This window comes from Vicia villosa, unplaced genomic scaffold (assembly GCF_029867415.1).
Source record: "Vicia villosa cultivar HV-30 ecotype Madison, WI unplaced genomic scaffold, Vvil1.0 ctg.002954F_1_1, whole genome shotgun sequence".
In the NCBI taxonomy this organism is placed as follows: domain Eukaryota; kingdom Viridiplantae; phylum Streptophyta; class Magnoliopsida; order Fabales; family Fabaceae; genus Vicia; species Vicia villosa.
The window spans coordinates 87,732-159,820 of NW_026706075.1; the positions used below are offsets into that span (position 1 = coordinate 87,732).

General features: G+C 33.9%; 4 protein-coding genes, 1 long non-coding RNA gene and 1 pseudogene across 16 annotated transcripts; 3 read left to right on the forward strand and 3 right to left on the reverse strand.

Annotated features, from left to right (window-relative positions):
* Positions 1-19,082: 19,082 nt before the first annotated feature.
* Positions 19,083-20,713, reverse strand: LOC131640130 (flavonol synthase/flavanone 3-hydroxylase-like). The gene is made up of 3 exons (XM_058910533.1): positions 20,259-20,713; positions 19,685-20,012; positions 19,083-19,528 (listed from the first exon to the last, which is right to left on the reverse strand). Exons 1-3 carry the CDS (start codon positions 20,702-20,704, stop codon positions 19,268-19,270), a joined length of 1,035 nt encoding a protein of 344 aa, XP_058766516.1. The 5' UTR covers positions 20,705-20,713; the 3' UTR covers positions 19,083-19,267.
* A 10,948-nt stretch (positions 20,714-31,661) lies between these two features.
* LOC131640123 (glycosylinositol phosphorylceramide mannosyl transferase 1-like) lies at positions 31,662-34,679 on the forward strand (annotated as a pseudogene).
* A 4,992-nt stretch (positions 34,680-39,671) lies between these two features.
* LOC131640136 (uncharacterized) lies at positions 39,672-41,763 on the forward strand. Of its 3 annotated transcripts, none has more exons than XR_009295173.1 (5): positions 39,672-39,885; positions 40,136-40,257; positions 40,645-40,766; positions 40,903-41,195; positions 41,283-41,762. It is a non-coding gene; the product is annotated as an uncharacterized LOC131640136 (long non-coding RNA). The 3 variants fall into 3 exon arrangements; XR_009295174.1 differs by having other exon boundaries at positions 39,675-39,885; positions 40,903-41,082; positions 41,283-41,760; XR_009295172.1 differs by having other exon boundaries at positions 39,677-39,885; positions 40,903-41,763.
* Positions 41,764-41,783: 20 nt separating this feature from the next.
* On the forward strand, positions 41,784-44,386 carry LOC131640135 (uncharacterized). 5 transcript variants are annotated; one of them, XR_009295170.1, is made up of 7 exons: positions 41,784-41,893; positions 41,984-42,049; positions 42,129-42,328; positions 43,116-43,197; positions 43,314-43,423; positions 43,587-43,683; positions 43,764-44,386. XR_009295170.1 is itself a non-coding variant. In XM_058910544.1 (5 exons), the coding sequence occupies exons 1-4, from the start codon at positions 42,239-42,241 to the stop codon at positions 43,611-43,613; spliced, it is 309 nt and encodes a 102-aa protein (XP_058766527.1). In that variant the 5' UTR covers positions 41,804-42,238; the 3' UTR covers positions 43,614-43,683; positions 43,764-44,386. The 5 variants fall into 5 exon arrangements, 1 of the variants encoding a protein (XP_058766527.1); XR_009295168.1 differs by having other exon boundaries at positions 41,984-42,328; XM_058910544.1 differs by having other exon boundaries at positions 41,804-42,328.
* A 535-nt stretch (positions 44,387-44,921) lies between these two features.
* LOC131640134 (phosphoglycerate mutase-like protein 1) lies at positions 44,922-48,796 on the reverse strand. Of its 6 annotated transcripts, none has more exons than XM_058910539.1 (11): positions 48,227-48,796; positions 48,029-48,112; positions 47,769-47,828; positions 47,617-47,680; positions 47,420-47,538; positions 47,249-47,322; positions 46,274-46,348; positions 46,096-46,184; positions 45,668-45,787; positions 45,387-45,431; positions 44,922-45,309 (listed from the first exon to the last, which is right to left on the reverse strand). In XM_058910539.1, the coding sequence occupies exons 4-11, from the start codon at positions 47,628-47,630 to the stop codon at positions 45,195-45,197; spliced, it is 651 nt and encodes a 216-aa protein (XP_058766522.1). In that variant the 5' UTR covers positions 47,631-47,680; positions 47,769-47,828; positions 48,029-48,112; positions 48,227-48,796; the 3' UTR covers positions 44,922-45,194. The 6 variants fall into 6 exon arrangements, with proteins under 6 accessions (XP_058766522.1, XP_058766521.1, XP_058766524.1 ...); XM_058910538.1 differs by having other exon boundaries at positions 48,213-48,796; XM_058910541.1 differs by lacking the exon at positions 47,769-47,828.
* Positions 48,797-49,132: 336 nt separating this feature from the next.
* On the reverse strand, positions 49,133-50,855 carry LOC131640128 (flavonol synthase/flavanone 3-hydroxylase-like). The gene is made up of 3 exons (XM_058910531.1): positions 50,388-50,855; positions 49,840-50,167; positions 49,133-49,670 (listed from the first exon to the last, which is right to left on the reverse strand). Exons 1-3 carry the CDS (start codon positions 50,831-50,833, stop codon positions 49,410-49,412), a joined length of 1,035 nt encoding a protein of 344 aa, XP_058766514.1. The 5' UTR covers positions 50,834-50,855; the 3' UTR covers positions 49,133-49,409.
* Positions 50,856-72,089: the final 21,234 nt, after the last annotated feature.

Below are 72,089 nucleotides of genomic sequence, written 5' to 3' on the forward strand. Positions count from 1 at the left end.
GCCATACACGCCCCGCCATACACGTCCCGCCAAACCCTGCCGCCCGCCCCTCCTCCAAATGTCACTCTTTTTTTTAGTTAACTCTAGTAATTAAAATTCTTCATGGTTATTTTATACATTTATTTATAAATATATGTAATATTTTTTGAAGTAAATTTGTTAAAAAGTTGCTTTTATAAAAAATTGTTTTAAAAAATAAGTGAAAAGTTTAATTAAAAGGTAAAAAAAGCCTACTAATCTATTAAAAAAGTATAAATAAATATAGGCGGGTAAGCCCGCCAACCTGCCATCTTGGCAGGGCGGGCATGACTTTCATGCTCATTTTACTTGGCGGGCATGCCTGCCCCGCTCGTTTTTTGGCGGGCATAAGGCGGGGCGGGCAGCGGGCGGAGCGGGCGACTCGTTTTGCCACCCCTAGTTGTACTCAACAGAAACTGTTGTGATTGTTTTATGTGTAAGGGTATTATTTAGGTTTAGTTGCGATTATTGCTTTATTGATGGATTTAATTAAGGGGAGAAAATAAGTTTTTAATTAGTGTGCTCGCCAAGATTTCAAAATCCTATGCCTACATATTTCCGTAGTGCAATGAGAAAATCAAAGCATCGTAGTTCGTAGATAGAAAATAAGTGTTTCTTGGTTGTTTCTAGTGGACGATGTTAATATTCGCGTTCTAGAAGTTAAACGTTGCTTGTATACTCGTGCGTGGGAGGTTAAGCGTTTATTTGTATTGCGGCAGAACATAAATAACATGTCCTTTATGAGAAGTTTTTTATTTCCCTAAGGCGGAGAAATATGTTTGATTGGTTGTGATTGATTTTAAGTGGGAGACAAGCATCAGACCACAAGCTAAGTACGGTCGACAATCCAAGTACTTGGGAAGCTGAAAGGACAAGTGCGTCCAAAAATCTCCTTTTTTATCCCAAAAGTTTTGGTTATAAAATTTGTGAGGAAAATTTAATTATTGGTACTTAGAGGGAAACATGTATCTAACCACAAGCTTAGTACGACCGACAATCAGAATACTCGGGAAGCTGAAAGGACAAATACGCACAGAACTACCCTTTTTTGTCCCAGAAAGACCGAATTAAACTCATGTATTTTTAAGTGTTTTAAATGGAAGACAAGAATTGGTGTCAACAAGTACGTACGTACCATCCTTTTTCATCCAGCTTATTATAAAAGTGTTTTTGAAAATGACTTGACGTTGAATCAAGTGTTTGAAGTTGATTATGACAATTGTGTGAATTAAATGTAAGAGCTACTTGACGTTGGATCAAGCACTCACATTGCATTCGTTTAAGTTTGATCGGGATAACACTTGATGTTGGATCAAATCTATTTTATTCTTAAGGTTCTTTCTAAGTATTTTTTTATTATTTTAAGTTAATGGTCGAATATGGAAAGCGATAAAATTATTACAAGCCGTGGGAGAGGGATACATTTTGTCCAAATGGGGATAAACATATACCATACAAAATTAATCCACAAGCACAATTAAAGAATTCAAGAAGAAATCACAATCATAAGTCATGAATTTAGAAGGAACAATCAAGATCAAATGTAAAAACCCTAATCTCTAATTAATCCAAATTTTATTGTTACTAAAGAAATAATAATAAAATTAAGGGTTAAATATATTTTTAGTCTCTAAAAAAATGACCAACAATGACTTTTAGTCCCTATAAGAAAAATATTGACTTTTAGTCCCTATAAAATTACTTTTGCATGCAGTTTTAGTCGCACTACAAGGACTAAAACTGCGTGCAAAAGTAATTTCATAGGGACTAAAAGTCAATATTTTTTTATAGGGACTTAAAGTCAAAATTGAGATATTTATAGGGACCAAAAACATATTTAACCCTAAAATTAAATAGAGCAAATGAGGTGGAAAGAGAAAGCTTTTATAAGGGAGTTCGAACCATAAGGGAAACTTTAGACTCTCCCATAATTTTGAAAATCTCTACACAGTTTCTACAACGTTCCACTCTCTAAAAATAGGGCATCACTGCTTATATTAAATGGAATTAAATTTATCCATTTGAATGATTGATTGACATTCTCAACTAACATTTTTTGCTAATCTAGTGACATCTTGCAGGGGGGATGACTCATCCCTCAATTAGGAGCTTAAGCAAATAAATTAGATTTGCTTCAGCTAAGGGACTCGTCTTGCCTTAAAAAGGTGACCTTCAGTTGAGGGACTCGCCTCAAGACGTGGGATGTACTTCACAAATGAAATAAGCCTTGAAAACACTTCGCCTTTATAAAACCCTCGTTCTTAAGGGACTATGTAGTGTTATATTTGTGGCGTCTTAAATTGTGCCCCTCGCCACCGCAGACAAATCCTAACCACCATATATCGTAATATACCTACTAATGTGTGTGTTTGTGTTTGTGTGTGTGGAGGCGGGTGCATGCGTGTATGTGTGAAAATACAGGTCAAAATAAAAATTATATAATATTTAAATAATTTATATTTAAAATTTTTGTTTGTAACTCCTAACCTAAGTAAATATCTAAATTTCACCTCAAATACTAAAATCAATAGAGTAAAATAAACGCACACTTTTCACTTTTTAAATACAATAATGTTGTTGTTGAGGATTGAATATCCTCGTGTGATATATCATCCGAGAAGAAAAGTGGTGCACTTTCCATAACATCCTTCTTTATCTCACCTTATAAATAAAGATAAAACCCCATTTTTAGCCGTAAGATCACTTTTCTTAGTAGTAATAGGTCATGCATCACTAAAAACATTAGAATTTTAAGCATTGACTTGTTTTTAGAAATAAGATTTCAAGTGCAAAATTATCATATACTACCCAAAACTTGGCACTCTATGAGCTAAATCTAGTATGTTCCACACTTTAAAAATTTATCATTAAATAAGAAAGAAAAAACAAAAAATTTAGTGGACTATATCAATTTCTAAGAGAAAATAAAAGAACAGGTAGCAATTACTTCATTAATTTTTGTCTTCTTAAAAATCAAATATATACATTAAAAAAGTATAATATAATATATTATTGTTTTAAAAATTAGACTGTAGAATAAATCGGCAAAACATATGGGTCAAAGCTCAATCAGTTCAACCGATTAAATTGTGGTTGACCCACATATTAAATATAAATTAAAAAATTAAATAAATATATTATTAAACTTCTTAATAAAATTAATTTATATCATAATTTATAAAATAAAATTTTTAAACAAATATAATATTAATACACAAGCTTACAAAATAAAAAGAATACAATATAAGACCAAATAACAAATAAAAAACTAATTAAGGATGAAAATTTATATATTTATCCTAATTATTTAACTCGAAGCCAACATAATTTTTTCTCATTTCTTCCAAGACCACAATCAAGCTATCCCATGTCCACAAACATTACATCATTTCTTCATTTTCTATTTGCATTTACATTATTTAATGTCTTTCAATGTTATTCTTAATCTATCATCTATACAATTTTAAAAATTAATTATAATTAATTTTTTAGATCTAAACAAACAAAATAAGGGAAGTAAAATATAAAAAAATTGATTTTTTAAGTCGTCTAGTTCAGCAAAACCGATCTTGGTTCAGCAATTATTTTGGTTTTTTGCGGAAAAAATAGTTTTATTCCGATTTTATAGACCTAATGGTCTGTTGGTCCAAAACGAACCTGATTAAATTACGATCCGAGGTTCAACTGGTCGGTTCGATCCAATTTGTAAAACATTGAAATATATCTAAACCACTTAGGTAATATGACATTTAAGACTATTAGAAGATCTTTTTTCCACTTGTTGTAGAGAGAGATGCTATATTCTCTCTCTAACTTCGTAACGTGTTTTCCCTCTCACCCTTTAGGGTTTTGACTAGGGGCGCTTCATTTTCCAGATCCCTTTCTGGTTTTTTCTCTATTTCATAGTAGATCTCTCTTCTCTGAGTAGAAGTAGTCTGGGTCCTGTCTCCTTCGTGCTTGTGTTAGAGAGCGTGTTTGGCTATTTTTTTTCGGTGTCTTATCTGTTGATCTATGGAGAAGTGGAAAGAGATCCCCTTATCTAAGGAGGAGGAGGAAGGAGTGACGGTAGAAGGAGTGGAAATATGCGGGGAAGAAACATTCCAAAGAACCTTAGCGGGCAGGCTTTGGACGAATATCAGCTTCAACTCAAGAGCCTTCATGAGTACGATGCTAGGAGCTTGGAAGTTGAGGAATCCTATTGAAACACAGGAGCTTAGTAAAAACCACTTCCTTTTTCGTTTTTCCACCAAGCGAGATTTGGAAGCAGTGTTGAGGAACGGGCCTTGGAGTTTTGATAGGAACATCCTTGTTCTTGCCAGGGTTTCTATAGAGGAACAACCTTCAGAGCTGAATATGCATTTTGGTGTCTTCTGGGTGAGGGTGTACAAACTTCCTTTGATGCTTAGATCTGAAGTGATGGCAAGGACACTGGGGGGATTCTTGGGATGTTTGAAGAAATGGATATGAAGGAGGCGAACATAAATGGTAGATTCCTGCGATTAAAAGTCATAATGGACCTTAAAATGCCGCTGAAACGAGGGACAGTGGTTAGGTTTAAGGACAAGAATCTCCGCGTGCACTTCAAGTATGAAAGACTCCCCACTTTTTGCTTTGTATGTGGGCGTCTTGGACACCAGCTGAAAGACTGTGAATTAATAGGAGATCTTAGTGAAGAAGGGTTTGACGATATAGAGGAGAATGATTTACTTTATGGTCAATGGTTAAGAGCCTCCCCTCTCCCTAGTGTCAATGAGGAGGTAAGAAAAAAGGAGTCTAATTCAAGTTCATGAATCAAGAGTCTTTTCAATCATTCGTCTGGACAGAGTAAGTGTGAGGAAAGAGGGAAGGAGAAGGAAGGTGAAGGAGAGATGGAACAAATGAAAGAATCTTGTGAAAGGAGGAAGCAGATACCAATGATAGTTGTGCCAGAACCAATAGCAGTTCTGATTAATCTTCTGGAAATTGAAGTTGTTTCCGAATCCTTTGGTGCAATCGATATCTCCAACGTAGGCACAGGAAGGGGAGCATCTTCAAAGGGCAATGCAACAAAGAAGAAGAAATGGACTAGGAGACAATCTTCAAGAAAGCCATACACTGCATCAAAACATAGGATTGACTTTTAAATAGGGAAGCGGCAATTGGTTGACTTGATGTTTATTGAGGGCGAGGTAGATGGTTGTGGCAGTGGTGAGAAAAGGAGAAAAGGAGGTCAAGGTTCCATGGCTGTGTCCCCACAAAAGTTACTAGAGGTGGTGTTGGAAGACCAACACTGCCTAGTATAATGAAAATCGTTAGCTGGAACTGTAGGGGGTTAGGGAATCCCCTTACAGTTCGAGCCTTGCTAAGGCTCACTCATCTAGAAAATACCGATGTGTTGTTCGTTATGGAGTCTCGTCTCAAGTGTGATGAAGTTCAGAATATTAGATTTAAGGCTGGTTTTGAGGAGTATCATGTAGTTAACTGTAAGGGATTGGGGAAGGAGAGGGCTGGTGGTCTTATTTTGTTATGAAAAGAGAAGATACAATTTAACATTCTATCCTCTTCCTTAAATCATATTTCAGGTTTGATGATTGATGATGAGGATGGTCAACTGTGGAATTTATATGGTGTTTATGGTTTTTTGGAGGAACAGAACAAGAAAAAGACGTGGCCGTTGATTCAAGCCTTTTTCAGGGACGAAGGCGAAAAATCGATTGTTTTTTGTGACCTGAATGATATCTTGTGGGATCACGAAAAGAAGGGAGGCATCAGTAGAACCACAAGTCAACTTATGTGGGGGAGGCTTGCTGTTAATTCGTGTGGGATTGTGGATTTAGGGTTTGATGGTTATCCCTTTACTTGGTCTAATGGAAGGCAAGGAGATGATAGTACTCAGTGTTGTTTAGACTGGGCGATGGCTTCTCACAGCTTCATCAACAAATTTTCTCCTATTAGAGTCCATCATCTATCTAGGTTCCACTCTGACCATGCTGCTATTTGCATATCTCTCGAAGCTGAGCATACCCATATTAGCGGAAGGTGGAAGAGACCGCACCTCTTTCACTTTGAAGAAGTGTGGTGTAAAGATCCTAGGTGTGAGATACTCGTGGAACAGTTGTGGAATGATCCCAACACCAGAGGCCTTAACAAATTTGAAGGGCTGAAGAGTCTTGATGCTATGTTTAAAGAATATAGAATTGGGGAGATATCCAAGGAGCTCAGAAGAATTGAAGAACAGTTGGGGAAGGAGGTTTGTTGGGATGAGGGAAGGGAGGATATTTCTCGCAATAAGGTCTTGGAGCGACAAAGAGACAAATTGCTGCAAATGGAAGAAATTGTGTGGAGGCAAAGGAGTAGGGCTTTGTGGCTAAAGCATGGGGATAAGAATTCTAATTTCTTTCATGGGAAAGCGAGTCAAAGATTTAAGACAAATTCTATCAAGAAGATAAAGGATGAGAATGGGCATTGGTGGAGAGGGCAAGACAACTGCGAGCGTATTCTAGTTACATATTTTGCAGATATTTTCTCTTCTTCTTTTCCTACTAATATTGCAGAGGTTTGTAAAGTGGTGGAAGGAAGACACACGAATGATCACGTCAGGATTTCGAAGAGGTCTACACGGCTGCAGAGGTTAAAGCTGATTTGTTCCAAATGAGTCCGTTGAAAGCACCTGGGCCGGATGGACTGCCTGCCCTCTTCTTTCAAAAGTTATGGCACATAGTGGGACACGATGTATGTAAGTTAGTTCTGGATATTCTCAACAACCACAAGAGCCCTAGAATCATCAAAAGTACCCATGTCATTCTTATTTCCAAGTGCAAGAATCCTGCTAAACCGAAGGACTATAGGCCAATAAGTCTCTGTAATGTGGTTATGAAGCTTGTGACGAAGGTTATTGCCAACAAATTAAAGATTTTTCTTCCAAACATCATTGATGAAGAGTAGAGCGCATTTGTTAAGGATCGGTTGATTATGGGTAATGCTTTGATTGCAATGGAATGCTTCTATTGGATGAAAAAGAAGGTGAAAGGAAAGAAAGGTGTCATGGCCCTCAAACTAGACATGTCCAAGGCCTACGATAGGATTGAATGGGCTTTTATTGTGGAGCTTTAATCTTTTATGGGTTTTCCAAGAGCAATGGTGGAGCTGATTGAGAAATGCATATCCTCGTTATCATACAAAGTGCTGGTTAACGGTGTCCCCAGTAGAAGCTTCACACCGAAAAGGGGTCTCCGTCAAGGCGACCCCCTCTCTCCTTACCTGTTTATATTGTGCGCTAATGTTTTTTCCACTTGGCCTGAGGCACTTTAGTATAAGCTTCACACCGGAGAGGGGTCTACGTCAAGGCGACCCCCTCTCTCCTTACCTGTTTATATTGTGCGCTAATGTTTTTTTAGGTCTGATAAAATAAGCGTCTAGGGAGAAGGAGATTCACGGTATTTTTTTTGAATAGGCAATTATATTAAAGGAGCATAAGGGATGCTCAGCCCGATTACAAAAACCGGGTCCCCGGCCACAAACAAAACGGCACAAGTGTAGGAAAACCTTCCGGCACAAAGCTAACAACACTACAAAAAATGTTCTCTCCAGCGACGTGATACCCACGCCACAAAAAGGAATATCACGTCACCCCACATAATTTGCGACGTGAAAGAATACGTCGCAGGGGGAGAGGTGGTAAACTAGTAGTGTCATGGCATTCACGTCACTACTCAGTGACATGTAATTCACGTCGCTATATCCTACACACAATCCAACTCACAATTTTGGCACAGCAGACATGCAGCAGGTTTGCAGGGATGGCACAACTAACGGAGAAAGTTTGTGGCGTGTTTTTCATGCCACTGTTTAGTGACGTGGGAAACATGCCACTACAAAACAAACTTTTTTTTTAATATGCATCTAGCGACGTGATAAACATGTCACAAATATAGTGACATGTATATCACGTCACAAAGCATAATTCTTTTTAATAAAAAAAATTTAATTATTACTATTAAAAAAGGTTTTTATTATTAATAATGAATTATAATTAATATAATAAAATGTAAAATATAATTAATAAATAATTTGAATATTAATATTAATAAAATATATTTATTGAATAATATAATAAAATTTAAAATATAAGTAATAAACAAAATATAAATTAAAATTTATCATACATCAATTAAAATTTAATATGTTTCATACATTAAAATTAAAATTAAAATTAAAACTAAAACTAAAATATAATTAATATTACATAATAATTAAGTATCTCCTGGATCGGGAAAATCATCAAGATTTAAATCTTCATCATTATCTTGTTGATTTGTCGAGGCACCACCAACGCCAACATTTCCACCAAACATTTGATTACCGCTTCCATGAAGTTGCATAAATAGCCGCATTTGCTCCTCCATCTCCGCTTGCCTCTTTGCCATTATCTCTATTTGTCTTTGTTGCCCCTCCATCTCCGCTTGCCTCTTCGTCATTGCCTCTATTTGCCGTTGTTGCTCCTCTAATTGGGTTTTTAACGCCGTCTTACGTTGCTCTGACTCGCGTCTCGCCTCACTTACCGCCAATTGTCTTATTGTTTCCATCATTTGCGGGGACAATTGTGTTGGGCGTGACGATCCTTCCCCATCTCTAACTCTTTCAAATAAATTTCTATCACCACTTCTCAAGCATCCCGCCATACTTCCACCACCAAAAAAACATCCATTAGAACCTTTTCCGCCAATGACTTCATTCCAAATATGAAAATCAACATCTGGATGAAGCGGCTCTCCTTCTCTAGGAGTATATTTGGGATTAGCGACCAAAAATTATACAAGCAATTCTTGATAATCCTCCTACACATACAATAAAAATATTAAATATAAAACTTAAATTAAATTAACTTAACTAAAATAAAAATCAGTTGTCACGTGATTCTCATGCCACAACCTCAGTTGCCACATGTAAATCATGCTGCAACTTCTTAGTTGCCACATGAAAATCACGTCACAAAGTTGTCATTAAAATAAAATAAAAAAATCATAATGTAAATTGAATAACTTACCAAAGCTTGCCGTGTACGCTCATCAACATACTCTCCCGACTTTTTCGTCCGAGTCTCCTTAACTAACTCAACCATGAGTGGTTTTCTCCCCAACCTCTTTTCCTAAATAATAAAATTAACTTTATTTAAATACATATATAATAATTAATCAAAACATAACTTCAATATATAAGTGGTAGTAATTACCATGCGTCGCATATGTTCGTAGGTGCTTATACTTCCACCAGCATTAACGTGCCCACCTTTTTCAGATGCCCTCATTTTTTTGCCACTTTCAGACTTAGCTTTAAATTGAGGTGAATCCCAATAGACCAGAAGTTTATCAAGAGTGTCTTTTCCCATCCAAGCGGGATAACTACTATCACGTTCCCAACGCTTTCTAACACGTCGTAAGGTGTCAGAAAGTCTTTTTGATGCTCTAGTAAAAAAGACTTTTTTAACAGTCTTCTCGCTCAAAACATCCCATGTGCACTTTTCCTGTTGACATTAAGATAAACAGTTAGAAAATTATAATAATTTTTTTTAAATAAATAATAATTCAAAAACAAATTAATTATACCTTAAATTTTTTAAACCAATCATCCCTATTTGGAACTTCTCCAAATCTCGTCCAAGCATCTTTATACATTTGCTGAATCACAGCTCACACACTTTGCAGCTGTCCGGCTCGGAGTAAAACTAAACAACAATAATTTGAATTAGCATGCGTTAAATATAAATTTATATTAATAAAAAATTTATATTAATTAAAAAATTATAAATAAGATACTTACTTATTTCCGACAGGCGTAATATAATATCTGCCATCGACGATTTGAATCTCATCCGGATTATCGTCCCCCTGAAGATTATCGCCATCCAACAAAACATCATCCTCATCCTGCTCAATATCATCCTGATCTACCTCCACATGATCATCCCCGCCTGGAGGTATATGTGTGGTAGGTGAGGTACGTGACCCCCCTGTCTGCTGGAAGGATGGGGGCACCTGTGTCGGATGTGTGGTGCGAGATCCCCCTGTCTGCTGGAAACCTGGGGGGACCTGTGGTGGAAAGCTAGGTCCAGCACTCTGCTGGTACGAATAACTAGGTCCCCCAGTCTGCTGGAATGGAAAGCTAGGTCCCCCAGTCTGCTGGAATGGAAAGCTAGGTCCCCCAGTCTGCTGGAATGGATAGCTAGGTCCCCCAGTATGCTGAAATGAATAACTAGGTGGGCTAATAAAAGATGGAGAGGAGAGTAATGGCATAAGAGGCTGAGTGCTGGCCAAAGACATGCGGTCTGGCTGAGTCCGTGGGCGGGAAGATACTGGCGTCTGAGGTGAGTCGCATACCACTACCCTCGGACGTCTACCTTTAGTCTTCTCAGATTGGGGTCGCATTTTACCTATTTATATAGAATACGCAATTAATCAAATATATAAATATTCAAACCACACATTTTCATTAATATATATATCTTCATTAAAACATTCAATAGATGGTTCATTAGTATAATTACAAACACATGTTCTCATTAATATACATCATTATCATTATCATTATCATCATGCTCTTCATCCATATCATTCTCATTATCATTATTCTCTTCATCCATATCATTCTCGTCATCTGATGTGACATTCTCATCATGCTCTCCGTCGATATTATCTTCAACCAATAATATAGACGCATCAACTTCATACCTCTCAACTGTTGTATCAGACAAACTTGTAATTTGTTCAACTGCAATCACCTCATTAATTGGTTCAACTTCATCAACTTGGAAAGGAAGATCTTCCACTAGATCGCCACTTTCAATATGGGCCAAAGGTTTTGTTTTAATTACAACACAACACCCTCGTTTACGTGGCACAAATGAAGGATAAGGAACATAATAAACTTGCCTAACAACATGTGACATTATGAAAGGGTCATACTGTTTGTACCTTCGGCCCATTTGAATCTCAACAGTACCATATGTCTTGTCTATTTTTGTGCCTCTAGTTGGATCATACCATTCACAATAAAATAAGACAACTTTATTTTCGGAGTCCAAGTAATTGTATTCCAACTCGTAGATATGTTTAACAAAGCCATAGAAGTCATCTTCACCCCCATCAGTAACTCCTTTTACAAATACACCACTGTTTTTTGTTTTTTTCCCTTCAGTCCAAGTCTCTGTGAAATTTATATCCGTTCACGAAATACGTGTGCCATTTGTTTGCGCTTCGATTAGGGCCTTCAGATAAACTTCTCAAATGGAGTATTTCTGGAGTTGGTGTAACAATGCCTGACAATCTATGTTTGAACCATATTGGAAATTGATCATGAATGACACTGGATGTTGATTGTACACCGGTACTTTGCAAATAGAAGTTGTTGAATTCCCTAAAAAAAACACACTATAAGTTTCAAGGTTATTTTCACACTATAAATAAAATAAAATAGTTGGGTATACTTACTCAGGATATGGTTTAACTTCAACGCAGTTGATCAAGACATGAACATGTGCAGATTGCATTTCTTGTTGGGTCAACCAATGAACAACCTTCTTTCCAGATGGACGGCCTGGAAGCCCGAAGACTGATAATGTGAATTGACTTCTCTCATTAACATTTACAGGATTCCTTATGATTCTTGGAGTTAACACCAAGTTGTTGAAATAATGACTGCAAAAATGTGTTGTCTCCCGATGCAAGTAATGTGCACATATTGACCCTTCAACCCTAGCTTTATTTTTCACTGACCGCTTAGAATCACCCATAAACCTTTCAAAGGGATACATCCACCTATAATGAACAGGTCCTCCAAGATAAGCTTCATATGCAAGATGCACAGGTAGATGTTCCATGGAGTCAAAAAAAACCAGGCGGAAATATTTGTTCCAACTTACAGAGAATGACTGGAATATTTTGGTCCAACTTAATGATGTCGTCCACTCTTAAAGTTGAAGCACAACTATCTCTAAAGAAATGACTAATTTCTGTTAGTGGGTTAATCACATGTTTGGGTAGAGAGCCGAACGCAATTGGTAGCAATTGTTCCATAAAAATGTGGCAATCATGACTTTTCATACCATGCAACTTCCCAGTGTTAGCATCGGCACACCTTGCTAAATTTGAAGAATACCCATCAGGCATCCTCAATTCCTTTAACCATTGACAAACCGCTTTAGCTTCTTGTGAAGTCATAGTGTAACAAGCCTTGGGTTTTAAAAAATTTCCATTCGGTTGACGCTTCAACTCCAACTCTTTTCGATTACACCACTTTTCCATGTCTTGTCTAGCCTTCTCATTATCTTTTGTTAACATTCATCACTGTGTTAAATACATTATCAAAAAAATTCTTCTCAATATGCATAACATCAAGATTATGGCGCAACAAATTATCTTTCCAATATGGGAGGTCCCAAAATATACTTCTTTTTGTCCAATTGTGGTCGACCCCGTATCCTGGAATTCTAAATGCTTTACCAATATCTGTGAATTTTGGAAAATCACAAACTTGTTCCCATACAGCACCTGGTGACAATCGAGGTGGAGGATGATCTCTTACCATTTCGTCTTTTTTGAAATTCGTCTTGTTTTTTCTATAGGTATGATTTCTTGGTAGAAATCGGCGGTGACAATCAAACCACGAGCTCTTCTTCCCTTTATCCAACGTAAAAGCCTTAGTGTGTTCCATGCAATGCGGACAACCCATTTTGCCATGCGTACCCCAACCAGACAACATGCCATATGCTGGAAAGTCGTTAATTGTCCACATTAAGGCAGCTCGCAAAGTAAAGTTTTGTTTACGGGATATATCATAAGTGCATTCTCCAATCCACAACCTTTTCAAATCATCAATTAAAGGTTGTAAGTAGACATCAATTCCAGCTTTTGGACTCGACGGGCCTGGAATGATACATGTCAGAAACATGTATGGTTTTGTCATGCACATCTCGGGAGGGAGGTTGTAAGGGGTTACAATAACTGGCCAACAAGAATATGCAGTTCCCGACCCTTGGACATACGGAGTAAATCCATCAGAGCATAATCCCAGCCTAACATTTCTAGGTTCTGCGGCAAAATCAGGATGCATCCGATCAAAGTGCTTCCATGCCTCGCCATCAGATGGATGTCGCATAGTGCCTGGAATTGTTTTGTTTGTATGATGCCACGTCATATGACTTGCACTATGCATTGAAGCAAACATTCTTTTTAACCTTGGTATAATCGGGAGATAAAACATGGACCTCACTGCTACACGTGTTTGTTGACGGTTAACGGCTTTACTTTGGACTTGATATCTTGGACTTTCACAGAACTTACATTCCTCCAACAATCCATCATTAGTACCAAACTCATTGTCATAAAACAACATGCAACCATTAGTGCAACAATCAATTTTTCTTGCACTTAAACCCAACCTCGACACTAACTTCTTTGCATCATAAAAAGTTTTAGGCAAGTTGTCTTTCGTTGCAGTTGAGTCCAACATCATTTTTATGAAGAATTCCAAACACCTATCAGGGACATTCCAATTTGCCTTGGCAGCCATTAATCTCACACACATTGATAACTTTGAATCTGACGACCCCTCAAACAACGGTATATTCATCTCATTCAACAACTGATAAAACCTTTGTGCTTCCTCATTCGGCAACTCTTCAGCATCAAAATCTTCAGGTTGATCATAGGTCACGTTCACACCGAAAGCATCCTCAACCATGTCACCCATCAGATTAAAATTTTCCTCGTATTCCATAGTCGGACGACTGCTTGAAGCATGCGTATTGCTAGTCTCTGGCACGTTCATCGGCAGTTGTTCACCATTAGACGTCCAAACCCAATAATTTTCAATGAAACCTCTTCTATACAAATGACGTTCTACTTCCTCTGGGTCACTAATTATACATCTACAATCACATTTAAGACAAGGGCACCTGACTCCCCCTTCGCTTCGACAAGATTCCTGAGCAAACGCCCACTTTATAAACCCATTAACTCCTTCTATAAAATTGGGTTTAAGTCCACTTCTTCCTGGATACAATCTATCGTACATCCAACTACGATAGTACAAATAATATTCCATACTGCACATATTCAATCATTATCTTTTTAGTAACTATAATTATAATTTAACTATATTAAATCATTCAACCTACTACATCACATCATGTAACTAAACAAATTTTAAAACAATATCATTTTAAAAGAAGTTATATTAAAAAAAATACTACATCACATTGTTTTTTTCTATACAATGGTGTTTTCTATATCAATTTTTTAATACATATAAATATCATTTTCATATAAAAATCATTTTCAAAATATTTAATCTATTCATATAAATATCATTTTCATATAAATATCATTTTTTACTCACATGTTAAATATTTAATCTATTCATATAAATATCATTTTCATATAAATATCATTTTTTACTCACGTGTTAAATATTTAATCTATTCATATAAATATCATTTTCATATAAATATCATTTTCATATAAATATCATTTTTTACTCACGTGTTAAATATTTAATCTATTCATATAAATATCATTTTCAAAATATTTTAATTTCTAACTTTTTTAAATATTAAAAATAGTTAAATTCATATAACTATTTCAACATAAAGTAAGATTTTATAATCTATTACTATAAAGTCTTTCAACATGTTTTTTTTTACTCTCGTGTTAAATATTTAATCTATTCATATAAATATCCTTTTAAAAATATTTTAATTTCTAACTTTTTTTAAATTTTTAATACATAATAGTTATCATTTAAAATTGAATTAATTATTAAAAATTAATTCCCCAATCTCTTCCCCAATTTCATTTCTTTAAACTAATATAAAAGATTATTATAAATTCCCATAAAAAATATTATTATAAATTAATAATTTTCTAGAAAATATTAATTTTTATATATTTTTAATAAATATCAATCAAATTTATTATTTTCTTATAAAAAACTATCAAAAATTATTATAAAAAACATTTCACGTTTTAAATATAAATACTTTTTAGTAAAAAAAAATAACAAACAAATAACTTATTAATAATTCTGTTTTTTTTACATAACTATTTTTCATATAAATACTTATTAAAATAAATTTTTAATAATTCTGTTTTTTTTACATAACTATATATATATATATATATATATATATATATATATATATATATATATATATATATATATATATATATATATATATATATATATATATATATATATATATATATATATATATATGGGAATAGTATAAGATTCTACAAAATTGAGCCTAAATTAATTTCAGAATCATGACACTAAATCCAAAAACAATTTACAACCGTGTTTTTACATATAGAATAACATTTTACTAAAAATATTTTACCTTCAAATATTAAGAATGTATCATTTAAAATATTTTACGATTCTTGAATCTTTTAATACCAAATATTTATAGAATTCAAAATTTTCTCCACCATATGAAATCCAGAATATTATATTAATATAATGTTCCATCAATATAATTAAACAAATATTAAACATTTTATCTATATGATTAATGTTCCATCAATATAATTAAAACAATAAAAAACAAAATAAAAAACAAGTTCCCATATTTCTTTACATAATTATATTCCTTATTAAAATAACTTTTTAAATAACTTTTTAAATATGTTTTTAATATTCTATTCAAGACATATAATATTTTTTTCAAAAACTTATTTAATAAAATATTCTGTTTTTAATAACTTTTTAAGACATGTAATATTCTGTTTTTAATAAGTCTTTAAAAAAACTTATCTTTAATAACATTTATAATATATTATTAATAATTTATTTTTAATAATATATATTATAACATATTATATTATACAACATATATAACAAATTACATATAACATATATAACAAATTACATATAACATATATACCTAATAACACATTAAATAAAATATAAATGCTAAAATACCTCTATCTTCCTCTATAATTTCTTCAAATGTTCCTCTGGAAGCTCCTTTCAATGCAAAAAAAAATATCTACAACAAACAGATTTTTGTTAGCAACACACAAATAATATTTTATTAAATGGAATAAGGAATTAAAATGGTTTGGAGATATACCTTAATTGAAATGGTGATGTCGGAAGAGATTGGAGAAGGAAATGGGTTTGAGAGAGTTGAAGAAGAAAATGGGTTTGAGAGAGTTGAAGAGGGAAGGAAATGAGAATGAAGAAAATGAAGAAGACTGTCTGGGAAGACGAAGCAGAGTTGGGAGACTTATAAGATATTTAGCGACGTGATTTACACGTCGCCAGTTTCCCACATGCCAAACATGTCGCAAGCCACAACGGTCATATTTAATTGGAATTAATGCACCTCAACGTCATTAATTCCACGTCGCTAGCTACACACATGGGATTCACGTCGCTAGCAATGCAACGGTCAACAAATGGTCTAATCATTGTCTGTTTGAGTCAGACAACTTTATTACTTTCCCAGCTTTATTATTAGCGACGTGGGATCAATGTCGCTAGTTTGAATTTTAAAATTTTCAAACTCCCCCATTTGAAATCCACCGCCCATTTTAATTTTATTTTATTTTTACAAATAGCGACGTGATCATAATGACGCTAATTTTTTTTAAAAAATAAATATGCTGACAGACACAAATGTATTGTACTTTGTAATATTTTATTAATATAATATTTAGTGACGTGATTATCACGTCGGAACAGCCATAATTTTAACACATGATAATCACGTCACTATATTAAGCAGCTAGGGAACTTGTTTCTTGTAGTGCAACAACAGCCTAACAAAACAAACGACAGAAAGACCAAAAGAAAACCACCCAACAAATAGGCCCCACCTCAAACAGAAAACAGAGAAGAGAAACCCCTCAACCCAAGCCTAATGTAGTGAGCTACGCCGCACCAGAGACTCAACCACCACCAAAAACCAGCACCTACTGCCACGGCAAACAACAGTCAACAGAGCAGTGCTTCAACAAGCAGAATGTTACCATCCAGCAGCATGCGTCTGAAATCAGAAAATCCTGCAGAGAGCAGAACAACATCACCGCTGCAGAAAAGAAACCCCCCAGCAAACCGAAGGACACAACCTGCCGACACCAGAACATACTACACCTTAAAACAAAGAAGCGGCATAATACTCCATGAATGAAAATTATAACAATCTTTGATTTTATAATACGTGTTCATCCACTCCCAAGCATTACCAACGATCTTTGTTATACAATCATCGAAGATGAACGGTTCCCCTTTAAAAATTATCGCATTCTGCTCCAACCAAATAACCCAAGTTGTCGACAACCATATAACCGCCACCACCTCTCTATTAGAACCACACATCACTTTGTTAAAGTGGGAGAATAGGTTTTGGAACTCCATCAACATGATTTCCTTGATCGGACCGATCCACTCATATATGTTCCTCCATATGGCCGACACATTGGGACAACAAACTAAGAGATGCGTTAGGTTTTCATCCCCCTTTAAACAAAAGACACATTCCATTCGAGAATTATTCAATATTAAGGTCACGAGGAATTCTCCTATGATCACACACCCTTTTCTTTGCTGACGATAGTCTTTTGTTTGCTAGAGCCAACTTGGAGGAAGCGAATCGAAATATGGAAGTCCTCAAAATCTACGAAAGTGCCTCAGGCCAAGTGGTGAATTTTGATAAGTCAGATGTATCATTCAGTAGGAATGTGGGGGATGTTGTGCGTGAAAACATTCGTAACAAGTTAAGTGTTAGCTTTGTTCCCAATCACTCTAAGTACCTTGGGCTGCCGGTCATTTTTGGTCGGTCGAAGAAGGAGGTTTTTGCAATGGTGGTTGAGAGGGTGTAGAAAAAGATTATAGGATGGAAAGAAAAGTTCTCATAAAGGCCGTCGCTCAAGCTATTCCCACGTACGTGATGAGCTGCTATAAAATCGCAGATTCTGTTTGTCACGATATAGAGTCTTTGATTGCAAATTTTTAGTATAAGATCCTATATACTACCCAAAACTTGGCACTCTATGATCTAAATCTAATATGTTCCACACTTTAAAAATTTATTATTAAATAAGAAAGAAAAAACAAAAAATATAGTGGGCTATATCAATTTCTAAGAAAAAAAATAAAAGAACGGGTAGCAATTACTTCATTAATTTTTGTCTTCTTAAAAATCGAATATATAAATTAAAAAAGTATAATATAATATATTAATGTTTTAAAAACTGGACTGAAGAATAAATCGGCAAGACATATGGGTCAAAGTTCAATCAGTTCAACCAATTAAATTGTGGTTGAACCACATATTAAATCTAAATTAAAAAATTAAATAAATATATTATTAAACTTCTTAATAAAATTAATTTATATCATAAATTATAAAATAAAATTCGCAAACAAATATAATATTAATAAACAAGCTTACAAAATAAAAAGAATACAATGTAAGGTCCAATAACAAATAAAAAATTAATTAAGGATGAAAAATTATATATTTATCCTAATTATTTAACTCAAAGTCAACATAATTTTTTCTCATTTCTTTCAAGACCAATGAAGTTATCTCATGTCCACAAACATTACATCATTTCTTCCTTTTCTATTGCATTTACATTATTTCATGCTTTCAATTTTATTCTTGATCTTTCATCTATACAATTTTAAAAATTTGTTATAATTATTTTTTTTAGATCTAAACAAATAAAATAAAGGAAGTAAAACATAAAAAAATTGATTTTTAAGCCGTCTGGTTCAGCAATTATTTTGGTTTTTTGCAGATAAAATGGTTATATCCCGATTTTATAGACCTAATAGTCCGTTGGTCCAAATCGAACTTGATCAAACTACGGTTCAAGGTTCAACCGACCAGTTTGATCAAATTTTTTAAACATTAGAATATATCTAAACCACTTAAGTAATATGACATATAAAAATAAATCTAAAACAACTAAGAAACAAACCAATTTCAAATTCATTGAAAACAAAGAAGGATCAAACATTTATTTAAATTAGAGGACAAGTTCCACAACAAGAAATTCTTTATTTTGCGACACACAACTTAAGACAATTTCATAAAAACTGTCCCCTTTCACTCATTCTGACATCCAAGACAGTTCTTATCAACGGTCATAGTAGAATACATAAATTAATGAAAACAAACTCAATTTATTTGGTCTTTGAAGAGACTTAGGATACAAAAAACAACATAAATCCAAAACAAGAGCCATATATTTTGTAATAGCTAATCCGAAGTCTTGAAGTCATAAATTTCTTTACCCGCAACCTCTTCTTTGTTGAAATCATGGTGGGTTCTATTAGCGTAATATTTTCCAAAGTTGTATGGTTTGTATTTTGTAGGATTTTTCTCACTCACAAGCTCTTCTGCAGGCTGCACCATAACATGGTGACCTGGAAAAAAGAAGAATGGATAAGAATATCTTTCTTTCTCTGAGCTCACTACAGCCCTGTGTACTGCACTGTCATACTTGTCATTGCTCCAAACCTGCAAAACTCCCAACATTAATATTGAAACAATTGAAGAAATGAATAAAATATCGTTAATTAATTTTTCTTTTAATTTAAAATTTATGATTTATATATAATTATTTTAGTATAAAACTTATAACATGACAGCTTGGAAAAGTTGATGACATTGCACCTGAAAAACATCACCCAGATTGACAACCAATGCACCAGGAACAGGTTTAATATTAACCCAACCACCAACTGAATTTTTCTTAACTTGTAAACCTCCAGTATCATCTTGTGCAAGAATAGTCAGGACACAAGGATCCTTGTGAGGACCAATTCCAAGTGCCATATCAGGGAAAGGGCATGGAGGATAGTAATTGAGCCTCACAAGGCTTAGTTGATTCTTGTGGCAGTCAAAGAATTTGTCACCAGCTAAGCCTAAGCTCAATGAAATTAACTCCAACAACTTGAAAGATAGCTTTTCAACTTCACCGCCATATTCCTTCATTGTTTCCCTAAAAAAACACATAATGTTGATTTTTTGTTGTATTTATTTATAATGTCAATATTGATTTTATGTGATCATTGTCTAGTTTTTTTAAAACCTCGCCAACCTCAATTTCTCCATTAAACTTTAATTAATTAATTATTTAATTATATATATATATATATATATATATATATATATATATATATATATATATATATATAGATATAGATATATATATTTTGTTTAAATCATTTGATAAAAATAAGAGTACCTAAAATGTGGAAGGGATTGAGGCCAATGATTTGTTAGAGTCCATAGGTCTGAGTCATTTGGATCATCAGTACAAGGGACTTGTATTCCATCATAAATAAGACAATCATAAACCTCTTTCCAGTCTCTGGTCAGATTAGTATGCTCGGCATCATGATATCCTGTTGCATTAATAGCATCTCTTCTCAGTTTCTTTTTTTCCTCCATACTTAGACCAAAAAACTTTTTGGTCTCATTAGCAACCTTATTGATAAGATCAGAGGGAACTCCATGATTGATTACATGAAAAAATCCCCATTCCTCACACGCCTTGCGAATCTCTGAGATGAGATTTTCTTGGCTAGTTTGTGAGAGGTCGATGATGGGAATTTTATCAACTTCCACAAAGGTAGAGAAGTTGGGACGATTTTCTGTGGATAGTATGTAAGATGAATATACGTCTGCCATATTTTGAGTGTTTTGTAGGATGTGAAGAACATGTTTCTTTCACGTCTTTATATAGAAACTATAAGCATACTACATAGAGTGAACGTGGAATAGAAAATTATTAAATATGATGGATTTATGTTTCTTATCACACGTTTATAAAAGTTCTAGCATCATTATTAAATACAGACAATATTATTATTTTTACGTCTTCGATTTTCTTATGCAGTAACGTGGGCGGTTTTCATCCATATCCACGAATAGAGAATAGAATATTTATAAAAGTACTTATATCATTATTAAATACATACAATATAATTATCGTCGAAATGGGTTTTCTTAGCTCTCTGCCTTGTTGATTCTTATCACATGTAAAGCACTGGCAATCTGGCATCATTAAATACTACATAGAGTGAACGTGGGCGGGTTTCTTCAATGGAATAGAATATTATTAAACCCAACCCTTAAACGTAGGGTCGGTTTGGTAAAAATAGCGGTTGACTGATAAGTTAGCTGATAGTTTATAGCTTATGACTGATGGCTGATGACTGATGACTTATAGCTTATAGCGGATGGTTGAGACTCATAGCTTATAAGCTCATTGAAGTGTTTGGTAAAATTAGCGTGTTAATTAACTTATAAATGTAAAATGACATAAAAGATATTTAATATATAATTATTTTATTTAAATTAAAATAAATTTTAAGGGTTAAAAATGGATATTAATTGAAATAATAAGGATAAAAAAGGAATAAAAAGTAATAAGTTATAAGACATAAGCTAAAACGCTATTTAAAATAGCGTCTGGAAAATAAGCTATAAGCTAGTAAAATAAGCTATAAGCTCGTGATAAAAAGACCGTTACCAAACGAGTCTAAATTATCATATGAGCTTATAAGACATATGACATAAGCTATAAGCTCGAAATATGTCTTACCAAACATAGCCTTATTCTCTTTCTACCGTTCCTTCTAACACTAAAAAAATCAAGAGAGGTGAGGTTAACATGGTGAAGTTAACTTTCGTAAACTACTAACATACATATTATAATAGGTTGGTAAATTTTTTAATAATTTATACAATTAACCAATAGATTCCTAGTATGTATTTTTTATAATTTTCATAAACATCTCAAAAGTTAAAAAATTATTTATTTGCCTAGATAAATATTATAAATAATTTTTTACATTTATTCATTATTTTATATCCATAAATATGGTACTTTTTAACTAATAATCATTTTTTGCTTGTTTTGTTGTGCATCTTAAAAGAGATAGCTTGCTTTTATTTTAAAATTATTCATGAACTTACAGTTTTCACTTTGCTGGACATCTCATTAGATTAGCATTTGTCTTTGTATAAGAGGGTGATACCACAAACATTGACTTAATTTTGTGATGAAATTTTTTTTTTGGTGTGAGATAGTTGGAAAACGCACACAAGACTTAAAAATCGCTAATCAAATATTTTTAAATTAGTATGAATATGTTTTAGAAAATTATTAATTAATACAAATAAATTATAGTTAATGGGTATAAAAAAATTTAAGAAAATTATTAATTATTTAATTATGGTTACTTTCATATAACATTAAAAAAATTTAATATTAGTCAATAATTAAAAATATATATATATATATATATATATATATATATATATATATATATATATATATATATATATATATATATATATATATATATATATATATATATATATATATATATAAGAATGTTAACTTTAATTAAAGTATAAATTAATTTAAATTTTAATAATTAATCATTTTATTAAACTTGTTTATCTCAATTAACTATATATGGTACATACTTTTTGATTTTGTATTGTAATTTTTATTTCATTTTCTTAGTTATCATGTATTTAAAATAATATTTAATTTATGTTGCAAGCTAAAGACTCAAATTATATTGTTTATATTTTTTTTTTATAAAAGTTAAATATTATATATCAAAAAGAGGAGCTACAAAAAGGAGGGGGACCAAACCAAACCGTCACTCAAAAGTGTGATGTTTGATTATAAAAACTTCTTCAGAAGCTCTTTCACATACTTGGTTTGATGAACATACGTTCCTTCTGATGTTTGATTGATTTGAATCCCAAGGAAATACTTGAGTTCACCCATCATGCTCATCTCAAACTCAGCCTGCATAGACTCAGCAAACTCCTTTCCAAGTGTAGCATTAGATGTTCCAAAGATAATATCATCAACATATATTTGACAAATTAAAATATCCTTTTTAAATGTTTTACAGAAGAGAGTAGTGTCCACTTTTCCTCTAGTGAAACCATTTTCCAGAAGGAAAGAACTCAAACGTTCATACCAAGCTCTAGGATCTTGTTTCAATCCGTATAATGATTTCTTTAATTTAAAAACATGATTTGGAGACATGGAGTCTTCAAAACCAGGAGGTTGATGGACATAAACTTCTTCATCTATGTAACCATTTAAGAAGGCACTCTTAACATCCATCTGATAAAGAGTGATGTTGTGTTGAGTGGCAAAAGAAATTAATAGACGAATAGATTCTAACCTGGCCACTGGTGCAAAGGTTTCTGTCTAGTCAATCCCTTCTTGCTGACTATAACCCTGAGCCACCAGTCTGGCTTTGTTTCTTACCACTTCACCTTTCTCACTCAGCTTGTTTCTGAAAACCCATTTTGTTCCTATAATATTGAATCCTTTAGGTCTTGGAACAAGATCCCAAACATCATTCCTTGTAAACTGATTTAACTCTTCTTGCATGGCAATTATCCAGTCTGTATCTTCTAGAGCTTGATCAACAGAAGTTGGCTCGATCAGAGAAACCAGACCTAATTGACATTCAGCATTGTTCTTGAGGAATGCTCTTGTTCTGATAGGATCATCTTTCTTTCCAATAATGACATCTTCTGAGTGAGCAGATGTGAGTCTAGATGATCTTCTGATAGTTGGTTCTTCAGAAATTCTCAGATTTTCCAAGGATGCAGCAACTTGATCTTCTGATTCTTTGCTGCTTTGGTTTTCAGCTTCTGAAACTTTTCTTCTTGGTTCTTCAACTTCTGAGATATCAATATCAATATCTGCAAAATTTTCAAACTGCTTTGGCTTTTCAAGACCAAGCTTATCATCAAACCTGATATTGATTGATTCTTCTACAACCAATGTTTCAGTATTGTATACTCTGTAGCCTTTAGAGCGTTCAGAATATCCAAGAAGGAAACAGTTTTGTGCCTTAGAATCAAACTTACCAAGATGATCTTTAGTGTTCAGAATAAAACAAACACATCCAAAAGGATGAAAATATGAAATGTTGGGCTTTCTGTTCTTCCACAATTCATAAGGAGTCTTATTTAGAATAGGTCTTATAGAGATTCTATTCTGAATATAACACGTAGTGTTTATTGCTTCTGCCCAGAAATTCTTAGCCATATTGGTTTCATTGATCATGGTTCTGGCCATTTCTTGTAGAGTCCTATTCTTTCGCTCTACAACTCCATTTTGCTGTGGAGTTCTAGGACAAGAGAAATCATGGGCAATACCATTTTCTTTGAAGAACTCCTCAAAGAATCTGTTCTCAAATTCGCCACCATGATCACTTCTGACCTTTATGATTTTACACTCCTTCTCAGTTTGGGTCTGAGTGCAGAATTCAAAGAACACTGAATGAGACTCATCCTTGTGTTTTAAGAACTTTACCCATGTCCAGCGGCTATAATCATCAACGATGACTAATCCATATTTCTTCCCTCTGACAGATGCTGTTTTGACTGGGCCAAACAGATCAATGTGCAAGAGTTCTAACGGCCTTGAGGTAGAAACAACATTCTTAGACTTGAATGCAGGTCTGGAGAACTTGCCCTTCTGACATGCTTCACAAAGAGCATCTGATTTGTATTTCAGATTTGGGAGTCCTCTGACCAGATTTAGTTTGTTAATCTGAGAGATCTTTCTCAAACTAGCATGTCCTAATCTTCTGTGCCAGACCCATTGCTCCTCAGAAACAGACATAAGACAAGTCACCTTCTGCTTCTCAAGATCAGAAAGATCAATCTTATAAATGTTGTTCTTTCTCTTTCCTGTAAATAGGATTGAGCCATCCTTCTGACTTACAGCCTTGCAAGACTTTTGATTGAAGATTATATCATAACCATTGTCACTTAATTGACTTATGGACAATAAGTTATGCGTTAATCCTTCTACAAGAAGTACATTAGTTATGGAAGGAGAGTTACCAAGACTTATGGTTCCAGAGCCAATGATTTTGCCCTTCTGATCTCCTCCAAACTTGACTTCTCCACCTGGTTTAAGCACCAGGTCTTGGAATGTAGACCTTCTTCCCGTCATGTGTTGCGAGCACCCAGAGTCCAGGTACCATGACATTTTGCTTTTTGTCCTCTTTGCCGCCAAGGATATCTGCAACAGAAATTATCTTCTCCTTAGGTACCCACAATTTCTTGGGTCCTTTCTTGTTAGTTCTCCTCAAGTTCTGATTGAACTTGGGTTTAGCAAAATATTTAACAGGAGGAACAGCATGATATTCTTTAGGTTTGTCAGCATGATATTTCTTAGGATGTGTCACATGCTTCTTGGTGTGAACAGTGTTAAACTTCTGTGCATGTGAAGTAAGCCTAATATCATGAGCATGGCCATATTTGAACTGATCATACAATGGCTTGTATGTGATCTTCAGATCATCAACAGGTTCAAATTTATGTGAGGTATCACCCTCATAGCCAAAACCAAACCTTCTGTTTCCAGAAACACCATATATCATAGAAGCAAGATGACTTCTGCCAATACTTCTAGATAAGAACTTTCTGAAGCTCGAGTCATATTCTTTCAGAATATGATTCATGCTAGGAATGGATTTTTCGGTTTCAGAAGGAGATCCACTATCTTTGGATAGATTTAAAACTTTTTCCTTCAGTTCAGAATTTTCCAATTCCAGCTTCTTAGTTTCAAATTCAAACTGCTTTTTCAGCTTTTTGTATTTGATACTAAGATGAGCCTTGAGTTCTAGAAGTTCTGTTAAACTGGAAACTAACTCTTCTCTAGATAGTTCAGAAAATACCTCTTCAGAGTCTGATTCTGATGTAAATTCTGATCCATCATCTTTTGTAGCCATCAGCGCGAAGTTGGCCTGGTCTCCTTCAGAGTCTGATTCTGATTCTGATTCAGAATCATCCCATGTTTCCATAAGACCTTTCTTCTTATGAAACTTCTTCTTGGGATTCTCCTTCTGAAGTTTTGGACACTCGTTCTTGTAATGTCCAGGCTCATTGCACTCATAGCAGACAGCCTTCTTCTTGTCAGATCTTCTGTCACCAGAAGATTCTCCTCGTTCAAATCTCTTTGAACTTCTGAAGCCTCTGAACTTCCTTTTCTTGCTCTTCCAGAGTTGGTTTACCCTTCTGGAGATCATGGACAGTTCATCTTCTTCTTCAGATTCTGATTCTTCAGGATCTTCTTCTCTAGCCTTAAAAGCGTTAGTGCATTTTTTAACATTAGATTTTAATGCAATAGACTTACCTTTCTTCTGAGGCTCGTTTGCATCCAGCTCTATTTCATGGCTCCTCAAGGCACTGATAAGCTCTTCCAACGAAACTTCATTCAGATTCTTGGAAATCTTGAATGCAGTCACCATTGGACCCCATCTTCTGGGTAAGCTCCTGATGATCTTCTTTACATGATCAGCCTTGGTGTAGCCTTTATCCAGAACTCTCCATCCAGCAGTTAGAGTTTGAAATCTTGAGAACATCTTCTCAATATCTTCATCATCCTCCATCTTGAAGGCTTCATATTTCTGGATTAGAGCAAGAGCTTTAGTCTCCTTGACTTGAGCATTTCCCTCATGGGTCATTTTCAATGACTCATATATATCATGGGCAGTTTCCTTGTTAGATATCTTCTCATACTCAGCATGAGAGATAGCATTCAGCAAAACAGTCCTACATTTATGATGATTCTTGAAAAGCTTCTTTGGATCATCATCCATTTCTTGCCTTGTAAGCCTTACGCCACTGGCTTTCACTGGATGTTTGTAACCATCCATCAGAAGATCCCATAATTCACCATCTAGACCAAGAAAGTAACTTTCCAGTTTATCTTTCCAGTATTCAAAGTTTTCACCATCAAATACTGGTGGTATAGTATAACCATTGTTACCATTGTATTGCTCAGCAGAGCCAGATGTAGATGCAGGTGGATCTGTTGAAATTTCACCAGCCATCTTTTACTGAAGCGTTTTTCTCTTCCTGAATCTTTTCTAAACACGGTTAAGTGCTTGCACCTTAGAACCGGCGCTCTGATACCAATTGAAGGATAGAAAAACACTTAGAAAGGGGGGTTTGAATAAGTGTAGTTTAAAAACTTGAACGATAAAAAACAATTTGCACAGTTATTTTTATCCTGGTTCGTTGTTAACTAAACTACTCCAGTCCACCCCCACGGAGTGATTTACCTCACCTGAGGATTTAATCCACTAATCGCAACAGATTACAATGGTTTTCCACTTAGCCCACGACTAAGTCTTCTAGAGTATCCTGATCACAACCTGATCACTCTAGGAACAAATGCTTAGACACAAGCTAAGACTTTCTTAGAGTATCCTGACCACCACGTGATCACTCTAATTACAACTGCTTAGACACAAGCTAAGACTTCCTAGAGTATCCTGATCAACACTTGATCACTCTAGTTACTTACAAATTAATGTAATCAATTCTAAGAGTATTACAATTGCTTCTGAAAATCTATAATCACAACAGTGATATTTCTCTTAAAGTTTAAGCTTAATCTCACTAATATATTACAACAGCAATGTAGTGAGCTTTGATGAAGATGAAGTTTGAGAGCTTTGATTTGAACAGCGTTTTAGCAAGTTAATATTCACAAAAATCGTCAACCTTGCTTCTCATCAGAACTTCATACTTATAGGCACTTTGAGAAGATGACCGTTGGGAGCATTTAATGCTTTGCGTATTCCGTACAGCATTGCATTTAATGTTTCACGCTTTTGTCAACTACCTCGAGCCTTGTTCACGCTGTGTCTACTGACGTTGCCTTTAATAGCTTCCAACGTTCCTTTTGTCAGTCAGCGTAGCCTGCCACCTGTACTTTCTTCTGATCTAATGTTTGTGTATACAACGTTTGAATATCATCAGAGTCAAACAGCTTGGTGCATAGCATCTTCTTGTCTTCTGACCTTGAAGTGCTTCTGAGCGTGATACCATGAGAACTTCAGTGCTTCTGCTTCTGATCTCAAGTTCTTCTGATGCTTCCATAGACCCATGTTCTGATTCTGCCTTGACCATCTTCTGATGTCTTGCCAGACCATGTTCTGATATTGCATGCTGAACCTTCTGAGTCAAAGCTTCTGAGCGCTGATTTGTGCATACTCTTTATATATTTCCTGAAAGGGAAATTGCAATGTATTAGAGTACCACATTATCTCACACAAAATTCATATCCTTGTTATCATCAAAACTAAGAATATTGATCAGAACAAATCTTGTTCTAACAGTTTCCCCTTATAAACAACTCAAATATCATTAGCCTTAGCTTTACATAGTAACTTTAGATAACGGTAGATCGATTTATAGTCCCTGTGGATTCAATATCTTTTAAAACTACACGACACGACTGTGCACTTGCAGTCTCCCGACTAATAGACACGTAAAGTCGCGATCAATAACCATGGAAACAAAGGGTGCTAACACCTTCCCTTTGTATAACCAATCCCCCGAACTCAAAATTTTTAAAAAGGTCTTTCCTGTTCTTTTTGCCTTTCCTAATTGGATAAAATAAAAGTCGGTGGCGACTCTTGCTAACCGCAACATGTTTTGCAAAAAGCAAAATAAAAAGTCAGTTTTCCCACCGTATTACAGGCCTCTCTTTTCTTATATCATATTTATCTTTATTTATTCCAGTTTTAGTTATTAGTTTCCCCTTAATCAATCATTCATTAGCCTTAGCTTTATAAAGCGACAATAGATTACAGTAGGTTGACATTGGTCTCTGTGGGTTCGACAATCTTTTATACTACTTCGATATTTCCGTGTGCTTGCAGATGCATTACCAAGGCTCAACAAGATTGCGATGTGGGTTTTCTCTATGTCCATATTTTCTTTTTCTGTTAACGCAACATCCATAGCTCTTCTCCATTCAACGCTTCCAAACAACCATGTTAGATAAATAGGACTTTTATCTTCAAGCGCCACAGACCGAAATCGTTCACTTCAGTGAAATTTTCAATTTCATACTTTGGTTAAGACATCTTCCCCACGCTCACCGCACCAATTTGTTGTGAAAAGGATGTCTCAATGAACAAAGTATAAATTGTTTCTTTGTGATCAAGAAACACACAAGGGTAGAAAAGATTATAAAGCAAGAGGAACAACAAGGAATTGGTTATAACTACTATTCTTTACTTTCTCTTTCAAACAAGATTATAAGTGTTACAAGAATAACAAATAATCCTCTCACCCTAAATTAGGATTTGCAGTATTCAATGATGAGAGACTAGTATGCTATTTATAATAAACCTAGCATACTAAACTAATGAGTTTTTTCATATTTACCCATTACAAGCCAACTTATTGTACAAGTTAACTTAAACAATTGACATAACAAATAGGTCCAAATTGAAATACTAACAACCCTAGCATTTCGACATCCACCTACTAGAACACACTTCGACTACAGTATGTAGTTCTTTGACACATTATCTGTCGATACATGAAGCTACTCTTCGATCCACTAGAGTTCGATCTAATTCTCACAAAAACCTTGAATTCATAATTTTTTATACCCTCAACCTCTTCTTTGTTGAAATCATGGCGTGTTCTATTAGTGTATTATTTGCCAAAATTGTATTGTTTGTATTTCGTAAGATTTTTCTCACCCACTAGCTCTTCTGCAGGCTGCATCATAACATGGGAAAATATGTTGGCACGCCAAGTCTGCTAAATTTATTCTTGATTTTGCTTAAGAATGTTTTTGTATTTTAAGTTTGATATTGACTTTCATATGTATTTTAACCAACTTTTAATCACATTGTTCTATTTATTTTCTACTTCCAGGTGAAAAGTGTTGATGTGGATGCACTCTATGTTTCTCATATACAGGTCAATCAAGCTCAAAAGCAAAGACGTTGTGTACTTATAGGGCTCATGGAATAATCAATCGTATGTTGAGTCTTTTTTACTCTCTGAATGAATTCTTTATTGTTATAATATATTATGTACATGACATCTCCATGCCACATTGAGCTCATATTGTGTGAGAAGGAAAAGGATGTCCATAAAGAAGTATAAATTAGTCATTTTAATTGTGAAAATTGATTTATCTATTGCACCAGACTTTTTTGTTGTTATTTTTTTAGCCCGAGACCCACTTGGCAACAAAGAAGAACAAGTTTCAAGCTCTTTGATAGTTGAAAGGCCCTTCATTTCTTGTCATTTTTGTTACACTTTCTTTGTTATAAGCTACTTTTGAAGTTTGAACAGCAGTTTTTGATTCATACATCATGATTTATGTTAATTGACATGTTTGTTAAATTTTATGGTGGTAATTGCATGCTTGATGTGGGTTATACTACTCTGGGCCACTACCTTTCTATTTATATATTTTCTTTTTTAATTAAATTAAAATTTTTAATCTAATAAAAATCTTTAAAATTATTAATACACTATTATACACATATATAATAATTCTTTACATAATCATTTTTTACTAAACTGTAGAATATTTTTAACAAAATTCGATTAACATTAAAGACTTAATGCACTGATCAAATATATTAATCTAAGAGTTTTTTTTATTTCTCAATTTAATAGCGATAAATGGTTCATCGTAATGAAGATCCTTGCAGACATAAATCACGGGTAAAAGTCAACGAATCTATGAGATATCAGTCGTTGACTGTTCAATTTAATGTCCATTTCAAATTTTTCTTTTGCTGTCGTTTTATATAATTAAAGTTAGAGAATCCATTGTACGATTTATTATAAATATGGATCAATGCTTAAAAGTTGAAGCATATTACTAGTCTATATTTGAAACTATGTGAATATTTATGAACTGCAAAACAAATTTTAGAGCTGGCAAATGAAATATCGCAGTGTGTAATATGAATTTAGACGGAACTCGTGTGATAGACAGATATCTTACTAGTTCATAAGAGAAAATAAAATAACTTATAGAAATTACTTTATTAATTATTTTTCTTTTAAATAATCAAGTATATGAAGAAAAGAAAAAAGAGTAAAGTGCAATATATATATATATATATATATATATATATATATATATATATATATATATATATATAGGGAAATTCTACGGTGCATTCGCCCATTTGACTTCAGTGGTGAAGTCACTGCCTGACCAATCAGAATTAAGCCTTAAGCCCTAATAGTGCCACAGTGGACTGAAGCATTAAATGACCCTTATTGACACTTACTGTGGTAATTTTATAGTTTGTATATTGCAACTTAGTCCCTAACATATTAATATTGTTTTTAAAATTTAATATTTATTAAAAGATCAATTAAAATAAAATAAATTATATCCACATCTTCCTCACTTCATCATCACCGTATTTACCTTCTCTTTTCACACTGAAACACAGAAATCCCCCACCCTCAAGAACCCTAATCCCTAATCGTCATTTTTGTGCTTTCATCTCACAACGTAATTCTCGAATTCCACATCCACCGTCAATGATTCCTCACAACCCAAACCACCTCCACCCTCTGATTCCACCACCTCATCACAACCCGAACCGCCACCAATCCATCAATTCCCGAATCACTGCCACCGTCCCATTCCGCCATCATTTGTCCTCGACTTGATTCAGTACATATTGTATGGAGTGAACCCGATCCTCAATCAGAAAGTCTTCTAAAATTTCTGCACCAAGCTGTAAAATCCAAGTGTAGAGACGGACAATATGTGAAGCTGAGGTTTGATATCAACAAAGAAGACAGTTTGAACAACAGATTTAAAGAAATTACAGATTTGGAGACTGATGTTGTCTTTTCTATTGACGATGATGTCATATTTCCGTGCTCTTCAGTGGAATTTGCATTTGATGTTTGGCAAAGTGCGCCAGATGCAATGGTGGGGTTTGTACCTCGTGTACATTGGGTGGATTCATTGGTATGGTTTTTTTTTTACTTGATGATTGTCCATTATCCTTTATAATTTGGTTGCTCGATATTTCTTTTATGCCGCTGCTTTGTATATCACATATGTGATTTTGTTTCTAAAGCTGACCCTCATCGTAATCTGGGGACATAAGCTACTAGTCATGTTTGATGCATCTTTAAACCTAATGTGAACTTACGATTAATGTCTGTTAGGTTTGGTATATCTTTTTTCCCATGATTAGTTCAGAGAGATGAAAAATATCAAAAAAAACTCGTAAGTCTAATCTTTTAAGTTATTCAATGTTCTTGCAGAATGGTGAAGACAACAAGTTTAGATATGGTGGATGGTGGTCTGTGTGGTGGACGGGTACATATAGCATGGTGCTCTCCAAGGCAGCATTCTTTCACAAAAGTATTTCAGTCTCTACACAAATGAGATGCCATCGTCGATTAGAGAATATGTAACTAAGAACAGGTTTTTATCTGAACCGAACGCCCACCGACTACTTTTATTCTTATCAGATTTCAATCTTTCAAACTTTAGTTCCTGTTATTTTGTCAATTCTCAATAATTCAATTGATTTTCCAGGAATTGTGAAGATATTGCAATGTCTTTTCTTGTCGCAAATGCAACTGGTGCACCCCCTTTATGGGTTAAAGGTAATTTAACAATCTGTATCTTATTACATTTCCCGAAACTTCACTTCCTCAATGTATATGCGTGTTTTCCGTCGAAATATATTTAATGATAATGTTCTCCCATTAAGCTAATCTTCTTTCAGTGAATGCAAACCACGTCTTCGAAATCTTCTTATTGAATGCTAGAAGTATTTTGTAGTTTGTTCTGTTCATTTAGATGCTATTTTTCCCTTTTCTCCTTCTTGAATAAGCTGGTGTTAGTTATCTTGTTAGCATACAAAAATGCGATAGCAGTAGCAAAAGGAAGTAGTTGATTGTAAAGTTCCATGCTAATGCTTGTTTTAATATTGTCCATTGTGGTAATAAAAATCGAACATTACTCTAATTGATTTGAAGCCATGTTGATATATGCCATTCATACTAAGATTATAGGTATGTATATGATGTTAATTAACTTGGTGGATTTTGTCTTTGTTACAGGCAAAATATATGAGATTGGATCTACAGGAATTAGTAGTTTGGGAGTATACGAAGATCAAAGTGTGTCAACATATTTACCGCCGAGTTTGGGCGGATGCCCTTGGTATATACTTCAGTGAAGGCAGTTGATAGTCGCAATGTCTGGTTTTGGTGATTAGTAGATTGTTATTTTCTTTACATTTTTAGAAAAATTCCACTATTGTCAATTAGTGTTCAGTAGCTAGTTGAGTTACCGCATTCATGTTAGTCATTCATGTTAATCAATAGAGCTGTATGATATTGAATCTTTTTATACACATAGTGATTTGATCTCTAGTGAGATCATTTAGAAAATATAATTGCACAATGATGTGTTTATTCACCCACTCAAATTTTAGACAGCTTTATAGCAGATCAACCATAAATCGATGGAGAATATGAAGAATATCATATTTGTAAGTTATCTAATTCTTCTATAGGAAAGCTAGTAGAATTGTCTTGTTGTCCACCAGTATTCCAAAGGAAACTAGCATACTTTGACAGAAAATAAGTGTTGCCAGGATCTGATTCCAATGCTTGTAGATATCTCAATTCTGCTACCATTTGATTTGATGTAATTTTGTGATGTTTGTTTCAAACCGGTAATCTACGAGCTACTTAAGAACCTATCACTTATCTTTACATATTTTTTTCTTAGGTGTATTTGAATAATTTGTGGGTGTAGGTTTACAGCGTCAGTTGCAGGAACCTGTCCACCGTACGATCTCGAGGTTCCACCGTAAATTAAATTGGTAAGTAGAGATCGGTAATATTTCTGTTTAATTTTGTCGAGATATATACTTAAATGAAATCAAGGATTATGAAATGAAGAATTTAACGCTTTGAAGTTATTAATATAAGTTAATATTTGTATTGGCTTCATGAAATAAACTTGCTTACAGTTTCAACAATCCTTCAAATCACTGTGTTGATTTGTTCTAATGATGTTTAGTGGCTTTCACTCTTCAGGTTCAATATTTCTTTGTTGGTGTAAAGGTATTGTTCCATCTACTTGGAGATCCTATAACTCACGACGATACCTCTACCTGTATGAACATTATTGGATGTCACACGATTCTGTTAGAAATATGATGCTCATAGTGCCGGCGTCGTCCTCTTGTTGGCGGCGATTTTGTTCAATGGAGATGTTCATCAAGCAGCATACCGTATCCTGTCAGATTTTAGAAAAGGTAGGTTTGGTTGGACTGCACTGGAGAGGCCTCCTAGGTGATGTCAAATGTTTGCTTTTAGAAGGAACACTCTGAAGCTAGAATTGAAAATTATGCTGGAGATTTCCAGGACCAGACCGAAGAACTCACCGAGTCATTCTCACATGTTGATGATAAACTAGGATTGTGAATGGTATCATGTAAAGTAAAAGTCATGGATTTTGAAGGATGCAAACTTTAAAGTATATCTCAATAGTCATGAAGGATGCAAACATTTTAGTATACAGATTGCAGCTCGAGCTTCCTCTAGTTCTTCGTCGTTGCTCATATCTTACTTAGAATTGTGTACATGTAAGTTGTACAGGTTTTAGTTCATGTATATGCTCACAGATAGCAGTCTCCTGATTAACAAGTGATGTGAAGTTGTATGATCAATGGATGAACAATCCTTCTGAAGCAAGCCTGCAGGTTATTGCAACCTAACTTTTGGCTTACATCATTTTTTTTGAAGTAGTGAATGAAAAGCCAAGCTTGTTGTATCAGGTTGATTCCACGGGTTATTTTGTTTGTTATTATTGTGTCAAAATACTCTTTGATGCACGTCTGATATGCAAGCAACTATGTGTAAATTTTAGGAACACTTTTTTTTTTTGTGTAGAAAACTTTTGAAAAGCCAAATTATAATTTCAAGTGCAGGATAAATAGAAAAGAGCATTGTTAAATGTACCCACCTTACGATTGGTACATTTTCCTCATTTTGGAAAAAAACACATAGTTAACATAGGTACTATAAACTTCAGATTCATAAGACTCTAAACTTGTTAAAAAAATTGTTCCTAAAGTTTATGGTAAGAAAAACAAAAAGAGTATGAGATAGTATTTTAGTTATAAATAAATGTAGGTAATTAACACATCTATCTCTTTTATTTCATCCACATTTTAGTTAGAGTTTCTATAACTTTTCCGTGAATTGGATCGTTTAACTTTTATTTTTTTCTCTATCTTTCTCTCTATTTCTATCTTGATTTACTTTCTTTTACATCTTTTTCTCTTTAAAAACTTTGAGTTTATTATATATATTATTGAAGCATTTTGTTGAATGGATGTAATAGCCACCCTAGTGGCAAGCATGAGCGTTTTAAGGCTTTTACCTAAGAGGACGCGAGCTCAATCCACTGAGACTCTATTTTTTATTTTCTATGTTATTATTTTGGTTTTGTGTGATTTCTGACTGAATGTTTTAATATAATTTATTCCATTCATATTGTTGTCACCACAGGTGTGTGGTATGGTGGTTAGCTTTAAGAAATGTTTTCTAAAGGTCTCCATTTCAAGCCTTGATTGTGACAAAAAATTAAGTTTTTATCATTTGTTTTATTTTCTTTGGTTTTTTAACAAACTTCAACAATTTTTTTAATCAATCAAAACTTCTCATTTTGAGATGATTTTTTGCACATTTGTCATTGTCATTTATTATATCTATTTTATGATTATGTCAAAAAATCCCAAAAATATTTATTATTTGATCATTTTTCATTTAATTGAAAACAAGCCATTTTTAATGACTTCAAAACCTTTTCTTTTGGTTTTATTTTCAAAACTCTTGATTAAATATTTTTGGATTGATCAAGGCTCTTCTCATGGGATGCCATACTCCTTGTAAATATTTCTCACTTCAAAACTATGATGGTCAACTATGAGTGAATAATGGATGATAGTCATAAGATGTTTGTCAATTATGTGGGAACCATGCCAGATGTGCATAAATGATGATCAACTATGTGTGAACTCTGAAAGATAGTCAATAGAAGATGGTCAACTATGTGTGAACTATGATTGTCAACTATGAGTGAACCATGGAAAATAGTCATCAGATGTTGGTCAACTATGTGGGAACCATGTCAGATATGCATAGATGCAGATCAACTATGAGTGAACCATGTCAGGGAGTCAACTGATGACGGTCGACTGTGTGTAAACCATGTTAGGGACGCACTGGTGATGTTCGACTATATGAGAACAATGTCAAGGAGTCAACTGATGATGACCCACTATGTGTGAACCATGTCAGGGATGGATAGGAGATAGTCAACTGTGTGTGAACCATGTTGCAGATGGAAAGGAGATGGTTAACTATGTGTGAACGATGTCAGAGATACATAGATGATGGTCAAATATGTGTGACCCATGGAAGATAGTCAACAAAATATGGTAAAATATGTGTGAACCATGTAATAGATGCATAAATGATTGTCAATTGTTTGTGAACTATGTAATATATGCATAGATGAAGTGTTAGAACAAGATTTGTTCTGATCAATATTCTTAGTTTTGATGATAACAAGGATATGAATTTTGGATAAGATAATGTGGTACTCTAATACATTGCAATTTCCCTTTCAGGAAATATATAAAGAGTATGCACAAATCAGCGCTCAGAAGCTTTGACTCAGAAGGTTCAGCATGCAACATCAGAACATGGTCTGGCAAGACATCAAAAGATGGTCAAGCATAATCAGAACATGGGTCTATGGAAGCATCAGAAGGAACTAAAGATCAGAAGCAGAAGTTGCTGAAGTCATGGTATCACGCTCATAAGCACTTCAAAGTCAGAAGACAAGAAGATGCTCTGCCCCAAGCTGTTTGACTATGCACCAAGCTGTTTGACTTTGATGATATTCAAGTTTTTAGACTACACTTATTCAAACCCCCCCTTTCTAAGTGTTTTTATATCCTTCATGAAGGTCAACTATGTGTGAACTATGTCATAGATGCATAGATGAAGGTCAGCTATGTGTGAACCGTGTCAGAAATGCATTGATGATGGTCAACTATGTGTGAACCATAGAAAATTGTCAGTAAACGATGGTGAACCATGTCACATATGCGTTGATGATGGTCAACTATGTGTGAATCATGTCAGAAATGCATTGATGACTGTCAACTATGTGTGAACCATGAAAAATAGACAGTAGATGATGGTGAACCATGTCAGAGATGCATTGATGATGGTCAACTATGTGTGAACCATGGAAAATAGTCATTAGATGACGGTGAACCATATAAGAGATGCATTGATGATGATTAACTTTGTGTCAACTATGTCAGAAATGCATTGATGATGGTCGACTATGTGTGAACCACGTTAGAATTGCATTGATGACGGTCAAATTTGTGTTCACACATTGTTAACCATCATATGTTGACTACTTTTCATGGTTCACACATATTTGACCATCATCTATTGAATCTCTGACATGGTTCACTCATAGTTGACCATCATTTATGCATCTCTAACATATTTCGCACATAGTTGATTATCATATATGGATCTCTGACATACTTCACACATAGCTGACCATCATCTATTGACTATCTTCGATGGTCAACTATGTGTGAACCATGTATGGGATGCATTGATGATGGTCAACTATGTGTGAACCATGTCAGACAGTCAACTAATGATGTACGACTATTAGTGAACCATGTCAGGGATGCATTGATGATGGTCAACCTATGTGTGAACCATGTCAGAGACGCATAGAAGACGATCGACTATATGTGAACCATGTAATAGATGCATAAATGATTGTCAACTGTTTGTGAACTATGTAATATATGCATAGATGAAGGTCAACTATGTGTGAACTATGTCATAGATGCATAGATGAAGGTCAACTATGTGTGAACCATGAAAGATAGTGTATAGAAGATAGTCAATTGTGTGTGAACTATGTCAGAGATGCATAGATGATGGTCAACTATGTATGAACCATGGAAGATAGTCAATATATGATGGTTAACTATGAATCATATTTTAGTGGATCAGAGTCAACTAAATGGGTCACATTGCAATGGATGTGAACCATGTCACGAAGTCAACTGATGATGACCGACTATGTGTGAATAATGGAAGATAGTCAACAGAAGATGGTCAATTATATGTGAACTATGTCAGAGATACATAAATGACAGTCAATTATGTGTGAACAGTGCAAGATAGTCAACAAATGATGGTAAGATATGTGTGAACTATGTTAGAGATGCATATATGATGGCCAACTATGTGTGAACTATGTTTGAGATACATAGATGATGATCAACTATGTGTGAACTATGGAAGATAGTCAACACATGATGGTAACTATGTGTGAACTATGTATGAGATACATAGATGATGATCAACTATGTGTGAACCATGTTAGGGAGTCAACCGATGATGGTCAACTATGTGTGAACTATGTATGAGATACATAGACGATGATCAACTACGTGTGAACCATGTTAGGGAGTCAATCGATGATGTTCGACTATGTGTGAACCATGTCAGGGATGCACTGATGATGGTCGACTATGTGTGAACCATGTCAGGGAGTCAATTGATGATGGTCAACTATGTGTGAACAATGGAAGATAGTCAACAAATGATGGTAAACCATGTGTGAACTATGTCAGAGATGCATAGATGATAGTCAACTATGTGTGAACCATGGAAGATAGTGAATAGATTATGGTTAACTATATGTGGACTGTGTTATAGATAGTTAAAATATGATGGTTAACTATGTGTTAACCATGTCAAAGATTCATAAATGATGGTCAAATATGTGTGCATCATGTAAGACAGTCAATAGAAGATGGTTAACTATGTGTGAACCATGTCAGAGATTCATAAATGATGGTCAAATACGTGTGCACCATGTAAGACAGTCAATAGAAGATGGTCAATTATGTGTGAACTATGTTAGAGATTCATCAGATGATAGTCAATAGATGGCGGTCAATTATGTGTGAACCGTGGAAGATAGTTAATAGAATATTATAAACTATGTGTGAATTATGTTAGAGATGCATAGATGATGGTCAACTATGTGTGTCCCATGGAAGATAGTCAACCGAAGATGGTCAACTATTTGTGAACTATGTCAATGATGCATAGATGATAGTCATATATGTGTGAACCATGGAAGAGATTCAACAAATGATGGTCTACTATGTGTGAACTATGTTAGAGATACATGGATGATGATCAATTATGTGTGAACAATGGAAGATAGTCGACAGATGATGGTAAACTATGTCTTAACTATGTCTGAGATGCATGGATGATGGTTAACTATGTGTGAACCATGGAAGATAGTCAACAGAAGATGTAAGCTATGTTAGAGACAAATTTTTATCCGTGTCTAACAGAGACGGACATTGAGACAAAAATTTACAATTAATTAAATAAAAATAAAATAATAAATATTTATTTTAAAAAATGAGACGGTTATATATTGAGACGGTTATATATATCGTGTTTTAAAAATGAAAATAACAATTAAATAAATAAATAAAAGAATAAATATTTATTTTTAAATTTTAAGTTTCTAATGTATTTTTCTTAAAATTAGATTAACAATTTATTTATTTTTAAATTTTAAGTTTCTAATGTATTTTTAAATTTATTAAATTTTATTAACTCAAACTTCTCCGGTTCTCCCACTTTTTCATATTCCCTCAACTTTTCTAACAAATCCTAAAAAAATTTAGAACGCTCCAACATTTCCCTCCTTTGAAAGTTCAAAAATTTTCATCTCCCTCTCTTTCTTGGATACCTATTCAAACACAAATTAGAATACTTGTCTTTCTAATTTCACCAAAACCCATACATCTCTTACTCCTACTATGGCTACGGGTGAAAAGCGGAAGTTCATGCGAAGCTTAATCGATGGCTGTCAAGAGAGCTATCGAGTTTGGAAAAAGGTCAGCCTCGTTCTCTTTCTCTTAACAAATCGAATTTAATTGACATTGTTGTTGTTGTTTTGCTTCTTGTTTTGATTTTGTTTTTTTGGGGTGTTATTATAGCTTCCCGAAAAGAAGGTTCCATGTACAATTGGGAATATAGAGAAAGTAAATGAGACTGTTTGCACGCCTGATGATTAAGATAAAAAAATGTGTTTCATCGTGTTTGTTTGAATTTGATTCTTTGATTCTAACGTTTTTTCAATTTCAGTGGGAGATGTGCTTCCTCTTTCGCAAGTGCCTAATGATGTAGCAATGGCTTTCAAAAGGGAAATCGAGTGGCAAACAAATCACATGCTTTTACCTTTTAAGAGCTTGTGCGAGCAAAGAAAGGTAAACTGTTGTTGTTATGATTGGAGATTTAGCGTGTTTGTTTCTGCGGTGAAATAAACGATTTTGAGTGAATTAATCTGTAAAATTGATTCTGGCGCTAAAAGCAAGTTGAAGGTATAGTGATTTATGTTTTGATAAATTCATGCAAAATCGAGTCGAACAGTAAATTTCAGTGTAAATATTATGTTTAGACTCAAGCTATAAATTCTAGTTTCATGTAAATCAATTATGAAAAGCATAATCAATTATACTAGAGAGTTGCCAAACATGTCAAAATCAGTTATCCAGAATCAATTTTAGGTGCACCAAACGTGAAATGAAACAGACACCAATTAGGATAGATTAATGCAATATATGATTTACATTCTTATACTAGTGTTTGTGCAGGTGCATGTAGATGTTGTAGTGATTGAATCAGATGATGTAGTAACTGCGGTAGCAGAGGAAGTAACTAAGGACGCTTTAACCAAACTTGTCGTTGGAGCTTTGTCTTCTGGTATTTTCAGAAGGTAGTAGTTGAATTTCTGATGTATAATGCCATCATCGTATAATGTCATTCGCTAGTCGTTACCTTACAAGCTGGTTCGATAGGATTTGAATTATCTCTGTCCGAATTCTAAAACAACTTTGAATAATGTGTTTCAGTAAACATAAGGGTATGCACTCCAACATTTTGTACGGTTTACGCTGTTTCAAAGGGAAAATTGTCCATACGGCAATCAGACACACAAGTTGATGGAAGTACTACGGATAAATACTACCATCATGCAGGAAAAAATACACTCATTACAAAATTCTCCGGGATCCATCGAATAACACTCATAGGTGGGAAAAGGGTATTACCTAATTAATATCCGCCTTTACTTCACCTTGTTAATAGGCTTAACTAAAAGTATTTTGTCGTTGATTAACTTGGAATCTTTTTTGGTGGGAAAAAGGTATTACCTAATTAATAAGCCTTTCTTATTGTTTTAGTTACTTTTATCGTGGCCTGTTGATTAACTTGGAATCTTTGTCTTTAACAGTTCAAATATGGCGTAGAGGTTCGGGACGCTCATATGCTGTTGTCCAAAAGTCATCCACAGGCAAGTTTTCATCAATAATGTATATGTCTTGTATGTGTGTTGGTCGTATGTCTTATGTACTTGATTACATTGTCTCCAGGAATGTTTGGTTTGGTTTAGTTAATATCTGAATATGATGTTAATATTAGGAGCCTAAAACTAACTATATATGATGGCTTTTATGCAACTGTCTTAAGTGATGCAAACTGATACAAATAGTAATAATCTGCATGACACTCAACAGATGAAAATTAATGTGGCTGTTTTGATTGTTATTACCAAGGATTAACAAATTTTCATTTGTCTTGTATTTATCTAGTTTAGTTTTTGATAGGACATAAATCAATTTGGCAGGAGACTAAAAGCCACCTTGTAGATATGTTATATTGGTCCCTTAGTTCGTGTTGTTGCTACTTATTTTCTATTGCCTAATCTTAGAAGTTATCAAATATATGGTCATATAGGTCTTTCACATGTAGTTGAATGAAGGGGATGGAGCATTCTATGGACCAAAGATAGATATCAGTGTATCTGATGCGTTAAGTATAAAATTCCAGTGTGCAACTCTACAGGTTTACCCTGTTTGGCTTTACTTGCTTGCATTCACATGGTTCAGTTGTTAACTATTTTTACTGATAATTGGATAAACTGGCTCCTTGCAGCATGACTTACAGCTTCCTGATCGTTAAGTTGGAATTCTCGATTGAGGATGAAGCCAAAATTGAGAGGTTCACCAAAAATCTTTTTCCTTTGTATCTTAACGAAGGATATACCTTGATTTCCTTAATACATGTTGTTTGATCCTAGTTGTTGGATACTCATTGGGAGTCTTTTGTTTATGTTCGGCGAACAATCCGGACTCTCGTTCAAGCTTCTATTTGGAACACGTCTAGTGCTGGTGCCTGGTCTTGACGCATATGTATTGTCTCGCTCAAAAATTACTTGGCTCTGGACCTTCTTTTTTGCCCATGACTGTAAACCAAACACAAAGAGGAAGTGACAGTAAGGTTATTATTAAGAGTACAGTAATTTATATGGCATGAATCTTTTCATGAACAACATAATGTTAGCAGCGATTAAATACTTGCTTTTAACTGATTTGTGAAGCTGTCACAATTTATTTAATGTGATACACTAGCTTTCTGCTCTGAATATTGCATGCTCCAAAACGGTTTTTCTCAGCAGATTTAGTTTGAACTTTCAATAAGAGTAACATTTTGATATTGATCTCTTCTTTTTCCCTTGATGCACATGAAAGCTATATCTTGCCGACTGTGAATATTGATATTGGGTTGAGGTTGTTAGTTAGAATAGAACAAAGTATCATATTATATCTTAACATTACTGTATCTTAAACTGTCTTATTTTGGACTCAATTGTAACATACTAGAATGATGAAGACAATTAAAAAAATAAAATGAATAAAATGAATAAAATGTGGATCTGTAAGCAGGTCAGAAAATTATAAGCTACCACTTATAGAAATAATGATGTTCATAGTTCATTTCCTACATGATATAATATTAAGAGAGGTTGCTATTATTTGTGGTTTGGGCTGGAATTTCTTCAAAGTATAATATGCTCATTTCGTTTTGTATAAAAAGAAGTTTAACATTCAAATTTTGTTATGAAAGTGATTTTCTTCCACCCACTCTAGGTTTTGTTAATCTTCCTCTGATTTTTTGTTTTTCTACCTCTTCTCACACATTTGCATTTGTGTTGCATTAAACTGTACACAACATTTCCCTGTTATCATTATTTCGTTAAAATTTGTTTATTTTTCTACAACTTTAGATTCTTGATGAGCCGTGCTCATCGGATGGCGTGCATGAAGTTGAATTGCTTATACCATTTTTGAGTAATAGTTCTATTGAAGGTATATTTTCCATCAATCTTATATCATATGAATATTCTCGTTACATTAGCTCTTGTTAATTTTCCAGTTGGTTTAGAACTTCATTTTCTAACATTAATTGTTAATATCTTATAAAGCATACAGCCAAAAAGATGTTTCTGGTATTCTTTCCTTTAGTGGTACAGTATGTTCTTTTGCGTACCTGAATTCAAAAGAGCCAATTTCACAAGCTGTTACTGATTTGAAGGTGAGTAATAATAATACATGATGAAAGTTCTTCTCTTTTATTCAAGAGCTCTCTTAAGTTTGACATTTGTTTGGAAATATCTTCCCCGAAGTATGGTTATTTGGAAATATCTTCCTGATCTTTTCTAATATTGTCATGGATCACAATTTTGGCTTCTGAACAGAAAAGAATGCAACCTTCCATTTCCTAGAAGAGTTTTTGCACCATGGTTAGCGGGGACATATGTGTGCGATTACTTGCAGCCTTCTGAGACAGTTGAGGTTTGGTTTCTAGCTGTGCGTGAATTTTGTTTACATGTCTGATTTAGTTTTAAATTCATTTACTTGCGATTTGTTCTTAGGTTTTAAAAGATCACTGTATGGAGTTGTTATCCATGGAAGCTCCAACCGAGGTCTCTACAATTTTGGAGCCAGAAAAAAAAGTCATATCATTCAAAACTAAATCTTTCTGGGATGTAGCAATACCCTCTTATTCAGAAACTCACCTCGTGGAGGACAAGTTGAAACTTGATGGCAGAGGAGAGAGTTCTAGTAATAAATCGGCGAAGTCAGGTCAAATTAGTGTTGTAGCTGCTGGTCTCATCATTCTACTATCTAAAGCAATACCCTTAAGCGGTGATGGCTTTATCTCTGCATAAATTCTCTCATCTCTCCAACACGAATGCACAATTCACGTAGTTTCCAAAACTGCATAACTTTTATACTTTCAAACTTTACAGCAGCCGGTTTGGAATTTGTTTTTGAAGGAATGAGGAAGATCCTTGCCTGGTATCAACAGCAGTAACAAAATCATCATCATGTATTTGTGGATTATGGAAAATTTAATTTCAATTTTATCGCGATAATAGCAAGATATATATCAGACTTAAAAAATGAAGGTATAAATATCATTTGTATAATGGTGAAATAAGATGCAATGTTTGCTATATGCTCTTAAAACACAGTTTCCTCTGTTTGTCTTTAACATTACAAAAATGTTGTCTTTTGAATTATAAAAATCATGTGTTTCTGTTTTTAATACTTAAAAATTGCTCAATGATGAACTTAAATATAGTATTTTACTAAACATCAAGAGTATAAATATAAAATTATGGCCTTTTGATGCCCAGGATATAGGGTTAAATTTTTTTATATTATGTCTTTTTTTAAAGTTGTCAATTTATAAGAGTAAAAAATAAAAAAATTATAAATTTATTCTATTTTGGTTTAACTAAATATAGAAATTAAAATCCTACTCATTTTAAGAAACTTGATGATACATGCATTGATGAGTTAAAATACTTAAAAGCAATCATCAAAGGGGGTCTTAAGAATCCACCCTCAAGGTCCACCTATAATTCCAATGGAGAGGGCACATAATTGTGAGATTAATGGTTATCAACTTATCATAATCAGTCCATTTCGAATTTAACTAGTCCAAACAAAGTTTGAAATTTCAAATAACGACTAATTCACACTCAAATTTCAAATGAGTGACAGTTTTAAAACTACTTTTACCATGGTTCTGAATTTGGTCGCCTTTTTGGCTACTATTATTTTTTTACAAAGATCTTTTCTTTCTAAGGTGAAAGAAGGGGCCAGAGGTTAAAATGTATCATGAGAAAAATGGGAAGGGAACTGGGAAAGTAAAAGAACATATCTAATATTTCCATGTAAGAATCAATGGCCATTAATGAATGTTAAATTGGAGCAATCACAGTAATCATCATCTTGAAAAGTTGACACCTAGGTTTCTTTGCAGAAATCATATAACAGAAGAAAATCTTCTCATGTTACTTAGTTAGATCATTCGCAGCATTTTTCTCGTCAGCAACATCACTGGGAAGGTCAAGGCCGTGTGGAATCTTGTCAGGAAAGTTGGTAGAGGACTCATTTGATCCAATCATCCTGCAAAATTGAAAACTCAGAAACTGAATTTTCTAAAGAAGCTTGAGTATAAGTTGTTCTGTAAATACGATGCTCACCCTCTATCGATGATAACCACTGAACGCAGCTCACAATTAGCAAAGCTGTTGAAAAAGAAAGGCAAAATTTTACAAAGCCACCTTATTATTAATTATATGTCATATATCCCCAAGTTTGAATTCATAAAAAACAGTTTTAAATATCAAATAGTACCATCGAACCAGAGAGACATTCAAATTATAGACAGTGTGGGTTCAAGGTTCAACTAGTTGAACTGGCTGTTCGATTTTTAGAATATTGTAAGAAAAAGATGATACATTATTTTTAGATGAATACTTATTGTGTGCAGATTTCACTCTTCACATTTGGATGGCAATCATTTCCAAAAGCACTTAGAGTATGAAATAGAAAACCACTGTGAGTAACAACATCAATCTCTTTTTCTTTATGAGTCCACAACCTGGATAAATACAAAAATATGAATAGAATAGATATAATCATAGTAGAGACTAATATAACTATCTGTTTCAGATGCTGTGCAATGCTCTAGAAAAATAAAAACCGAATTGGGCAACCATAAGCACACTCTGGATTTCTTGATATTATCATAGTAAGGGCAAAAAGATCAGGTTAAATCTAGATCATAGTAATGTGGACCCTTTTTTCAGTATGCTCAATCTTTTGGCTCTCCCTACTTTTTTTTTCAATAACAGTTTTGCTAAATAAGCATAGTCACAGACATGAAACGTGACTCATTTAATCACTCACCATTCCAAAAATTTCAGTCCCCTGGCAGCAACTTCTTCATTCTTCTCTCGAATATCAGGTTTCCACAAAATGTCGTCATCAGACTCAATCTAAACATAGTTCATACTAAGCATGAGTCATGTCTAACCAAATATCAATCATACCTTAGCTTTTGAGATAATCAAAATAGATCACTTACCAGTGAAAAATCAATTGCTGGAAACATTTTCTTGTACTCAGTGATGTGCCTTCTCTTATCACAAGGATGCACCCCCTAAATTAACCAAAAAAAGCATAACACAGAGACTAAGTTTAATACAGCACCATTCTTTTATAAATAATAAAGTATAGTATCCATTCAATTTTGAAACTTCTCTCTAATTACAGTAGAAACCAACTGACAGAAAATAAGGAAAATCTTTGGATAACAGTAGAAAGAAGTTGGGTCAGCTTATTTTAGATTTCTCTACTTTAAATTAGAAGTTGAGCCAAACAATATTTTTAAAAGCTCTGGGTAAAAAAAGTAGCTTAGTTTGTGCATACACAAATGAAGAGCTTTTGACAAAGCTCTGCTAGAGGGAGCTTTTTCTAGCAAAAGTGGAACTTAAGATAACAAGCCACCGCTGCAAGCACATAGGCCCCAAGAATTCTGAAAACCAGTCATGTCGATCTATTATTCAATAGGAAAAGAGAGGAAAATAGTGGCCAGATATAAAATCTGGGTAGACAGTTGACTTTGATACTAATCTTAGAATTTGAAATGGCCCATATAGCAGCAAATATCGGTAGGGGAATCAATGCAAAAAAGGTATCGAATTTACCTTAAAAAAGAACTTGATTTGCTTATAATTGTTCTTAAAACAATAGAATTTGAAAACCAAAATGTCAACTTGTATGCTAATCAGTAAGAAATCGGAACAGTGTATATTAAAATTATAATCTCGACATCGTGCAGTAGAATTCTGATGATGAGATTCGAGTTAACAACAACATTGGCATCGAAGTTGGTAAGAACAACCATACTAATCCCCCGTCCTCTAGTGCGAAATTGTCGGTCGAACAAACCCCACTGATCCATAATAGTTTTAGTTGAATCGCATTAAATTTAGGTTGTGGGAAAGATAATTATATTCGTCAAGTAGATTTTAAGTATTGCTTTTAGCCTACCTTTTACCTGGATGCCGGCGTGACTACAGAGATAAAAATCAAACTCGGTTGGGTGATCGATTTTTGTATAAACATCAGTTCCTGAAAGCATATCAAAAGCAGAAAATATCAATCGTAATATTCAAATACCGGTAAATTCGTTTGCATGTAACAACCATTTTAGGAACACTCCACATACCAGACAGTATATTTTCACTACTATATGTATTATTCCTGTCCGTGTGGTTGTTTGCGAATAACTTAGTATGATGTCTTTTTTGTACAACTATGAAAGTTTGGCTCCAAAGAAACACACACCTTTATAAAAATCTTATATGTTAATATAGGAACAACTTCAACAAACAATTACAGTAGGAGTGAGTCAACAGTTCAAACCTTCCGAATCTCATCAAGCTCGTATAGTAGAACTTGGTAAAATTGTCCTTCACTTACACCATCCCTGTACAATTAGTAGTCCATTTAGATGTCATCATTTAGATATATCATGATATTATTTTTTAAAATACATATAAATTAAAGATACAGACGTATAAAATATAATCCTTTGCAGCATCCGTCCTGTTGCTCTAAACGAAACCAACAAATCTCTGCAGAAATAGGACATGAAGTTTATGGTATTACTAAAAGTTGAAATTCATATGTCACCACTAACCACGCCACGAACATGATCGTGCTAATTTTTGTAAAAATCTTGTATAAGTTCTTGTCTTTGAGGTTGGGCATAAAATGAACCTGCTCATTGATCATGAAAATAACTTAAAATCGAGAATAAGAAAAAGATTATAACCTTAAGTGCTTTGTTGAAAGCAAAATCAGGAGCCTTGATGGGGAGAGAGATAAAGCCATTCATGAAATCAGTAAAGGCAAAACCCTGAAGCATTGATGGGGAGAGAGATAAACCAATAGCTATAAAATTAGACTCAAAATTGGAATAACTGAGAAATCAAAGTTGTCAGGAACAGAAGACAAACCAGAGGGTTGAAACCTGAGTGATCTAGGATTAACAGTGGAACTAAAAATGGTACCAAAACCTCTTTTACTATAGTACTGCTACTACTCAGTTCGATTTACATGACGATGAAATCAGATCTCAAACTACAGCAACTGCTCATTACTATAATGTCGTTTCGTTTCATCTAACAAAGCACATTTTGGGCAACACCTACAAGAGCGAGTCTATGAGTCTGCCGGTGAAGTTAATAGAAAGTGCATAACTCTTCCTCCGTCGGCGGAGACGAATCGACATCAGAGAAGCTTTCCGCCAACAAATCTCTGGATAAGACGCTGGAGGTTTTCTCGTTGTATAGGAGGTCGTCATCGAGAAAGAAGTTGGAGTAGGAGAGTGACATCGCAGTGGAGGGATTTAGAAATTTAGGGTTTTGAATTGCAATTTCGAATTCATCAATTGGAAAGTTGAGAGAAAGAAAAAGAGGGAACTTGAAAGGAAGAAGAAGAACAACCAAGAATATAATTCAATTAGGAAGTTGGGAGAAAGAAGAGGAGGGAAGTTGGGAGAAAGAAAATAACAACGAAAAGTATAATTTGTGTTTAAAAAAATTACAATTATATAAAACTTATTTCTAATTTCTAATTTGTAAAATATAATTTGTAAAATATTATTAAGTGAATGGGACTGAAATGCAATATTTAAAAGATTTTTTTACAATGGGTCCCACAGTAAAATTATTTTTACTATAGAGCTGATGTGGCTTAAATTAACTTAGAATTAATTAGGGTTGATTAGGGCTTTAATTCTATTGGTCAATTGCAGTGACTTCACCACTGAAGTCAAATGGGCGAATGCACGGTAGAATCTCTCATATATATATATATATATATATAAATCATATGACATTTTAAAATAAATCTAAAACAACAAAAAAAGCAACCAAATTTAAATTCATTGAAAACAAAAGAACAAACATTTATTTAAATTGGAGGACAAGCTTTACAACAAGAAATTCTTTATTTTGCGACACACAAGCTACAACGATTTCATAAAACCGTCCTCTTTCACACATTTCGACAGTTCTCAAGATAGTTCTTGTCAACTGTCATAGAATACATAAATTAATGAAAACAAACTCAATTTATTTGGTCTTTGAAGAGACTTAGGATATGAAAAACAACAGACAATCCAAATCAAGAGCCATATAATTTTATAATAGCTAATCCGAAGTCTTGAAGTCATAAATTTCTTTACCCGCAACCTCTTCTTTGTTGAAATCATGGTGGGTTCTATTAGCGTAATATTTGCCAAAGTTGTATGGTTTGTATTTTGCAGGATTTTTCTCACTCACAAGCTCTTCGGCAGGCTGCACCATAACATGGTGACCTGGAAAAAAGAAGAATGGATAAGAATATCTTTCTTTCTCTGAGCTTACTACAGCCCTGTGTACTGCACTGTCATACTTGTCATTGCTCCATACCTACAAAACACCCAACATTAATGTTGAAACAATTGAATCAATGAACAAAATATCGTTAATTAATTTTTCTTCTAATTTGAAATTTATGGTTTATATATAATTATTTAGTATTAAACTTATAACATGAGAGCGTGGCAATATCAAAATTGCAATTATAGGAACAACGTACCTGAAAAACATCACCCAGATTGACAACCAATGCACCAGGAACAGGTTTAATATTAACCCAACCACCAACTGAATTTTTCTTAACTTGTAAACCTCCAGTATCATCTTGCGCAAGAATAGTCAAGACACAAGGATCCTTGTGAGGACCAATTCCAAGTGCCATATCAGGGAAAGGGCATGGAGGATAGTAATTGAGCCTCACAAGGCTTAGTTGATTCTTGTGGCAGTCAAAGAATTTGTCACCAGCTAAGCCTAAGCTCAATGAAATTAACTCCAACAACTTGAAAGATAGCTTTTCAACTTCACCACCATATTCCTTCATTGTTTCCCTAAGAAAAACACATAATGATGGTTTTATGTTGCATTCATTTAGAAACTATGTCAAGCTTGATTTTATGTCATCATTGTTTAAATTTTTTTACAATTTAGTACCATTAAAATTTAATTAATTAATTAATTATATATATATATATATATATATATATATATATATATATATATATATATATATATATATTAATATTGTTTAAATCACTTAAGTAACAGTACCTAAAATGTGGAAGGGATTGAGGCCAATGATTTGTTAGAGTCCATAGGTCTGAGTCATTTGGATCATCAGTACAAGGGACTTGTATTCCATCATAAATAAGACAATCATAAACCTCTTTCCAGTCTCTGGTCAGATTAGTATGCTCGGCATCATGATATCCTGTTGCATTAATAGCATCTCTTCTCAATTTCTTTTTTTCCTCCATACTTAGACCAAAAATTTTTTTGGTCTCATTAGCAACCTTATTGATAAGATCAGAGGGAACTCCATGATTGATTACATGGAAAAATCCCCATTCTTCGCACGCCTTGCGAATCTCTGAAATGAGGTTTTCTTGGCTAGTTTGTGAAAGGTCGATGATGGGAATTTTATCAACTTCCACAAAGGTAGAAAAGTTGGGACGATTTTCAGTGGATAGTATGTAAGATGAATATACGTCTGTCATATTTTGAGTGTTTACTTTTTTGGGTTTTGTAGGATGTGAAGAATATGTTTCTTTCATGTCTTTATATAGAACTATAAGCATACTACATACAGTGAAAATGGAATTGAAAATTATTAAATTAGAGGAATACAGACAATATCACAAAATATAGCAGGGAATAGAAAATTATTAAACTTCGATTTTCTTATTTAGTAACGTGGATGCTTTTCTTCTATGAATATGGCAAGGAATAGAAAAATATTAAACTTAGAGGAATATTAAGAATATTCTCCTTCTAACACTCACCCTTCAGTAAAAAATATATATAGTGTGAGACTCAATTTTAAAGAAAGTGTTATAAAGAGAGGTGTGAAGTTTACTTTCTAATTCATGGTAAAGTATTAAAATACATAGTATAATAGGTTAGTAAGTTTTCTAATAATTTATACAATTAGAAATAGATTCTTTAATTGCATTTCTATTTTTTATAATTTACATAAACACCTAGTGATACCACAAACATTGACTCAATTTTGTTATGAAAGTACTTTTTTTGCTTCTGGTGTGAGATAGTCGGCAAACAAATACAAGTCTTAAAAATCACTAATCAAATATTTTTTTAGTTAGATAATTTTTTATTGGTATGAATAAGTTTTAGAAAATTATTAGTTGGTGCAAATAAACTATAGTTAATGGGTATAAACAAATTTTTAAAAAATTATTAATTATTAGAATTTTAATTATTTTAATTCTTTAATTAATGGTTACTTTCATATAATTAACATTTAAAATATTTAATATTATTCAATTATTAAAAATAATAATATTTTATATATGAATGTTAACATTAATTAAAGTATAAAACTAATTTATATTTTAATAATTAACAATTTTATTAAACTTGTTTGTATCAAGTAACTATATTTGTAAGATATTTTAAAATTTTAATTAATAAAATTATAATTTATAATAAATATTGGATTCTAGTTTAAAATATAGGTTGGTTTAAAATGTAAATATAAGTTTCTGGAATAGTAGATCATTCACAATCAATCATAATCATTAAATTTTTTTTAATTATTAAAATTAATGTTTATTTTAGTTATTCTCCATATGTTATCTTTCTTTTTATCATAAGGAAAGCGTGGTATTTAGCCTGGGCAGTGAGTTTTTGCCTACCATAGTAAAGTAAGGTTTTAAATCGAGTATTAAAATTTCTGACATTATAAAGTTGGATTTTCAATATATTTGTGAAACTAGAATGACCCATACTCGAGAATACAGACCAAAATTTGTGGTTAATTAATCAGTCATCTATAATTTAGCCAACATTAAGCTCAAACTAATTTAAAGTTTTCAATTAAAGTCCAAACAGGATATGAGAAAGATGAGAAATTTAGTAAAGATCTAGAATGATAAATATAAGAAATTAAAATTTTGAGAAAAGAAACCCTTGCTATTGATGAATATTCAATCATAAAAAATTTGGAATTTTTTTGTTTTGTTTTTGATAAATAGCAAAGACAAATTTAAAAAAAGAAAATAATGATAGAGATTAAACAAAAATATTACTATTTTAATAGTTTATAGTAAAGAAGATGACGAATAGTAAAAAAAATCTTTAAAAAATAATTAACATAAATAAATATTATTATTTAACAATTTATATGATTAATAAAAAAAATTAGAGAAATGGTTACATGTAACTCTGGTTGAGACTTTCGACACTCTGATACACACACATATATATATATATATATATATATATATATATATATATATATATATATATATATATATATATATATATATATATATATATATATATTAGGCTTCCAACCATGTCTTTTGTGCCTAAGAGCTTAACTATATTGTTAAGCATAGAAGCTGAACAGAGAAAATAATATGAGATTTTAGGATGTTTGTTTCAGTTTAAAAAATAATTTTTTTTATATTTTTAAAAATAAATTTTATAAAACAGTTTTTGAAATATTACAGATTTTTATGTTTTTTTTCTAAATTAAAAGACTAATTTTAACACCCTATAACATAAACATTTATTGTTGAAGATTATCACATAATCAAAATTATATTTTTTTTTAAAAGTTGTATTTTTTTTAAAAAAATTATGAACAACTATTTGAATAGCTTTAAAATTAAGTGATACTAAAATAATGAAATATTTAAAATAACTATTCAACCAAATTTTTATTTGAAACTTTTATGAAAAATTTTATTTACATTTTATGTTACACTATAAAAAAATAAGTTTTTAAAAATAACTAAAACAAACTAACCTTTTAAAAGTTTACGAAAAGAGCTTTTCTGGAGGAGAGAGAAGAACTTTCGTTTTACACCCTGTTTTTAATAAATTTATATTCTGTTTCTACTAATTTTGCTCTAAATTTTGTCTAAAAATTCTGTCATTGATTTTGTTCAAAAATTTCACACCATTTTTTTATTAATTTTGTCTTTAATTTTGTCTAAAAATTATTAATTTTGTCCTCGATGTTGTCTAAAAATCGACTATTAGTTGGAGAATATACAACGAAATGAGAGGTTGAGTCAGGCGCGTGTCCGGACTCGCTGGGCTGTAGCTCCGCCATGTTAATTTTGAAGATTTCAATTAATAAAAATAATAAAATATATTTAGCAGATCATAACTTATTATTATAGGTAAAAAATACAATTTCTTTATAATGGACAAAAAGTTACTAAACCAAACCGCACCAAGAAAACAAATACTAGAGGTACTTGAATCCTTTTTACAACGAGTAAAACAACTTTACAAAGACTTTTTAGATACGTAATGTTGTTTCTTATCACATGTTTATAAAAGTACTAGAGCATCATTATTAAATACAGATAATATTATTATTGCCAAATATGGTGATTTGTTGTTTCTTATTATTATTGTCAAATATGGTGTTTTGTTGTTTCTCATCACATGTAACGCACTAGCATCATTATTAAATAGACAATATCACGAAATATGGTTGGGGAGACTTATTCTTACGACTTCGATTTTGTGGTCGCATCAAATTTTATTATAGTGTCACTCTGGTAATGTGAATAAATCTAAATGTTGTTGTAAATTTTAAGTGTGAGTAAACTACACAGGAAATGATATTGTCTACTTAGGTTTGTGACCATCATTGTTCTAATGTATGATTTTGCAATTTGCATGTATTTATAATATTTTCTCTTCTGGTTTATCTATGTATAGAATGTCATTCATAATATATTCGTAACTCTTTTGACAAATGTTTAATTTAATAATTAACTCTAAAAAGTTCTAGTCAAGATAACGATCAAATTAGCCACCATAATTTGATATTCATGAATTCATTTTAATAGGTCACAAAATTGGTCACTGAAAAAATCAGCCATCGATTTAGAGACCAAAATTTTGTGACCGCTTATTCGATCACGAAAAATATTTTTATATACAATTCAAATTTTATATAAAAATTAGAGACCAAAATTTTGATCCCTAAGATTCTTTCTATTTTTTTAAAGATTTTAACTCTCTTTCAATTTTTAATTTTTACTAAAATTTTTCATTATTTTTATTGTTTTAAAAATAATATATGTATATATGTTTAAATATAAAATACAAGAATATATGTATAGTGATGTAGTGGCGAGGTCTTATTAAGATATACGTAGGTCACGAGTTTGATTCTAGAGTATCACAATTTTTATTTTATTTTACGAAAAAAGAACATTAAAATCGATCTCTAAAATCAGTCACAAATTCGGTCGTTAAATTTCAGTCACTAGATTCGTCTCAAAAGCTAGGTTAAAACCAAAGGCCAAGAACAAATGATATGGAAAAAGGTTTAGTTCTTTTAAATTCTTTTTTCATACTTAATGTTTTGACTTTCTGTGATTTATAGCAAGACCATGAACTAGTTTCTTACTGAAAGTTTTATTTTACTATTGTTTAGTGAAAACATGTTAATGTAACTCAAGAATCATAAGCCTACAAGTGTGAGATGCGTGCAACCTCGTGTTTTACATAAGTCTTGAGAGTGGGCATGCATGTTAACTATGCACATTTTGCATCTGTCTTGCTCTTACTTGATATATTTGAAGTTATGGGGTATGATCAAGGCATTGTTTGATTTTGAGTGAATAGTTACTTGACAAAAAAGCCTACCTTGTGAGAGTGTGATTCTTTGACAACCCCTTTGAGTATGAATTGAAATTTTTGTTCTTTCAACATTAATTGGATGGGGTGTGGAAACCAATTGAGATTTTTAGTGTAATATAAATTCTAACGTGAGGGGTTGATCTAGGGTACGAGAAAAATTTGAAAATTGGAAAGTGGCTGATCGTAAGAAGGGAGAATTGGAACAGGCAGGGCTTTGGAAGCAATCGTGAAGAATTTGTAAGAATTTCTTAAAGCTTCATTCGAGGTAAGGAGGAAATTGCTTCACCTATGGGTGATTATAGGCAACTAGGATGGTAAGGGGTCCATACCATCCCATCTGCGCCATTTTTATGATTCTGTATGTATTTCTGTAAGATTTTTGGCCAAACGCGGTTTGAGAAAAACCCCATTGACATCGATCGATATATAGCTTAAGTTCACTATGTTTTACTGTTGTGACCAAATGGGATTTGGGATAAATCTCATGTGGTCAATGTGCGATGGTTTGTTATATATATGAACTTGTTTTTTTATGTGTGTTGTTGTTGTGACCCTTTTGGGATTTTATGATGATTTTAGGATTCATATGAATATCTGTGTTGTTGAGATTTTTCTAAGTCTGTGAGCTTTTATGATTTTTCTTTGTTAAGCCTGGTTTTCCCAATGTAATCGTAAAATGTTGAAAAATGTCAAAATGCTAGAAAATTGCTTTTAGTCAAAAAATTATATTAAAATTGGGATGGCTGAAAATCAGCTAAAATCGAGAGGATTGGGAAGCATCGAACAGATCGCAATCGTCGATGAGCAGTGTTGCGCGTCACGTCGATGACAGTCAGGGATGGGGGAGCTGTGATCAGTGGTTTTCACACATATATTTACCGTTGTTTTTAAGTATCTTTAAGTTATATTATCGAGTGTTTTATTTCATTATTTGCCATTTTATGCTTTGGTTGTATGTTTTAATATTTTCAGACTAATATGGAGAAATCGGAGTAAATCAGTGCAAAACTCAGAGTTTCGAGGAAGTTCAGGAAACATGTTTCAGGAGGCCTGATACGGGTGGCCGTGTTGCTCAACACAGGCCGTGTCAGGAAGAGAGCTGGGAGCGAAGTTTGAGAGAAATGAAGACAGTGAAGCAACACGGGTGCCCGTGTTGCACATCCTGGGACTCAACAATAAAAATAAAAATGCCAGGGGACCAACACGGGTGCCCGTGTTGCACAACACGGCCCGTGTTGGGTTTGACGCTGATTTCAGTGATTTTTGTGATTTTGTTCAGTGGTTTGCCTGCAAGGGTGTTTTTGGGATTTCCAACCAACTTAAGTGAGTCTGCACTATTTAGGAGGGTTTTGAAGATGAATTAGGGATCTTTTGGCCACACGAAGAATTGGAGGATTGAGAAAAGAAGCCTATGCAATTGGAGAAGAACAGAGAACTCTCATGAGCGGAAGTCATTGAAGATCAAAGTTCATCATCTCTATTGTAATGTCTTTATTTGATATCTTTGTAATTTCTTTGGATGATATGAGTAGCTAAACCCCCCAATGCTAGGGGGGTGTCCCTGATTAACATTTGTGATGATTTTGAATTCCGAATTTCAATAACATATTTCTCTTTCATGTTCAATTTAATGGTATAAGGTTTTTAATGCTTTCCTCGTCGGACCAACTGGATTGATTTATGACTGACAATTAGGATTGACCTCCATTGTTAGGGTTTTTATACCATTATACTATAGTAGATATCACCTAGGACTAGGGATACCCTATAGTAACCGGATTGTTCTTGATTATAATAATACTTGATTTGATCACTAATTTCGAAGGACTTTGGGATTAGGATTTCAATGTTCAAAGGTTTGCCCACTAAGGACTTAGGAGCAAATACCCTGAAGAACCGGTAATTGATAAGTTGAATTTTGTTAATGAAACAAGGGTTCAGAATTGCTACATGTTAATGCACACACCTACCCTGGCATGTTACTCATATTTGGCCAAATCAACCTTTTTAAGTTTATTTGCAATTTAATTCGTAATCATAAAAACCAAAACCCCCAAGGCTTTTTGTTTAATTGAATTCCTACTAACTGTATAATATCACGCAGTCCTTGAGATCGATATTCGGGGAATTTTCCCTTTATTACTACAGAGACAAAATAGTATACTTGCTATTTTTCCGATCAAGTTTTTGGCGCCGTTGCCGGGGACTGCCAATGATTATAGAGTTTTTAGATTTATTTCAATTAGAATTTTTTTGCTCTGCGACTAAAATTTTATTTTCTGAAAAAAAAAAAAATTTTATTTTATTTTTGTTCCTCATTCTAATAATTGTCTAATCTGTTTATGCGAGTTAAGGCCTCAGCAGAATTTCTTTTTGACGCAGAAATTGAAAGGACTTTTCACGCAAGGCGCAGACAGGCTCGTCAAACTAAACTGGAATCTGAGGAAGAAGTGATTACATTTCATTCTGGTTCAGACACCGAAAGTGAAGAAGAGATCATGGGCGAGGTACCACCACCAGAGAGACTTCTCGGAGACTATGGTGCTAGAAACACATCGGGAGGAAGACTAACTATTGTCAACCAACCGGTGAATGTTCCTAATTTTCAATTGTATCCAAGCACCATCACTCAGATCGAAAGAAAGCCTTTCACCGGAAAGGTTAATGGAGATGCAAACAAGCACCTACATAGGTTTCTGACCATGAGTACAACTTTAAAAATCGAAGGTCATACAGAAGAGGCCAAGAAGCTGAGTTTAATGCCTTTGTCCATCTTCAAAAAGCTTGAATTAGAAAAAATTAGTGAAAGTAAGACACAATTAAGGTTCGCCGATTACACCGTTAAGAAATCCTATGGGGTAGCTGAAGATGTACTAGTGGAAGTTGATAAGTTTGTATTCCCTGTTGACTTCCACATCATGGATATTCTGGAAGACGAAGAAACTCCTATCCTTCTTGGGAGACCATTTTTGTCGACAGGCCGCTGCAACTTCGACATTGAAAAAGGGACAGTGACGCTGAAATCATTTGATGAAGAAGTAACTTTGAATATGTTAGGAGTCAAGAGACATAGGGCGGTTGTAAATGATCAAACTTCTGATAGTATGAGAGAAAGTGAGGAAAAGAGCAAAAAGTCTAAACAGCTCCAAGAAAAAGTGTCAAGCATAGCCTCTCGGGTGGAACCAACTCATATAGCCATCAAAAATCCTATGAATGCTAAGGAAGTCAAGAAGAAGGTGGAAAAGAAAGAGCAAGGTGAGAAGAAGAATGTGGGAAGTGAGTTGAAGATAAAAGTAGTCCATTCTTTTCATCTTCATGAGTTCATGGTTGCGGACGTGACAAGCAACAAGGTGTGGAAAAGGAAATACCCTCCATAATAAAGGGTAATGGACCGTCGAGCCATGCGACGTTAAACGAAGCGCTTCGTGGGAGGCAACCCACGGTTTTAATAATTAATTTCTCTGTTTGTTTATTTTATTTTCAGGAAATAAAAGAGGACGTCTCTAGTGAAAGCTCGGAAGTGATCATTGGAGTGCAATACCCTCTGCGAGTCACCTCTCTCGAACTCGTTCTGAAACATTGAGGCCAATGTTTAGTTCAAGTTTGGGGGAGACTCTTCTCTTTGCATTTTATTTTTTTATGTTATTTTTATGTTATTGGTATGATGTGAAACCATAAAGTGAATTCTGCCCAAATTTTGACCGAAATTTTAATTTTTGTTGAAGAGTTGTGATCTTAAAGAGCGACCGGGAATAGTATATAGAGATGAAGCGAGGATTGTTTGAGGACAGAAAGTTCGGAATAATGTGACAAGAAGAGGTTTGTTTAAACACCCTTGGTTCCCTAAAGAGATACGAGTCTAACGTGTAGATTTGCACCATAGTACTTGTCTCATGAGAAGTACTTCTCGAGTAGTTTATTGATACAGTCTGGCATAATTCAGATTCACTTGCATGATGACTGGTTGAAAAAAAAAGAGAGATATAAAGTTGGCACCAAATGATGAAAAGGCGGTAAAAGGCAATCGGCTCGCTAAGTTGGGTAACCCTCACCCGGTTATTCAGCCCAAAGGAGATTGATCCCCAAACGTCGTCCAAAAGGACAATATATAACTGCAAAGTTTGAAAATTTCATTGGTAATAAAAAGTAGCCAATGCTGCTAGTTTGGTGTCAGTAAAAGAAAATAAGAAACCTTGATTCGTCTCATGCAGGTGATGATTATTATAAGAAATGCAGTGCCTTAATATGATTGTCCGAATGAAAGAGGAGGAAAATCGGAAAGAGACTTAAGTGCAAAGCATAGTTGGAGAGGTATCCGAAACGGGAGCTTGAGGTTTAATGTGGTAACAGAAACTCGTCGCGTCATGTGAATGCCAAACCAACTGTTTCTTAATCAATAAAGACGGATATCTCACGTATGAACACCGTGTGCTTTGAAGGTCATTAACTTTTGTAATTGTCGCTTGAGGTCAAGTAACAGTTTAAGTTTGGGGGAGTTTGATCAGTGGTTTTCACACATATATTTACCATTGTTTTTAAGCATCTTTAAGTTATATTATCGAGTGTTTTATTTCATTATTTGTCATTTTATGCTTTGGTTGTATGTTTTAATGTATTCAGACTAATATGGAGAAATCGGAGTAAATCAGTGCAAAACTCAGAGTTTCGAGGAAGTTCAGGAAACATGTTTTAGGAGGCCTGATACGGGTGGCCGTGTTGCTCAACACGGGCCGTGTCAGGAAGAGAGCTGGGAGCGAAGTTTGAGAGAAAGGAAGACAGTGAAGCAACACGGGTGCCCGTGTTGCACAACACGGCCCGTGTTGCACATCCTGGGACTCAACAAAAAAATAAAAATGGCAGGGGACCAACATGGGTGCCCGTGTTGCACAACACGGCCCGTGTTGGGTTTGACGCTAATTTCAGTGATTTTTGTGATTTTGTTCAGTGGTTTGCCTGCAAGGGTGTTTTTGGGATTTCCAACCAACTTAAGTGAGTTTGCACTACTTAGGAGGGTTTTGAAGATGAATTAGGGATCTTTTGGCCACACGAAGAATTGGAGGATTGAGAAAAGAAGCCTATGCAATTGGAGAAGAACAGAGAACTCTCATGAGCGGAAGCCATTGAAGATCAAAGTTCATCATCTCTATTGTAATGTCTTTATTTGATATCTTTGTAATTTCTTTGGATGATATGAGTAGCTAAACCCCCCAATGATAGGGGGTGTCCCTAATTAACATTTGTGATGATTTTGAATTCCGAATTTCAATAACATATTTCTCTTTCATGTTCAATTTAATGGTATAAGGTTTTTAATGCTTTCTTCGTCGGACCAACTGGATTGATTTATGACTGACAATTAGGATTGACCTCCATTGTTAGGGTTTTTATACCATTATACTATAGTAGATATCACCTAGGACTAGGGATACCCTATAGTAACCGGATTGTTCTTGATTATAATAATACTTGATTTGATCACTAATTTCGAAGGACTTTGGGATTAGGATTTCAATGTTCAAAGGTTTGCCCACTAAGGACTTAGGAGCAAATACCCTTAAGAACCGGTAATTGATAAGTTGAATTTTGTTAATGAAACAAGGGTTCAGAATTGCTACATGTTAATGCACACACCTACCTTGGCATGTTACTCATATTTGGCCAAATCAACCTTTTTAAGTTTATTTGCAATTTAATTCGTAATCATAAAAACCAAAACCTCCAAGGCTTTTTGTTTAATTGAATTCCTACTAACTGTATAATATCACGCAGTCCTTGAGATCGATATTCGGGGAATTTTCCCTTTATTACTACAGAGACAAAATAGTATACTTGCTATTTTTTCGATCAAGTTTTTGGCGCCGTTGCCGGGGACTGCCGAAGATTATAGAGTTTTTAGATTTATTTCAATTAGAATTTTTTTGCTCTGCGACTAAAATTTTATTTTCTGAAAAAAAAAAGAAATTTTATTTTATTTTTGTTCCTCATTCTAATAATTGTCTAATCTGTTTATGCGAGGTAAGGCCTCAGCAGAATTTCTTTTTGACGCAGAAATTGAAAGGACTTTTCACGCAAGGCGCAGACAGGCTCGTCAAACTAAACTGGAATCTGAGGAAGAAGTGATTACATTTCATTCTGGTTCAGACACCGAAAGTGAAGAAGAGATCATGGGCGAGGTACCACCACCAGAGAGACTTCTCGGAGACTATGGTGCTAGAAACACACCGGGAGGAAGACTAACTATTGTCAACCAACCGGTGAATGTTCCTAATTTTCAATTGCATCCAAGCACCATCACTCAGATCGAAAGAAAGCCTTTCACCGGAAAGGTTAATGGAGATGCAAACAAGCACCTACAAAGGTTTCTGACCATGAGTACAACTTTAAAAATCGAAGGTCATACAGAAGAGGCCAAGAAGCTGAGAATGTTCCCATTCACCTTGGCAGAAGAAGCAGAAGAATGGTTTTATTCCCTTCCAGCGGGCAGCATTACATTATGGGAAGGGATGGAAAAAGCTTTCTTAAATGAGTATTTTCATGCATCTGTATTTATAAGAAAAAGGTATGACATCCTGAATTTCAAGCAGAAGGAGGGTGAGCCCTTAGGAGATGCCTACAAAAGATTCAAAAGAATTCTAGTAGCATGTCCCACTCACAATATGGACAAGACTGAACAGATGCAAGTATTCGTCAATGGGCTCAGAATGAAAACAAAGCAGTTAATTGATACAACAGCTGGAGGCTCGACAAATTTCACAACAGCCTCAGGCATCATCAAAATCATTGAAGCAATAGCTGTAAATGAGCATTTGGAATTGTATGACAGATGTGCTAGTAAACCAGAAGGAATCATTGATCTTAAGCTGGAAACTTCGAAAATTCGGGTCGAAGATGCTATAGCTGCAGAAGTTGAAAAGAAACTGAAGTCTATGAACATAGGTGCACAACAGGTGGCTCAAGTTCAACAAGCTCAACCTGTAAGTTGTGAAATTTGCCATGGGCCACACCAAACGGTGTACTGTGTTGCTACTCCCAAGCAGATTGAAGAAATTAAATTCCTGAGGCAAAACAATCCGTATTCTAACACCTATAATCCAGGGTGGAAGAATCATCCAAATTTTGCTTGGAAGGATCAACAACAAGGCCCCCAGAAAGCAGAGTGGGAAGTGGCAATTGAAAAATTGGCTGGGCAGTGCTCTCAGTTCCAAGAAGAAACGAGAAACAACCACAGAAACACCACCGCCTCAATTAAAAATCTGGAAGTTCAAGTGGGGCAAATAGCACATCATCTCACTCTACAGGCACAAGGTACTCTTCCGAGCTCAACTGTGAAAAATCCGAAAGACCAAGAGAAGATTAATGCAGTTACAACAAGGAGTAAAAAGTTGTCAGAATCGAACCAAGAGAGAGAGGAAATAGATGACCCCATGGTAATAGAGGTGGATCTGGAAATAAGAGAGAATCCAAAAGAACCAGAAGCTGTGGTACCACCGGTTAAACCATGTGAAGAAAAAAAATAAGAAAGACGTTGAACTGGTGATAAAATTACCTTTCCCTTCCAGAGTGACAAAGAAGGGTTCAAGAGAAAAAGACTTTGAGAAGTTTACTGCATTGTTCAAAAAGTTAGAGGTAAATCTACCTTTCTTTGAAGCACTTGAGCACATGCCCTTGTATAAGAAGTTTATGAAGGAGGTGTTGGCGAAAAAGAGATCACTAGGAGGAGAACCAAAAATTGCAAATGAGAAGTGTGGTATAGTCTCGTCAAAAAGAAAGATCCCAATCAAGAGGAAAGACCCTGGAGCGGTGGCGATACCGTGCACTATCAAGAATATAGCATTTAAAAAGGTACTCCTCGATTCTGGGTCTAGTGTGAGTTTAATGCCTTTGTCCATCTTCAAAAAGCTTGAATTAGAAAAAATTAGTGAAAGTAAGACACAATTAAGGTTCGCCGATTACACCGTTAAGAAATCCTATGGGGTAGCTGAAGATGTACTAGTGGAAGTTGATAAGTTTGTATTCCCTGTTGACTTCCACATCATGGATATTCCGGAAGACGAATAAACTCCTATCCTTCTTGGGAGACCATTTTTGTCGACAGGCCGCTGCAACTTCGACATTGAAAAAGGGACAGTGACGCTGAAATCATTTGATGAAGAAGTAACTTTGAATATGTTAGGAGTCAAGAGACATAGGGCGGTTGTAAATGATCAAACTTCTGATAGTATGAGAGAAAGTGAGGAAAAGAGCAAAAAGTCTAAACAGCTCCAAGAAAAAGTGTCAAGCATAGCCTCTCGGGTGGAACCAACTCATATAGCCATCAAAAATCCTATGAATGCTAAGGAAGTCAAGAAGAAGGTGGAAAAGAAAGAGCAAGGTGAGAAGAAGAATGTGGGAAGTGAGTTGAAGATAAAAGTAGTCCATTCTTTTCATCTTCATGAGTTCGTGGTTGCGGACGTGACAAGCAACAAGGTGTGGAAAAGGAAATACCCTCCATAATAAAGGGTAATGGACCGTCGAGCCATGCGACGTTAAACGAAGCGCTTCGTGGGAGGCAACCCACGGTTTTAATAATTAATTTCTCTGTTTGTTTATTTTATTTTCAGGAAATAAAAGAGGACGTCTCTAGTGAAAGCTCGGAAGTGATCATTGGAGTGCAATACCCTCTGCGAGTCACCTCTCTCGAACTCGTTCTGAAACATTGAGGCCAATGTTTAGTTCAAGTTTGGGGGAGACTCTTCTCTTTGCATTTTATTTTTTTATGTTATTTTTATGTTATTGGTATGATGTGAAACCATAAAGTGAATTCTGCCCAAATTTTGACCGAAATTTTAATTTTTGTTGAAGAGTTGTGATCTTAAAGAGCGACCGGGAATAGTATATAGAGATGAAGCGAGGATTGTTTGAGGACAGAAAGTTCGGAATAATGTGACAAGAAGAGGTTTGTTTAAACACCCTTGGTTCCCTAAAGAGATACGAGTCTAACGTGTAGATTTGCACCATAGTACTTGTCTCATGAGAAGTACTTCTCGAGTAGTTTATTGATACAGTCTGGCATAATTCAGATTCACTTGCATGATGACTGGTTGAAAAAAAAAGAGAGATATAAAGTTGGCACCAAATGATGAAAAGGCGGTAAAAGGCAATCGGCTCGCTAAGTTGGGTAACCCTCACCCGGTTATTCAGCCCAAAGGAGATTGATCCCCAAACGTCATCCAAAAGGACAATATATAACTGTAAAGTTTGAAAATTTCATTGGTAATAAAAAGTAGCCAATGCTGCTAGTTTGGTGTCAGGAAAAGAAAATAAGAAACCTTGATTCGTCTCATGCAGGTGATGATTATTATAAGAAATGCAGTGCCTTAATATGATTGTCCGAATGAAAGAGGAGGAAAATCGGAAAGAGACTTAAGTGCAAAGCATAGTTGGAGAGGTATCCGAAACGGGAGCTTGAGGTTTAATGTGGTAACAGAAACTCGTCGCGTCATGTGAATGCCAAACCAACTGTTTCTTAATCAATAAAGACGGATATCTCACGTATGAACACCGTGTGCTTTGAAGGTCATTAACTTTTGTAATTGTCGCTTGAGGTCAAGTAACAGTTTAAGTTTGGGGGAGTTTGATCAGTGGTTTTCACACATATATTTACCATTGTTTTTAAGCATCTTTAAGTTATATTATCGAGTGTTTTATTTCATTATTTGTCATTTTATGCTTTGGTTGTATGTTTTAATGTATTCAGACTAATATGGAGAAATCGGAGTAAATCAGTGCAAAACTCAGAGTTTCGAGGAAGTTCAGGAAACATGTTTCAGGAGGCCTGACACGGGTGGCCGTGTTGCTCAACACGGGCCGTGTCAGGAAGAGAGCTGGGAGCGAAGTTTGAGAGAAAGGAAGACAGTGAAGCAACACGGGTGCCCGTGTTGCACATCCTGGGACTCAACAATAAAAATAAAAATGCCAGGGGACCAACACGGGTGCCCGTGTTGCACAACACGGCCCGTGTTGGGTTTGACGCTGATTTCAGTGATTTTTGTGATTTTGTTCAATGGTTTGCCTGCAAGGGTGTTTTTGGGATTTCCAACCAACTTAAGTGAGTTTGCACTATTTAGGAGGGTTTTGAAGATGAATTAGGAATCTTTTGGCCACACGAAGAATTGGAGGATTGAGAAAAGAAGCCTTTGCAATTGGAGAAGAACAGAGAACTCTCATGAGCGGAAGCCATTGAAGATCAAAGTTCATCATCTCTATTGTAATGTCTTTATTTGATATCTTTGTAATTTCTTTGGATGATATGAGTAGCTAAACCCCCCAATGATAGGGGGTGTCCCTGATTAACATTTGTGATGATTTTGAATTCCGAATTTCAATAACATATTTCTCTTCCATGTTCAATTTAATGGTATAAGGTTTTTAATGCTTTCTTCGTCGGACCAACTGGATTAATTTATGACTGACAATTAGGATTGACCTCCATTGTTAGGGTTTTTATACCATTATACTATAGTAGATATCACCTAGGACTAGGGATACCCTATAGTAACCGGATTGTTCTTGATTATAATAATACTTGATTTGATCACTAATTTCGAAGGATTTTGGGATTAGGATTTCAATGTTCAAAGGTTTGCCCACTAAGGAGGACTTAGGAGCAAATACCCTTAAGAACCGGTAATTGATAAGTTGAATTTTGTTAATGAAACAAAGGTTCAGAATTGCTACATGTTAATGCACACACCTACCCCGGCATGTTACTCATATTTGGCCAAATCAACCTTTTTAAGTTTATTTGCAATTTAATTCGTCATCATAAAAACCAAAACCCCCAAGGCTTTTTGTTTAATTGAATTCCTACTAACTCTATAATATCATGCAGTCCTTGAGATCGATATTCGGGGAATTTTCCCTTTATTACTACAGAGGCAAAATAGTATACTTGGTATTTTTCCGATCAAGCTGCATGGTGGCGGACAACGAATCACCAATACAACACCATAATATTACACACCACATCACCAATACAACAACATATAATTTCACTACCAAATGTTACACACATAACTTGCATACAACCATATCTCACCGCGAATCATATTATTTCATAATCAACTCAATTACCATCTCATCTTGATATTAATTCATCACTTCATATAAAATAATACCCAATAGTACTAATCAGTACTGAATAGTACAAAACATTTGTCAGACAGAATGCTATCGAAAAATCGAGTCAAAAATAAACAACTATGCGCTTTCAGGAGTAAATCATGATATACACGACTTCTTAACCACATTTAATCCCATAAGGCATCACCATGAGATAATACTACACATTAGCTTTTCGACGATTTGAAATGCACCTCAATCTGAGTCACGGAACTCAAGTTACGTCATTTTCAATTCTGCAATTTCCCACCCCAAACAGTGGTAACCGGTTACACTCGGTGCGTAATTGGTTACAGGCAAGAAAAACAACTTAGAAATCTATTTTTAACCATTGGAGGCCTTCGGGACCTCTAATTTTGATTCTGTAAAAACCCTCTATGTCAAAATTTGATATACAACAATTATCTAATGATTACATCGAAAGATTCACAATATATGACATCAACAAAATCTTATACTCTCATCATCAATTTCATAGATATCATGACTTATCATCAACAACCATCAAATCAGAATCCATATCAATTCATCATAATAAAATCCAACAATAAAGCAAGCACGAATTTTATACCACACGCATCATTTACCACATAATTCATATTATTAGATTCAATAATTCATCAAAACATAACCATGGAAGACCTAGAGAAGGGTGAGGATCCCTTTCTACCCCATCATACAATACACCCAACATTCAAGTAGTCCCACCTACATGAATTTCCAACAATGGTTTCTCCTTCTACCTCAAGCCCTAAGTTGCCTCTTTCTCTAATTCTCCAAATATCTGGTATTGACTACACAAAGGCTCCACTAATCACCTTTTATCTTAACCTAATTTTTCAGCTCTCTAATTATTACACTTTTTCCCCTCAACTTTTGGTTTCTCTCACCTTGTCTCACCACTTATTTTATTATACCAATTTATACCCCATGTCTCACTATTTTATTATTTTCTATTTATTTTAATTAATAGTCTACTATTTTAATTAAAAATAAACTAATTAAAATTCTAATAACCTTCAAACTCCACATAACACATATTATCACTAATAAATTGATTAAAAGCATATTAAATTATTTTAAATAATTAAATAAAGCAACAAAATTCTATTAAATAAGTTAATTGAATTTGGGCTGTTACAAAAGTGATCATTTCTGGTGGTCTTATTTAACTTTATATAGTCAATACACATTCTTTATTTCATTACTGTACGTGTGGTGACTAAATCTCCTTTGTCGTTCTATAACACAGTCATGCCTTCCTTCTTCGATACCACATGTATTAGACTAACCCACTTGCTATCGGATATAGGATAAATAATCTTAACATCAAGAAGCTTCATTACTTTTTCTTTACTACTTTGCATATGTTGGAGTTCAGTCTCCTCTTATGCTCTCTAGAGGTTTTGGAATTATCTTTCTTTACCCCGGTATTAGGCATATTTTTTTTTTTGTGTAAGCAAGATATAATATATGGAGAACTAAGGGTTCTCAAGACCTCTTACACAAGAACGAGATGAATCTCGACAAGAGAAATTACAAACCAATTGAACCTACGAAAGATAAAACACCGGGTCTTTACAAAATTCGTAGAAGTTGCGATTGGAATGGGTAATCTCTCCACAAAAGGACCACCTCCAAACCAACAATTTAATATTCCATTCCATGTCTAGAACGCTCCAAGTATCCTTCCGAAAAATAATATCGTTCCTAACTAACCAAATGTTCCATGTTATAGCCAACCAAATGCAACTAAGCCTACCCCCCTTCATCTTCATACTTTTGCAAGAATTGTACCAAAGCATGAAACTCCCTTTAGGGTCTTCCTCCGTTACATCCAACAAACCAATCCACTCCGCTATTTTCCTCCAAATAACCTTCATAATCGAACACTTGAAAAAAATATGTTCTAAAGATTCAAGAGAATCCCCGCAAAAAACACAATTAGAAGAAGAATTGGAAATAGAGATACCTCTCTTCAAAAGGAGATCCTTAGTGGGTAACCTATTTAGCAAAAATCTCCAACCGAAAACTTTGATCTTAAATGGTACATCCGACTTCCAAACTAGCGAAAAAACTCCGTCGTTTCTCCCATACGGCCCGTAAGGAATGCAAAATTCTGCATAAGATAGGTAACAAGATTTGACAGAAAACACGCTATCTTTTCCTCCACCCCACTGAACCGTATCGCTGCTGCCCGGACCCCCCATAACCGCACCCTCCAGCTTGTATTAGGCATATATGATAGACATGCATTATTGTTCTTTTGAGTATCCTTTTCTACCACAAATTTAATCGTTTCACTTTAATTTTGCTTAATGACTGTTGTTGTATTATCAATTTCTATATTGTTCTCATGAGTATTCTTTATTTCATAAATTTAATTGTTCCACTTTTATATTGTGTAATATAACTAATAGATTTTAGGATAATTTAATTACGATAATATTAATTTTTAATATGGTGATTATTGTCATTTATAAATAAATTTTAGAATTTGTGAAATTAATATGGAATATAAGAGATACTCCTCCCCATTAAAAACGGATCTACACACAAACAAGAGAGATAAAGAAATCCAAGCAAAAGAAACAAACACACAGCCATTGCAAAAACTAAAAAGCAACAGCATCACCAAATATACTACCCAAGAGGGAAAAACCTGCGAACAAACAGGGCCATTGAAAAGCAAAAACACTCCTAGCACAAACATAAAAACCTAAGATAACTACCCCTTCACGCCTACAAAAAGAATGCAACCATAAGAAGAACACATGCAACTCCAAAGGCCAGAAACATCGCAGGCACAGCACCAGACCAATAAATTCCAATACTAATTTAAAAATCAAATTGCATTTAATTCAATTTTTATAAAATCAACTTTTAAAACTTTCAGTAATTCATATTCAAAACAAAAAAAAAATCTAAATGTACAACATTTTTTTTCTATCGGTTTATAAAACTTCAGTAATTCATATTCAAAAACAAAAAATTCAAATGTAAAACATTTTTTATCGGTTTTGATTTATTGGCTATTGTGAAATCCAAAAATCATTTACTACTTGAACTTTATAATTTGGTATAATTATTAATCATGAAGTATTAATATGACATAATTCTCTTACATTTGAATTCTTCTAATATTTTTTATATTTTTTAAAACTTAAATATGTTTTTATTCTTATAAATATCTCAAATTTTATTTTTAGTTCCTATTTAAAAGATTAAATATTTTAATTCCTACAAAAATTTTATGCATTCAATTCTAATTCCAGTTATTTTCTAAAATTTTAAAAATTATTTAATTATCTTTTAAATTTTAAATTTTTGAATAATTCTTTTCATACATGAAAATAATAATACTATAAAATATTTATTTATCAAATTTTAAAAATGAGAAAAATTAAATAGGAATTTTTAAAATTTTATGAGATAATGATAAAAGTAATAAAATATTGACTTAGAAATTAAATTTTGAGCTTTTTTTTCAACGAATTTTTTTTATAACGTTCTAAACATGTCTGTAAAATAATTATTTAGAAATATACATTGGTTTAACAGCAGAGACTAAAACTATGTACATAATTTTGTAAGGACCAAAACATGTCAATTTTTTTATATGAACTAAAAGTAAAATTTGACAATTTATAGGAACCAAAAACATACTTAACCCTTCTTTTAATATTAATTTTTTAATTTTCAAAAATCGATTTAGCAAAATCAACTTAAATACTTTTATATTTAATCTTATATGTGTTGTAACTTGTAAGTGAAAGATCCGTATCACAAAAATATTTATAGTCCAAAGAAACCACGTGAATAATTACTACAGATAATGTAATAGTAGGTGGCATCTTTAACAACACATGAATTATTAAATACAGACGAAATATGGTGGGGGAGACTCTATTTTTACGACTTCAATTTTTAACAAAAAAAATCATATCTCTGCCAAGTAGCTCAGATTTTGTTGCCACATCAAATATTATTATAATGTGTGATAGGGAGGATATGATAGAGAATTTAATAGAATAATTTAATATCAGTTAAATAATTTTTTTTTTTTTAGTATTTTGATGTATTATAAATTATCTTATATTATTATATTTTCTAAAATATTTTCAAGTATTATTATTGACAAAATTTCGTTTCTTTCAGTCACGAAGGCTAACACCACGAAAGTAATTTATACGTTTGTTTACCGTCAAATTTGGTAAATATCAGCTAGTCTCTTTTAAAAAATTTATTTGCAGGATTAATAAGTGAATCCTAGAACATCGTCAAATCTTCTAAAATGTTGTGTGAGTTTGTAATACTGTGAAGGATTTCGACGTGGTCGATATCTTGGTGTAAAAAGTAAAGCAGATAAAGATAAACTTACTAGAATTGTAAAGGATTTCGACAATGGTTGAAATTTGGGTAAAATAAATTAAAAAAAACAATAAACTGAATTGCAAAGAATATAAAGTTAAACGAAAAGACTTTGCATATTAATGAAAATACGGTATTCAAACATACATTGCATTCAATCGAACTTATTTCTCGTTTTGCTTGGGTACTTTGAGTTTTTTGTAGTAATTTGGACACCCCGAATCCTAACACTAGAACTCCTATTTATACAAAATGTAAAACTAACTGCTTGTAACCTTCTACTCCTATGGAATCAACACGTCATTTCAGCATGTATTTCGTATCCACTTCACCTTCCATGTGTATCTTCCAATGTAGATAAGAACAAGAAACAGTTACTTGCCTTCTTTGAAGGTCTCAACCGTCTTTGTCGAATTGTTCCTTTTGTAGTCATGTTGAAATGTCTCTAACATGTTTGATGAAAACATCTCCACAACCATCCAATTTTCACTAAGTGTTTCCTTAATCTCTTTCTTTGTATGATGAGATTTTGAGGATGTAGAAAAATCCCAACTAACAAATTGCCTCCCAAAAACGTCATGTTCGACCAGCGAAAGATAAGGGCATTTTTTATCTTTTCTTCAATACTATTTTCTTTAAAAAGCTAGTGTCATTGTCATCATGGTATTTCTGTCAACTGTTACTTCGAAGACGTGCAGTCTCCCTTGCCTTACTCATAGCTCCAACTTCCCAAGACTAACGTGGCCAACTAAATCAAAATCGCCCGATTCAATCATCAATTGTTAGTCACGTGTTCCACTACCTAGTGCCAGAAAAAATTGAAGAGTGTTTTTTTCCTCTACAAATACTCTTTCTTCATCACTTCTTCCTTTTCTTATTTTCCTCTTTTGAATTTTCTACCATCTAAAAAAACACAAAAAAACCCATCTTCTTCACAATGGTGGCTTTAAAAAAAAAATTCAAAGGGGCTCCAAGGGTTAAAAAGAATGATTGCCCCTTTCTTCCAATATCGCAAATTTCATCATATCTTTGAACCAAGAATATGTTCCTGAACCTTCCCTACAAGAAGAGAAGTTGTGCATTTACAAATCCCAAGTATTAATCCCTTTTTCTATCTCTGGAAAAAGTCATGCGCTTGTGTGTCCATTACCTAATACTAAAACTAATACTGATAAGTTAAAGGAATTTTTTCTTGCTTATCTCTGTACCAAACTCATACCTGGCTTGAAAAAGCCAACGGCTAGTATGCATAACCCTAGTGTAAAATCCACTGCTCAAACCAAGAAATCTCAAGCTAAACTTGTTGTTGATGCAACGAGCCCTATAGATTTAGCCAATAAGAGAAACACCTTATGTGTGTTTCTCTCTGATCCTTCAATCAAGAATGTTGAAGGTTACATCTCTTGGCTATGAAAAGTCGAAAATAAGAAAGCTCAAACCTGGAAAGCCATGGGGATTTATGACTTGATTCAACTGTCGAAGGTAGGTCTCCCTTATTGTCAAAACATGCTAGTCACTTCCTTATATTTTTGGGAAAGTACTACTAATACCTTTCAGTTCCCTTGCGGTATGATCACGCCTTCCCTCTTT

Coding starts and splice junctions, on each gene's coding strand:
- LOC131640130 (XM_058910533.1), bottom strand. CDS start 20,704: ATGGCAGACGTATATTCATCTTACATACTATCCACAGAAAATCGTCCC. Junction 20,013..20,258: donor CAATCCCTTCCACATTTTAG/GTACTCTTATTT, acceptor GTGTTTTTTTAG/GGAAACAATGAAGGAATATG. Junction 19,529..19,684: donor ATCTGGGTGATGTTTTTCAG/GTGCAATGTCAT, acceptor GGAGTTTTGCAG/GTTTGGAGCAATGACAAGTA.
- LOC131640135 (XM_058910544.1), top strand. CDS start 42,239: ATGTATTGTCTCGCTCAAAAATTACTTGGCTCTGGACCTTCTTTTTTG. Junction 43,198..43,313: donor GAGTAATAGTTCTATTGAAG/GTATATTTTCCA, acceptor TATCTTATAAAG/CATACAGCCAAAAAGATGTT. Junction 43,424..43,586: donor AAGCTGTTACTGATTTGAAG/GTGAGTAATAAT, acceptor GCTTCTGAACAG/AAAAGAATGCAACCTTCCAT.
- LOC131640134 (XM_058910541.1), bottom strand. Junction 45,432..45,667: donor AAGAGTGAAATCTGCACACA/ATAAGTATTCAT, acceptor CTTTTTCAACAG/CTTTGCTAATTGTGAGCTGC. Junction 45,310..45,386: donor GTGGTTATCATCGATAGAGG/GTGAGCATCGTA, acceptor TCAATTTTGCAG/GATGATTGGATCAAATGAGT.
- LOC131640128 (XM_058910531.1), bottom strand. CDS start 50,833: ATGACAGACGTATATTCATCTTACATACTATCCACTGAAAATCGTCCC. Junction 50,168..50,387: donor CAATCCCTTCCACATTTTAG/GTACTGTTACTT, acceptor TGTTTTTCTTAG/GGAAACAATGAAGGAATATG. Junction 49,671..49,839: donor ATCTGGGTGATGTTTTTCAG/GTACGTTGTTCC, acceptor GGTGTTTTGTAG/GTATGGAGCAATGACAAGTA.